This window comes from Poeciliopsis prolifica, unplaced genomic scaffold, assembly GCF_027474105.1.
Source record: "Poeciliopsis prolifica strain line A6 unplaced genomic scaffold, Auburn_PproV2 SCAFFOLD079, whole genome shotgun sequence".
NCBI lineage: Eukaryota > Metazoa > Chordata > Actinopteri > Cyprinodontiformes > Poeciliidae > Poeciliopsis > Poeciliopsis prolifica.
In genome coordinates, this window is record NW_026562454.1 from 1272047 (window position 1) to 1344135 (window position 72089).

At 40.9% G+C, this 72089-nt stretch overlaps 1 long non-coding RNA gene and 2 pseudogenes across 1 annotated transcript; all 3 read right to left on the reverse strand.

Moving 5' to 3' along the window:
- Window positions 1–27883: 27883 nt before the first annotated feature.
- Window positions 27884–44559, reverse strand: LOC129352673 (E3 ubiquitin-protein ligase TRIM21-like; annotated as a pseudogene).
- A 13972-nt stretch (window positions 44560–58531) lies between these two features.
- Window positions 58532–60590, reverse strand: LOC129352683 (uncharacterized). Its single transcript, XR_008604912.1, has 4 exons — window positions 60302–60590; window positions 60156–60198; window positions 59474–59882; window positions 58532–58978 (listed from the first exon to the last, which is right to left on the reverse strand). It is a non-coding gene; the product is annotated as an uncharacterized LOC129352683 (long non-coding RNA).
- A 9170-nt stretch (window positions 60591–69760) lies between these two features.
- Window positions 69761–71103, reverse strand: LOC129352674 (E3 ubiquitin-protein ligase TRIM21-like; annotated as a pseudogene).
- Between the last annotated feature and the right edge of the window lie 986 nt (window positions 71104–72089).

A 72089-nucleotide genomic window follows, 5' to 3' on the forward strand; every position in this document is an offset into this window, starting at 1 on the left:
TGTGAATACTGAGTAAAAACGATAACATGATGAACTCTATGAATGCTGGCTGCTGACCGAACCGCATTGGGGTGTAGAAATGACGAAATGCATTACTTCGCCACGTGCATATGATCGGCTCTAAATGACACGTGGATCATCGGACTGGCGCCAAATTGAAAACGTATGACCTTTGTTGACCTCTAAAGAGCAAACAGCATTGAAATGTATTTTGACTCCACTGCGCCCCTACATTGATCCGCCAGCTGTATTTTCCTCGCTAAACCAATGAATCTATACCACATTTTTTTGCATCTTGAAGGATAGCCGCCGAACGCATAGATGCGTACCGCCTGGAGGACGGGCGCGGAAACTGCGCAACAACTTCTGTCTTAGCACGTGCGCAGCGTTGATGGAAACTGAGCAACAGCTTCCGCGGTGCGGGCGGAGGCGCTGAAAACTGCGTGAGAGCTTCTGTGGTGGCTGGCGTGAGGTAGCGGTTGCTCGTACCCCGCGGTGGCAATAGGCCGGAGCGGCGCTTGGCTGCGAGGGCCGTTCGAGGCTGCTTGCAGCTTTAATTATTATTATGATTCTCCCTCCAAATGAATTGGCTTTTTGGGGGCTTTATCATATTCAAAAACTCACCAAACTTGGCGGAGGCCTTAAGCCTGTTTAAAATTTACGTATTTTAAAGTCATCGCAAAAATTCCACAAGAAATGGCTCAATAGCGCCACCTACAAATTTTCAAAGGACCCTTTGCTATTCACTTACTTTATCCTAGAGACATGAAATTTGGTACACTTGTAGAGCTCCCCAGGACGCTCAAAATTTACAATTAATGTCATAGTGCAAGTATCACAGGAAGTCAGCCATTTTGGATTGAAGGTCCAATTTGAGGCCATTTTTGCCGTTTACAGCCTCCGTATTTGATCGAACTCCTCCTAGGGATTTCGATTGATCGGCTTCAAACTCGGTCAGTCTGTTCATAAGGCATGTCCCATCTAAAGTTATCAAAACGGTGAGTTTTTGAGTATGCTGAAGGGGGGTTAGCAGGGGTCAAAGTTCACCTACTCGCCGTAAAAAAATAAACTGCTATATCTCCTACACAGAAACTCACAGAGGCACCAAAGTTTCTATGATTGATCATCATCGGGTGTCCTACAATACCCTATGGTCGAATGATGACATCACTTTGGCCACGCCCCCTGAGAACAGGAAGTGTAATGTTTTACTGTGAACTTTCACTATCTGACCCCTTTGACCTCATCAACATGAAACTGTGCCCAGACACAGAAGACATGTTGGTGTATTGAGGATTCCAACCCCGACCAGCTTCGATGGAGCAGGTGGGCGTGGCGGCGTGGCGAAGTGACCTGTAACGCCATCGCCATACGTTTGGCTCTCAATTCCACATTTTCGGCGCAGCTGCTCCAAACTCACAAGGATGGATCTTCATCTACTCCCCTACAGGAATCCATCACAATATTTGGTGGGCGTGGCCTAATTTCTCTATAGCGCCCCCTAGAAAACTTTAAATGATCAGCCCCAAGCCATGCTTTAACCTACAATTACAAAACGTTGTACACATGTGTACCTTGTCAGGACTTACAAAAAAGTCTCTTGGAGCCATGGTCTAAACCCCACAGGAAGTCTGCCATTTTAGATTGAAGTTCAGATTTTGACCCCATTTTTGCCATTTACAGCCTCCGCATTTGATCGAACTCCTCCTAGGGATTTCGTTTGATCGGCTTCAAACTCGGTCAGTCTGCTCATAAGACATGTCCCATCTAAAGTTATCAAAACGGTGAGTTTTTGAGTATGCTGAAGGGGGGTTAGCCGGGGTCAAAGTTCACCTACTCGCTGTAAAAAAAGAAACTGTTATATCTCCTACACAGAAACTCACAGAGGCACCAAAGTTTCTGGGATTGATCATCATCGGGTGTCCTACAATACCCTATGGTGGAATGATGACATCAGTTAGGCCACGCCCCCTGAGAAAAGGAAGTGTCATGTTTTACTCCGAACGGTCGCTATCTGACCCCTTTGACCTTATCAACATGAAACTGTGCCCAGACACAGAAGACATGTTGGTGTGTTGAGGATTCCAACCCCGACCAGCTTCGATGGAGCAGCTGCACGTGGCGGCGTGGCGAAGTGACCTGTAACGCCATCGCCATACGTTTGGCTCTCAATTCCACATTTTTGGGCACAGCTGCTCCAAACTCACAAGGATGGATCTTCATCCACTCCCCGACAGGAATCCATCACAATATTTGTAGGGTGTGGCCTAATTTATCTATAGCGCCCCCTAGAAAATTTTAAATGATAAGCCCGAAGCCATGCTTTAACCTACAATTACGAAACTTTGTACACGTGTGTACCATGTCAGGACTTACAAAAAAGTCTCTTGGAGCCATGGTCTAAACCCCAGAAGAAGTCGGCCATTTTAGATTGAAGTTCAGATTTTGATCCCATTTTTGGCGTTTATAAACCATTTCAGTAATTCGCCACTTGGGGTCAGTATTGCTCCACAAATGAAACAGCAGATAAACAAGATGAAGAACAATATCACTATTTCGCCAGTAGGTGTCAGTGTTCCTCCACCAATGACAAACAGATCCACGGGCGGATGGGCGTGAAAACTTTGTGAGAGCGTTGCCATGACATTTCTAAAAGGATAGAAATGTCTCAGATAATTTTTTGTTGAATTAAATCATGCAGTAAATGTAGCGTTTTCTTACTTCTTACAAACCATTTCAGTAATTCGCCACTCTGAGTAAGTTTTACTCCAACAATGAAATAGAGTGCTTTAGAAACACAGCTGAAAATGATGAAAAATGACGAACAGTAGTACTTCGCCATGTGCATATGATCGGCTGTAAATGACATGTGGATCATCCGACTGACGACAAATTGGATACGTATGACCTTTGTTGACCTCTAAAGAGAACAACAGCATTGAATATATTTTGACTCCACTGCGTGTCCTACATTAATCCGCCAGCTATATTTCCTCGCTAAACCAATGAATCTGCACCACATTTTTTGCATCGTCAAGGAGCGCCTCCGAACGCATCAGTGCGTACCGCCTGGTGGACGGGCGCGGAAACTGCGCAACAACTTCTGTGTTAGCAGGTGGCCAGCGTTGATGGAAACTGAGCAACAGCTTCCGCGATGCGGGCGGAAGAGCTGAAAACTGCGTGAGAGCTTCTGTGGTGGCTGGCGTGAGGCGCCGGTTGCTAGTACCCCGCGGTGGCAATAGGCCGGAGCGGCGCTTGGCTGCGAGGGCCGTTCGAGGCTGCTTGCAGCTTTAATTATTATTATTATTATTAGGCCCGAGCAGCTAAGCGCTGCGAAGGCCTATTGTTTCTGTACTGTTTCTTATTATTAGGCCCGAGCAGCTAAGCGCTGCGAAGGCCTATTGTTTTCCTATTGTTTATTATTAGGCCCGAGCAGCTAAGCGCTGCGAAGGCCTATTGTTTCTGTACTGTTTCTTATTATTAGGCCCGAGCAGCTAAGCGCTGCGAAGGCCTATTGTTTCTGTACTGTTTCTTATTAGGCCCGAGCAGCTAAGCGCTGCGAAGGCCTATTGTTTCTGTACTGTTTCTTATTAGGCCCGAGCAGCTAAGCGCTGCGAAGGCCTATTGTTTCTGTACTGTTTCTTATTATTATTAGGCCCGAGCAGCTAAGCGCTGCGAAGGCCTATTGTTTCTGTACTGTTTCTTATTATTAGGCCCGAGCAGCTAAGCGCTGCGAAGGCCTATTGTTTTCCTATTGTTTATTATTAGGCCCGAGCAGCTAAGCGCTGCGAAGGCCTATTGTTTTCCTACTGTTTCTTATTAGGCCCGAGCAGCTAAGCGCTGCGAAGGCCTATTGTTTTCCTACTGTTTCTTATTATTATTCTGCCCCCCTAAAGAGGGGCCTTTTTGGGGGCTTTATCATATTCAAAAACTCACCAAACTTGGCGGACGCGTAAAGGGAGTTTCAAAATTTTGTATTTTAAGGTCATCGCAAAAATCCCATAAGAAATGGCTCAATAGCGCCACCTAGAAATTTTCAAAGGACCCTTTGCTATTCACTTACTTTATCCTAGAGACATGAAATTTGGTACACTTGTAGAGCTCCCCAAGATGCTCAAAATTTACAATTAATGTCATAGTGCAAGTATCACAGGAAGTCAGCCATTTTGGATTGAAGGTCAAATTTTCACCCCATTTTTGCCGTTTACAGCCTTCGTATTTGATCGAACTCCTCCTAGGGATTTCGATTGATCAGCTTCAAACTCAGTCAGTCTGTTCAGAAGGCATGTCCCATCTAAAGTTATCAAAACTGTGAGTTTTTGAGTATGCTGAAGGGGGGTTAGCAGGGGTCAAAGTTCACCTACTCGCCATAAAAACATAAACTGCTATATCTCCTACACAGAAACTCACAGAGGAACCAGAGTTACTGTGATTAATCATCATTGCCTGCCCTACAATACCCTATGGTCGAATGATGACATCACTTAGACCACGCCCCCTGAGAACAGGAAGTGTCATGTTTTACTGAGAATGGTCGCTATCTGACCCCTTTGACCTCATCAACATGAAACTGTGCCCAGACACAGAGAACATGTTGGTGTGTTGAGGACTCCAACCCCGACCAGCTTTGATGGAGCAGGTGGGCGTGGCGGCGTGGCGAAGTGACCTGTAACGCCATCGCCATACGTTTGGCTCTCAATTCCACATTTTCAGGCCCAGCTGCTCCAAACTCACAAGGATGGTCCCTCATCTACTCCCCGACAGGAATCAGCCCCAAGCCATGCTTTAACCTACAATTACGAAACTTTGTACACGTGTGTACCATGTCAGGACTTACAAAAAAGTCTCTTGGAGCCATGGTCTAAACCCCACAGGAAGTCAGCCATTTTAGATTGAAGTTCAGATTTTGATCCCATTTTTGGCGTTTATAAACCATTTCAGTAATACGCCACTTGGGGTCAGTATTGCTCCACAAATGAAACAGCAGATAAACAGGATGAAGAACAATATCAGTATTTCGCCAGTAGGTGTCAGTGTTCCTCCACCAATGACAAACAGATCCACGGGCAGATGGGCATGAAAACTTTGTGAGAGCGTTGCCATGAAATTTCTAAAAGGATAGAAATGTCTCAGATAATTTTTGTGGAATTAAATCATGCAGTAAATGTAGCGTTTTCTTACTTCTTCCAAACCATTTCAGTAATTCGCCACTCTGAGTAAGTATTACTCCAACAATGAAATAGAGTGCTTTAGAAACACAGCTGAAAATGATGAAAAATGACGAACTGTAATACTTCGTCATGTGCATACGATCGGCTGTAAATGACACGTGGATCATTCGACTGGCGCCAAATTGGATACGTATGACCTTTGTTGACCTCTAAAGAGAACAATAGTATTGAAATATATTTTGACTCCACTGCGCGTCCTACATTAATCCGCCAGCTATATTTCCTCGCTAAACCAATGAATCTGCACCACATTTTTTGCATCGTCAAGGAGCGCCTCCGAACGCAACAGTGCGTACCGCCTGGTGGACGGGCGCGGAAACTGCGCAACAACTTCTGTGTTAGCACGTGGCCAGCGTTGATGGAAACTGAGCAACAGCTTCCGTGGTGCGGGCGGAGGAGCTGAAAACTGCGTGAGAGCTTCTGTGGTGGCTGGCGTGAGGCGGCGGTTGCTCGTACCCCGCGGTGGACAATAGGCCGGAGCGGCGCTTGGCTGCGAGGGCCGTTCGAGGCTGCTTGCAGCTTTAATTATACTTATTTTTCTATCTAATCATTAGAAATCATAGTCAGAGAGAGAGATGAGACAGGAAGAGCAGGTTTCCTGGAAATAGAGGAAGTAAGTTTCCAGCTTGCAGCTGTATAAAAATAGCTGAGACCAGTCCTTGTTTAAAAGCATAAAAGTTTTAAAGGATAAAATCTGAACATTTTGAGTAATTAGATAAAATTTAAAGTAAAGTACTGTTAGGGTTAACACCTGTTGAACATACTTAATAAAGACAGAAAAGACAACAGAGTTCGTATTCTTGCTACTCGCGAGGAGAATGGACAGAGATGTGCTTCAGTCAAAATCTCCTACCGCTTTGAAGCACATTTGTCTGCCCCTCACTTTTTATTGTTTTAGGATCCCTAATCACATGGATGCTGCAGCTCCAAAGGGAGGGGAAAACAATTCATCACACAGCTACAGCTCCAGTTGTCATTTACTAATACACAAATTATCCTGGACTAGATAATCTCGTTCTTGACACAAAGTCTAGTAGAATATACTGTGATTCTTCACAGTGACAGTTTTATAGCATTCCAGCAACTCAGCGAACCAAAGCTCTTCACCAAAAGATAACCTTTCAGGAAAACACTATCTCTGCTTTCCATCAGTAAGGCCTTCTGAGAAAGGGATCAGAGCAAATCAACAATACAAGAAACATTCTTAATTCTATAATGAGATTAACTTAAAGGAAAGCATAAAATAAAGATACATTATAAAGATCAATGAGAATAAAAAATATTTGATTAATTATGTCACAATTTCTTATATTAATATTGGGTTACTTATAACAATACTTAAATTTACACTCTCACTTGTGGGAACACTTACAAGTAACTGTAACTTTAGAGTAATAAGTTGTGGTTCTCATAAAATTATAAATTAATGCTAAAGTAAGAAACTAAAAGGTTTATGAATATGATTTTAACATTGAACTTGAAATGGCATAAAACATGTAACTGCTATTAAAGATCACTGATGATGTGTTGGAGGTGGATAGTAGGTGAAAGGTCAGGGGCCAAAGGGGACTAACGGGAAAGCAGAGATGACCAACACCTTATTAGGACATAAATTGTTGAACAACTTAAACGTGTCAGAGACATGGGAGGAACACTGAGCAACCCTGAGAGACAAAATGTCTCTAAGAAAGTGATGGATATGAGCTTATCTGTCCAAACAAGTTACCCAATAAAGCACAGCAACAGTGTTAGCCAATGAAAATGCACCAAAAGCGGGTATAAACCCTATATAAGGGGAGAGCAAAAGAGGAATCTTTGGTTGGATCCTCCAGGCAGCTTCGAGTCAAGACCGAGACGGACAAAGAACTCTGCAGCTGAAGAAGAGCCGGGGCCACAGAGCCGAAGACTGTCCTGCACATGGGGACCAATCCGTCAGACCCGCAACATGTGGCTTCAAATCGTACTTTTCTCATCGGCTGGGTTCAGACCCCAAAGACAAAGATGAAGATCAAGACAAAGACAAAGACCCAAGTCCTGTGTGACCTCACCATTGATGCAGAGATGACAGCTCATCAGACCAACAGAGATCCCTGCTTTCGTCAATCAACCTCCTGGTCCTCCTGCAACACCTTCTTCATCGATCCAGTTCTTGGGTTCGAAACACCAAACTTCGTCCATCTCTCTCAAAGGTTCCCTTTTTAGTTCTTAGTCTCAGCGTTGGGGACAGATAGGCTAGATGATTGATTTTACTTATTTGATTCTTTCTGCTACTGGATTAAACTGTACTGACCCTTGCAAAATTGCTTTACTAATGAAATATTTAGCATAAAAAAAATCTAAAAGATGTTGTGGACATTCAATTAATGAGTCACCTCAAAGTTCTTTGATGGTAGTAAAATAGCTGTGATGTTTGATTCTGGGGAAGAAAAGTAGGTAATGTTTTATAGGTTGCTTTACCCCAAATATAAAACAACATCCTTGGGACTCGCCCGAGTCACTAAAACCAACCTGATTCAGTAACAAGTGCAAGTTGTAATAAAGAGAACGAGCGACCGGTAACAGATGTGCTCTGTGAAACTAGTTGGCTGTAGGCTGTGCTCAGTCTGGCTAATTCACAGGGGGAAGAAAGGTGGGACATTAGTAGTCAGGCGAATTCTTTCTCGAAACCAGCTTAAACAGAGTATACTTCAGTTCTGGATAGGGTAAATCCCAGCAGATTTAGGAAACTCAATTTACCCATTAGATGGAGAGCTGGTAGCACATCTCCCCTCTCAGAAGAGGAAGTAGTGACTGAGAGTAGAGAATGAAGGAAGGGGTGGGGGGGGGAGGCGTAGCGGCAACGACAAGACCAATGGTAAAGTATTGTTCAACCATGGTTCAACTGACACTATTGTTTCACGTATTCGGACCATAGTAATTATGCAATCTTCTCTTAGAGCTATAGCCATGTGATTCTGTCCCTTACATAGGACATATTTATTCCATAGACAAGGATTCAATGGTCCAAACTTTCTCTGATAACAATCTCCTTGTCCTAACTCAAACATGAAACGTCCCACTCCGAACTTTTCGAAGAACATTGTGAAGTTCAGGGGAGCCGCTGTTGTCATTCTAGACCGGGGTCTTAGCGATGTAAGGTTTAGGAAAGCAGTGGTTGGTGTAGGTCGGGATTTCTCTCTCCTTGGTGGTCTAGTTGCCATCCAACCAGGTTGGTATTCACCAACATTCTCCTCACAATTCAGATGGTAATCGCTCCAAAATTCCCATAGTGGGAGCCAGGTCTGACAGCCTGTAGACCTGTGTGGCGTCGGGTAAATTATCTCATCGTCCCAGTATGCTTGATTTTTAAGCAGTTTTAGGGGTCGACAGCCTTTGTTACGATGCCATTCAGGCATCCCTCAGTCCGAATGAATCCAACAAATCACTCCCTCTTCTAGAAACTCGTGGTGGTAAACTTCCCATGTGGTATTCATGAGGCCGTCGATCGTGGAGTTATTAAGGCTGTAAGCTCGCTTTTCTACGTATTTCTTTCCATAGTCCTTGGCAAATTGTGCAGTTTGGTTTTGGACAGAAGAGCTGTTATCCCATGACAAAAAGATTGACATGGTACTGGAATTCCAACAGTTCAGGTTGGCATACTTCAATTGAGCATAGGTGACTCTTGAATGTGTATAGCTCCATGGTCCAATCCCGACATAGTAGAATATAGTGACAAGAATAGATGCAGCAAACAGCAGAGCAAAGAGCAATAGCAAAGTTTTTACACAAAAGGATTTATCCGTTATCTTGGTTGTTTTCCATTGCAGGGTTCGTTCAGAGATAGACAAGTCATCGTCCTCAGAGTCGGTGCTTTCTTCAGAATCCAGTGGGTTGTTCCATGGATCCAATCTTGTAGGCTGGCGAGTTATAGGGATCATTTTCATCTTGATCCCTTTGGATCGTGGATCAAGTTTTCCCTTGGGTCTGGTTCACTCGGTCTTTTACTAATCCGTTGCAGGGTGGAAGTGTGACGTTGAGCAGCTGGGTTCTTGGCCACTTGTCTGACTGCTCTCCCTTGTTGGAGTGTAGTATATACTGGAGAGGGGTAGGGCAAGTCAGGTTCCAACCCCCTCCACACCCACCTCCAAAAGAACACTCTCCAACAGTTAGGCACAGGAAATGGACCTTGTGCTGTGCCATTGGAAAGGACCAGGTCTATCCATGCTGCATGCGTATACCCTATTGGTATTGGTACAGTTATGTAGGTGCATAGTGACTGTCCGGAGTAAGCCTGATACGGTATCTTTGAGGTAGTGGAGTGAAGATCTTCTGGTGTAGGGGATTGGGGTAGACCCTGTCTATTTCCAGTCTCAGTGGAAGTCGTGTGTTATTGAAGACATAATGGTCCGAATCCACTTCCTTCTTTACTATGGCTTTGGCCATGCCTGGCGAGGATGTCCAGATGATCATGCCATTTCCTGAGAACTCGCAGTATAGTCCTTGCAGTGGCTCCATGTAATGGGGACCCCATCTGACACGCACTTCTACCCCAGCTGTCTGCAGGTAGACCGTATTAAATATCCAAGGGAGGTGTCTCCTGCACTCAGGAGAGATCGCTGCCTGTCTTATCACATCTGTTACTACTCGTCCCCGCCAAATAGGGGCTTCTAAGGCGTCATAGTGGCATGCACTATGCCAAGGTCTTGCCAGTGACTCTTCTCCCTCATCCACTTTCTTGGTTACTTGTAAGTCGGTGTATCGAAGATAAATCAAATGCTGGAGATAATAGGCTTCCGAAAGAGGGTATTCAACCGTAAAGTCTTCTCTTGGCTTATCTAACAATATGGAGCCATGTGGAAGTTTCAGAAAAGGGCCTCTTTTAGTAGTCCCTGACCAGACCCCTGTGCTTACTTTAAATAATTTACTCACAAAATACTTCTTTCCGTCTTGTATCTTGTCTTTATGCTGACTTTTGGGCTTGACGAATCGACTTGCTCTTGCCGGTATATCCGTTAGTTCTGGCTTTTCTTCCTCCATCCTAATGTTGACGTGAACGACTGCCAGGCGCTGGGCTTCAGCTTCTTCTTGGGGGGGTTCAGTAGCAGTTACTGTTGAGTAGACTTGATCATCCGGAACTGGGACAATTGTTGCTCCGATGGAGTAAACTCCCTTATAAGGGATGATGACCATCCGCACTGAAACTTGAACTTGATGGGTGGTGCTTGAGTCAGAGGGCATCATTACTCTGTGTGCCACTCCTCCCGGGACTTGCAGCACCACGTCACGAAAAGTAGACTCTGCCGTTACCCAGAACAGGGATGACTTTTCTTTAGGTCTTGCAGCATTACTACCCCATGCATCTATTTCAGTGGTGTAATAATATAGGTTAGACTCACGCACTCCACCTTCTCAAGGTACGTCCGGTAGATCCACTGTAGGGATGGTGGGATCGTTGATTATTTCCAGCACCAGATGTGCCCAGGTGGTTAACTCCCAGGGGGCTTTTCATCGCACGTGCTTTGGTGTCATCTGGGAGCATATCTAAGTCAGAAGTTGGTGGATTACGGTGTGGATGTCGAAACACCCTGAAAATCACTGGGGAATGCATGGTATTCACTGGGAGGAAGGCCGGCTTTTGTTTCTCTTTAGTCAGGAACTGGTTTGAGTTGCTCGACTCCTGGGATTTCCGTCTTCTCTTGTCTGTCGTTCAGGGCCTGCCCTATTTCCACCGCCATGGTGCTCCAGCTGTTTGTGTTAGCATTTTTAGCTATCCAATTTTTTACCAGTCCAATGGCGCGTTCCACTACTCCGTTGGCCTGTGGAGTGTATGGAGGGGAGAAAACTCGTATCACCCCAAACTTCTGACACCATTGGTCTACTTGTGAATTATGGAAATGGGTCCCATTATCCATCCGCAGCTCTATTGGGATCCCCAGGGCACTGCACACTTGCTCAAGCATGCTGACAACGCTATTGCTGTTTGCTTTCCTGGCTGCCTTCACGGTTACGAATCCCGACATGGAGTCCACCAGCACTCACCTCGTCTTCCTGTTATTCCCATGGGTCCCTCTACATCCATGCAGACCGAGCCCCAAGGGATCGTGCTTTTGATGGTTAACCCCTCCAAATGCTGCCCTCGGCGGCCTGCGTTGTATTGACCACACACTTCGCAGCCCTTCAGCATGCGCTGGACTTGTTTCACTGGAACCCAAAGTTCTTGCTCCTCCAGCTTCTTACGGGTAGGTCGTACGCCTGCATGTCCTAGGGCCTCATGCACGCTCCGTACAACCTCATCCACGTACTCGACTGGGACCTCCCTTCCTCTGGGAGTATTGTCCCACTTCTCGATCCCAACAAAGACGATTTTTCTCTGTTGGACATAACAGTCTCCTTCATTATTCCCACACCAATGAGCGCCCTCATGCATGTGTGACGTTTGGTCCTCAACCAACTGCATTTTTAACTTAGCAATCTTTTTCCACAAGTCTCAATGTGCTACTGGCTTGCCTTTGGCTGTTGCAAACCCATTTTCTGCCAGGATGGCCAAATCTTCTTTAGGGCTTCGGCACAATAGTAGCTGTCCGTGACTAACCTGGCGCTTTGGATCTTTCTTTTCGCCAGTTCCAGAAGTCCTTCCAGTATTGCAGTTACTTCTCTAGCTTTGGCACTGCCAGGGGCTTTTCCTTTCCGCCGACACCTCTCTTGGTTGTTTTGCTTCAGGATGAACCCCCAGTATGCAACAGGGTCGGACCCTTTTCTTGATCCATCAGTGTAAAGTGTCCACTCGGGATGTTTTTCTTTCTCAGGCTGCGCCTGTTGCCGCTTCTGGCTGGCGGGTTGTGCGGGTCCGATTTCGAGCTCCGGGTCTAGTAGGATGTCTTCCCACCTTCCCCATCTGGCATTTGTTGCTTTTGTGCTTTCAACAGTTCCTTTTCTCAGGTACTTGTGAACTTGGCTTTGCGTCATGATTTTTACTGGCTGTCTTTGTGCCAAATCTTTTAGCACACTCCAATATCACGCTAACACTGCTAGTTCTTTTTCCTCTTGTGGGTATTTCCTCTCAACTGATGTTAACGTGTAACTCCATAGAGTAACTAAACCTTCGTTTCATTACTCCCTTTGATCATGTCGTCGTCATCTTTGCAGCTAATCTCTGCAACCAGTCTTTCCGACAGGGTTCTAGGTTCTAGTCGCACTGCCGCTTGAATCGCGGTCCTCAGGTCCTCTAGGTCCTCTAGGTCTCGCTGATTCGTTGCTGTCCAAACCCAAGGCTTTTGAACTCCTTGTTCGTCTTCTTCAGTTTTCCTCAGGCAGGAGTACAGTGGTATAGCATACTTTTGATAGTTTGGAACATGGTCTCCGACATAGTTGCATAATCCTAGGATTTTCTGTAGGTCATTCATTGACTGTGGTGGTTGAATGTTCATGAGTTTCTCCTTGTATCCATCTTAGAGTCTCAGGTCTGACTTGACCTGAAACCCCAGATAATTCACTTTGAACTGTCCAAACTGACACTTGGTGAGATTAAGTTTCAGTCCTGCCTTTGTCAGACTTTCAACCACCTTTTGCAGTTTCTCTAAATGTTCTTCTTCTGTATCATCAGCAATAAAGACATTGTCAATGTATACGGTTGCTCCTACGTCCCCCAGTCCTTCCATCACAGCTGACTGAAAATATTTAGGGAGTTCTTGTACCCCTGGGGCAACCGTTGCCACACATAGCTCTTGCCTTTGTGGGTGAATGCTGTTTTACCTTGCGACTGTCTTGCGAGACGTAGAGAGAAGAATCCATTGGCGAGGTCAATACAGGACTTGAACTTCTTTACTCAGAGAGTTTTCAGCATACATTGTGGGTTGATTAAGCTGGCTCAGTTTGCAATTGTTCTTCGATTCAGGGCCTTGAAGTTGATAACCGGCCTCCAACCCCCTCCTGCCAATTCAGGTTTCTTTACCACCTGGATGGGGCTGTTGGTGATAGGATTGGCCTCTTCTCTGATGATCTCGAGGGCACTCAGCTCCTTCACAATTTTGTCCATCTCCTCGGCCGCTCCTGGGTTCAGTGGATACTGTCGGACTGGCGGGTGAACCCCACCTTCGATGTGATGAACAACTTTGGTCCTAAATCTCCACAATTGTTCTTGAACTGGGCCACATGCACTGTAGCGATGATTTCACGTAGCTTCTCTTTCCCATCCGGGGAGAAGTCACTCTCGACGAGCTTCTGTTCTGTCACTGCTGATATATTAACAGGTTTATACCATTCTTGTGGTTCTGATCCAGTTTGCGTTGGGCCTATTTTCACCAGTCTTGCTTTCAAGCTTGTCAGGCGTCGCTCCAGTGTGCGACAATTCCTCCTCTTTTTACTCAATTCTTCCAGGTCTTTTACTGTGAGTAGATTATAGAGACCTTTCACCCAGACTACTCCTTTCCAGGTCCCAAACGGAATTTCTTTGATTTTCCATTGGCAAAATGAACCTTTAGGTGCCCTGTTGTCTTTAGGTCTTTGCGGGTCATAGACACCTCTGCTCCTGTGTCCACCAGATACGGCACTCCATCCACTCGGGCGTAGATTTCATTCCCTTCCCAGTAGGCATTCTCCAAGATGACCCGCGACCTAGAGTCCATTACTTTGGTGGCCCCCCGGTCCCAGAACCCCAGGACTTGTAGAGGGCCTTCTTTTGTGCTGGACTTAATTTGTTGTATTCTTCTGGCGGCAGGTACGAACCCTTTCTTGGTTGAATCGTCGGTGCTGGGGGGTTGGAGACTCTCCCTTGTGGTTCTGGTGCTTTCTGTTGGGGTGGTCTGCTCTGAAAGTTAGTTGTTGGTCTTGCAACAACTTTGCTCAGGGCCTTGGCTGGCAGGCTGGTTTCTTTTTTCCTTCTCTCTTCATAATAGTGTTGCTCCAAATCATACTCCTCCACTGCCTGGTCAATTCTGGCAATTGTGGTACTTCTAATTGGCATTTTGGCAAATGTTATTTCTCCTCTTCTTCCCTTCGTCACCTCGCAGAGGACTTGAACGAACCTTGCTGGAGGGATGTTTTGCTTGAGTGCATGCCAGATTGGCATTAATCGATTCCCCTTATCCAGCCGCCCTTTGGCCCTTTTTACCTGGGAATCTTCATCGTTCATGTCTTCCAGCACCAATCTCTCATAATGGGTTTGTGTGGACTCAGGTCCACTCAGCGGGTCCACCGTCACATGCGTTAGCCAGAGCTTCTTGGCCCATCATGATCGGTTGATGATGCCACCAGTGGCCATACTTCTTTGAGGTAATCCTCATTGCTCTCATCTGTGCCTTTGTTTCCAACTAGCGACTTCAGCTTTTTAAATTCCAAAAACGCGTCAGGATTGGGGCTGGAACTGGGCTTGGGGGTCCAAGTGATCTTCCGAGCTGATGGTGGGACGCGCTGTGTTGGCTCCGCCGATGTCTTCTGCAGTTCATCTTCATCAGCCGACACCTCAAGCAGCTTCTGCTGAGTCTCCTTTGCATGTTTGTAGGCAGCTTTCTTCAGTCTCCGTAGCATCACATCATGCATAATCCCAATGTAGGCCGATCTAAAGTTGGCAGTCAGAGAATAGTACGCAGTCAGAGTGGAACAGGAGGGCATCATTAGTATGTTAGCCCATTCGCCGAGGGTCGCCTCCACTCCGAGGATGACTCGATCCTCCAGTCGGCTGGCCATTCTGTTGGAATCCGGTATTCCTTCTGGCCGACTTCTGGGATGTACGCTCGCCTTCCAATCTTGCCTTGGACTGGTCCCCAAGTCAGGTCTCTCGCCACCCTCTCAGAGGATCTCTCGATGTCGTAGACCTCCAAGTCTTTCTTCTTCCCTGATTCTGCACGGTCCGAAGTGGTTGATGCTCGGGTGGAGGTTGCCTCGGGCCTGAGAATGCACTCTCGCAGTCGCTGTCTCCCTCTTCTGCCGCAGACTGCTCACTCATGGCTGATGTTCTGCTTCAGAGCTGCTGATGTTCTCATATTGTGGCTGCCAGAGGGGCAACTTGGATGGGGAGTTCAGCGGCTGAATCTCAGCCGGCCTTATATCCTCTTCCTCGTCATCCCCAGGGACTTAAGTCTTGAGTTCTTTTTATATTTCTTTGGCTTGCAGTCATAAGATTCACACATGACTGTCTTGATGTACCTTGCCGTTCCAGATTCTGGCTCTGCCGTAGACACCCTCAGTTTTATCTTTAGCGGCGGCACGACCCTGGTCCCATCACCCTTGGAGTTGCCTGGTGTCTCGTTCTGTTGGGTCACTTGAGGGTATCTCTTGCTCTCAAGGGGCGAGTGACCGACGTGTCGCTGCTTCTATATCCTGGCTGCCAACCACAACCCTTGATCTCTCTGGAGCTGATGTTGCCGAGGGTCGACCACAACCACTAACTCCCTGAACCCAAAGAGGTGGCTGTTGTTCTTGGCTATAGTTGTTACCCCATTTTCTGCGACGGCTTGGGCGGTGTTTCCTGGTAAACCAGGTGACCTCAGTTCTTGCGCGCTTACCACCACCCTTCTCATCCCTTCGTTATTGGCGGCGATGAGTCCCCATTCAAGTCCCTGCCAGAGCTTCATACGGTAGGCTTTGATGTCGTCACCTTTCTTGTAGGCCTCCACTGGAACCAGAATCACTACGCCATATGGGAGATTATAGCCATTTATCATGACTATATCCCCTTTGGTATCTTGGCTGCTGGCAACCCTCAATGACCTTATGTCTTGTTGGTAACCTGGTCCGCCTCGCTCCTTCAGGTCGATTCGGAACTTACGATTATGAATCTTGTGCTTGTCTTGGTAAATGCCATCAGGCCATCACCCTCGATGTCCCTGGGCTCTCCAATCAGGCAGTAGACTTTAAGTCCATCTGCATCCCAACAGAGGGTGCCTGGTGGTAGTAGTGCCAACTCCTGGGACACCCTTCAGATTCCGGACTTCTGAGTCGCCTTCCTGGGTTTGGTGTTCTCCTGTAGTTCTTCGTCCATTGCGTTGCCTTCATCATTGGTGCTGCTGTCAGACAGGTCCCCAGCAACGTTGGCTGCTTCCTTTCCGTGCTGTGGGCCGGTGGGCTGGAACTTCCTTCTCGAAGCCTGAGGAGTAGACCACTCGTCCAATGCCTTTTGTAGCCGCTGCACGGTGAACTGATGATGGGAAGTTCCTCCTCCAGCCTCCTCTGGTGATCCTTTGTAGTGGCTGGATGGACCTGGTTGACGCAGGTCAGGCAATGGGCTGCGTTGATCCGGTCTTTCCCCGCTGAGGTCCCCTGTCAAGTCAATAGTCTCTGTTTCTTTATCCTGGGGTGTCGGGGCTCTGCTTGGGGCCTGGGTTGGCGGTTCACCCATGTCTAAGTCGTCCGGTTTGATGATCTGGGTTGGTCTTTGTTCTTTCTCCCTTCGCTTCCTGTAGGCTGCAAGTCACCCCAACACCTCTTCACACTCTTGATATTTGTAGGTTCCTTTGGCGTATGTGTCCACCAGGATCCCATCTATTCCAGCTACTCAGGATGCTGTCTTGTTGATGCCATCGCACTTCTCCGAGGACCTGTAGATGGTCATTATATCTCCCTCAGTCCAAGTCCAGCAGGTTAGCCATTCTAGCCAGGCTTTGATTTCACTTTTCTTGCCGACCTCCACTGGGCTGCGGATAACACCCAGCCGGGCGCCACCCATCATTCTGGAGCAGTAGTAGATGCTTCAATCTCTTATCATAGCAGTCATCGTGGCTTGAATGTGTTCCTTTTTCTCGGTGAAGTGGTGAGCGAAGAATGTCCGCCGATTTATCTCCACCCAAAGTTCTAGCCCTTCTCCGAAGAGCATCAGTTTTACTGGAAGCTTCTTTAACATGGATTGGGAGAGAACGGACTGTCCTCCCCCTCCGTCCCAGCCATGTCTTTCCCAGCTAGGGTTGTCACTTTCTTGTGAGAACGATAACATTTGGTGCCAATATCCTTGCGCTTCCTCACTGGCACTTATCTTCATCTTTGTCTTCGAGTTGCCTGTCCCCAAAGCCTCTCTTGACGTCATTGAGTAGGGATGGTTTCAGGCTGCAGTGGCTACTGGCTTCACTGTCATTTATCCTCAGCAAAAGCTTTCCCTCACCTGCACGCTGTACAGTTACTGCAAGGGTTGTGACTAAAGGCCTATCAGTCACCACTAACTCTATTTCCTTAGAGTTATTACACTAAGTGAACTATTCAGATTCACACATTTGTTTTTACTGACTTAAAATGAAAGGGCCTCCTACTATTATTTGGAAACGCCCCACGTTGGGCGCCATGTTTGTTATTGCGCAATAGCCAGCCCCGCCCTAATCCTCACAACTCTTCTGGGCTGACTACTGACCAGCTCTCCATCTAACGGGTCCGGAAAGTTCCTGAAACCTGGGTATTACCCTGCAGAAGGTCTGAGAGGAACGATCTGTCTAAGCTGGTGTCGAGAGAGACTCGTCTAGCTCTAACTACCTACTATCCAGAAGTTATGACCCTCTTCAGTTAAGGAGTAATCAGTTGAGTAGGCCTCGCAACTGCATAACCCCAATAACCACTGCTGTTAACGGTAGCCCTCTCTCTAAGAATAACCAGCACTTGTTACCGACTAGAATATTTTTAGTGACTTTGTAAGTCCCAGGGTCATTATTTAATATGTCAACTAAAGGAAAGTCCGAAGCCACCACTTTTCTAGAACCATGTGCATAGATTTTACATTAAGCAGAAGAACCAATATTAATAAGATGACTCAAATAATTTCAATGTCCACAAACCTCAATGGAATTTTGATAGTTATATATTTTTATTTAAGCAAGCTTTAAGCAAGGGTGAATGGCAAACAGATTAATGTTCAATAATTATAAGTATAAAAATTTAAATTTCGAAATGTGTATAAAATCAACATAAACCTCTCCTAACACCTTTCTCTAACAGTGCCATCAATTCACTAAAAAGGCTTTTTGGGTGCAGGCAACTCATACCCAGATGACAGGGGATCTCGGCAACAAAAGTGTTAATTTTTGGGCAGAATCTTGTCTTGGTGCGACGAATCCTTATCCAAACAGGAACAAAGCAGAGTTGGTAGTTGTCTCTCGAACGTCCCAAATCTTTATCACTTTTGTGACCTTTGTCCCGTCCCCAAGTCCATTGCAGCAATTCTTGAGATCTCTTTTGGGTTGAGTGTGGAGCTTCAGTCGAATCAGGAGCCAGAGGTGTTGGGCATCGGGTCTCGTCCTTTCATTCAGCAGAGTGCAGATTGTCTTCCCTCTGGTTCCGGGTGAAGCTCTTTCGGTGTCCTCTCGGCCTGCTGTTGTTCCTTCCACTTGCTGTAGACGAAAGACCCCAGCTCTCTGTGCCTTTGCTTATTTATATTCTGTTCTCCCGTTGTTGTGTGCGGGGTGCAAATTACATGGTTTCTCAAGTATGTGATTATTTCATACCAGACTCCCTGTCCTTCCATATTTGGTCATCAGTTGCTCCCTTCTGCTCTGGTGTGATTACATTATAGTTTCCAGGCGAATTTCCCAGAATACAGTCAGACCAGGCCTCTCTGTCCTTTACCAGAACATGTCCAGACTTGTTTCTTACACCCAAAGACTGTCCCTATTCTTTCTATTATTCTGATTTCAGTCTGTTATGTTATACAGAATCATAACTTCTCAACATATGCATGATTAATACATTCCTTCAATCACTACTTAATACTTTTTACTTTGATTCGGTATGATTACACATTCAATTATGATTTCTTGTTTAACTGATTTATGAACAATCAACTTCAGAATTTACTTACTTTATAATCATCAATACTTTTCCATAATATATAACATAATACATTTTCCCATAATCAACATTGAATCATAATACAAAATTACTTAAGTCTCTCAGGTCCATCATGATCTGTTTTCTGCATGAACCCTGAACAGATCTCACCTCCTCATACCAGTTTTCATGACAAACCCCGACCAGCTTCGATGGAGCAGGTGGGCGTGGCGAAGTGACCTGTAACGCCATGAAGCATGAACATTTAATAACTTGCAGATGCAAGATTACAGTTGCATAATACTTCCTATGTCTCTCTGCAGAACAGCCCAGAACACATTACATGGTCACTTGATGACATTACCTTCGCCCAGCTAACACCCCAGCAGCCCATGAAATATAGGTTATGTTATGCAGGTTAACATATTAATTATTTAAATATACATTTTTTTAAATAAGTTTTGTGGGTTAGAGTACAAACATTCATTTATTTTGGCTAGAAATAACAGAAAACGTCATTTAGAACTGTTTATAAACCATTTCAGTAATTTGCCACTTGGGGTCAGTATTACTCCACCAATGAAACAACGTGCTTTGAGAATTCCTCGTGCTGGTTCTGGGAACCTCCATGTTTGGACCTACTGTTCCGAGGACGATGCTGAGTAGGTTGCAGTCCCTCAGGCCTGCAACGTTTGTTAAGCAAATGGAGCGCTTTACTAATTCAATAGACTGAATAGTGTGTGTGATACATCCAGTTTCATACATTCAGACTTGTTTATTGTTATGTATAGAAGCTGTTTAAAGGCTTATTTCAAAGAGCTCTGAGAAAATGCTAAGTATCTTATTACCGATCCAATGGGGTTGTAATATTTAGTTGCAGCACTTCCTGTGATTAATACCTAATTATTGGGTGGGATTCAGCCTGTGCTATTGTTCTAATGTGCTGAAAGTTAACTCTGCTCTACTAATGTGCATTGCCCTTGGTTTATTACCAGTTTATTAAACTGGTACGTCTTCTACTTTATAATTTTCCTGACTCATTTTAGGATAAGGTTAAATTTGCACTGCATTTAGATCTCAGTTGTAGTTAACATCAAAACACGTGGGCGTGGCTTAGTGTCATTAGTGTCTTTCGGGCTGATCGCTAGTTTTAGTTGTAATAACTGAAGCTGTGCATTGACTCTAGATCGTTCCTCTTTAGGTCCAAAAATAATGACTTCAGTTTTGCTTATGTTCAGCTGGAGAAAGTTTTGGCACATCCACATATTTATCTGTTCTAAACATTTATTCAGTGATTGGATGGGGTCAAAGGTCACCTGGTGACATCGTAATATAGAGCTGTGTGTCATCCGCATAGTTATGGTTCTATGTGGTTGTAACAGGAAAAATATTTCCTGTTAGAACAGGAAATATTATTTCCTGTTATTTCCTGTATATCTATATATACAAGATATATATACAGTTCAGGCTGTGTGCGGTAAAACAACAGACGTCAGAAAATAATGTTTTAACACAGAACCCTGTGAAGAGAAACAGAGGTTGACTGTTTATGTGCCAGCCGACAGATTTTATAATAAGGCTGTACGTGTGAGCAGAATCGTGCTCTGAGCACAAAATATTATTTCCTGTTACAACCTGAGCTAGTGGGAGAATATAAATATTGAATAAGAGGGGTCCTAAGATTGAACCTTGGGGTACCCCACATGTGACCTTTGACCTCTTTGATGAGAAGTTTCCAACTGAAACAAAGAAATCCCTGTTCTTTAAGTAAGATTCAAACCAGTCGAGCACCGAACCGGAGAGTCCGACCCAACTCTCCAGTCAATTCAGTAATATGGTTGACAGTGTCAAAAGCTGCACTGAGGTCCAACAGAACCAGAACCAGCATTGTGGTTCTCCCACAGTCCGTATTTATATTGATATCATTAGGCCTGTCGCGATAAACGATAAGTCAATTAATCGCATGATAAGTTAAAACGATCGACCTCATTTTAATTATCAGCTATATCATGTCATCTCTTACTGTTGATGACACTGAAAAAGGCTCAACTCTACTGACCCTCCCTTCCTTACTTCCTTAGCGTAATGCCCAGCGCGCGCTGCACCATCTTATGTCGCAGATTGTCGGCCCATTATCAAAACCTGAGAGACACATTAGCCGACAGAAATCATCGCTATAACGGTTTGATCGAACCGTGTTGTGTCCAACAATGGACACAAAATAATAACTCCAGTTCACTAATTTTGAAACCAGGCATTAATCAATTCCTGACTACAATCTACCTGCAATGCATGTGGCTGGTGTCAGTCTGACTGAATGAAAATCATTATAAACTATTTATGTCACGTTAACGAAGAACAGCTGAAAAGTTTCCGGGTTTTCTGGTAGAAATTTCCCTCCAACTCCTCCCCAAGTTAGTTATATTTTCTTTGCATGAAATGTTGAATAAACATTCATGTTGTTTCCGATGTCTGCTGGACTTCGGGTTGCATCGTGTCAGCTGTTCGGGATTCCCTCCGTGTTTCCCCTCAGAAAGCAGGAGGAGAATCCGCGCTTTCTGATTGGCTACCGGTCACATTCAACAGGCTGCGTCACTCTCCCAGTCTGGATAAATCCTTGATTTAGATCGGAGCAACGATCTACCGTAACACACAATCTCAGAACGAAGAACGTTCTCAGATTGTCGTTCTGGGAAAAAAATCCTGTAGTTTGAACTATTGCATCATTCAGTCGGATTCTTCTCTATTTAAATCTAATTATTACTGAAGCCCAATATACTATACAGACTTCATAATCTGCACTCTTTTGGCTGAATGCAGTATTTATTTCCACTTTGGCTTCATGTTGTTTAGTTTTTATTTAAGTACATTTATTGTTAATGGAGACTAAGAATCTATTTTAGTTGTGGTTTTGGTTGTTTTATTTATTGTGTGTTTCAGTTCCAGTGTTAAGTGTCTTTTGAAAGTAAAGTGTATCTATCTATCTTTGGCAGGAAATCACATGTATTATTACATAATTCTATTAAATCAATGTAAAAAGGTTTTCAAACAATATTATCGTTAATCGCAATAATTTTTGAGACAATTTATCATCCAGCAAAATCTGTTATTGTGACAGGCCTAGATATCATTGAATACTTTGACTAGGCCGGTCTCTGTGCTGTGGTAACCATGGAAACCAGACTGGAAAGAGTGAAAGCAGTTGGTCATCATGAGGAAACTATTTCATTGTTTACACAGTTTTTTCAATAACTTTGCTGATGAATGGGAGGTCAGAGGTCGGCCTGTAATTCTGCAATAGTGATTTGTCCAGGTTGTTCTTTTTTAACAGTGGTTTAATAACTGCTGTTTCAAAGCCTGGGGGAAAACACCTGATGTAAGCGATGAGTTACTATTAGGATCAGATCAGTAGCAATAACAGGCAGGACTTTCTTAAAGAAATGTTCTAGAGTTATAGATCTAGAACATCCAGACAGCAGGAGCTTGAACTTAATTGACTTATAATTTCTTCTAGGGTTTTAGAATGAAGTAGTTGAAAATGGGTCATTTTTCCTGTATTTGTTCTGTTTGGGTACAGCAGTGGTTCTGGCTTTAGAGTTGATGTGCAGATTAATCCTCTGATTTGTTTTATTTTCTCTGAAAAGTAGCTGGAAAACTTGTTCCATCAGCATTAGATTGGATTCAGGTGGTAACGTCATAGGAGGGTTTGTGAGCCTGTCAACTGTTGCAAATAAAGCTCCAGCATTGTTCATGTTTTTGTTTATGACATCTGCAAAGAAAGCCTCCCTTGCATGTTTTAGTGTTGAGTGATAGTTACATAGTCTTTCTTTATAGATGTCATTATGAACGTGAAGTTGAGTTTTACACCATTTTGGTTTTGCTCTGCGACAAACAGTTATGTACTCACAACTGTTTGTGCTTTTCTCCATGGAGATTTCTTCCTACCAGACACAACCTTTACTTTAATTGGAGCAATGGAATCAATAATATATGAAACTTTAGATATAAACAACTTTTTATCTTGGTTATTGGTTTATAAACATAACTTTTCTCCTCATAAATGTTTTATTTTGAATAACCAAAATATTTGCTTCAAGCATAAATCTATATTTCTTAAGTTCAATCTGGAGAGACTCAGACACAGAAAGAAAGCCATTAGAAAAGTTTATTGACATGCATAAATTAAGTCTTTGGCGCTCGGGCCCTGGCTAAGGACATCGAGCTGTGATTGCGATAAGCTCAGATCAGCATAGGAATGTCATCCCCTGGGACCTGATCCTGGTGGTGGAGGTCAGTGAATGACTATGCCTGGGAGCCTGGACGGTGGAGGTGGGTTGAGAGCAGCAGAGAAACGGAAGACGCCTTGGATGGACGTCCTTATCAACTGGGGCATGGTCGGTGATTGGCTGCGACATGGCTTGGTCCAGCGATGATTGGTCATCGGTGATTAGAGGGATGCGCCGATTAGATGATGCAGGTGGGGCTAAAGAGTCTTCCAGTTTGGATTTACACCTAGGCTTCATAACTAATAATGATAATAAACAATTGTTATGAGAATGGTCAACTGTTAATTATGGTGAATTTCTTCATAAATATAACTTCCCTGCAACCCCTAAAGAATTTGCTATTGTTTTTGATGCTATTCCAGCAGGCTTGAATTCTCATATCAACCTCAGATAGAGCCCATATTCCATCCTAGATTTCCAAAGTTATTTATTTGTAATTAAGACCCGTTCCTTAGTATTAAAACCCAAAAAAACAATATTAGAGAAATAATCCAAAGGAATACTATCAGCAAACCTGCTTCAATCTTTTTTTTGGAATAATCTATTCAGATATTATTGGAGAATCGAAAGACGCAAAACTCTCAAATATATGAATAAACAAATAACCTCAGAGACGAGTTCTTACAGCCAGCCACGACGGGTTAACACATCTACCACGGATGCATCAATACAAAGAACATTGTTTCTCAAATCATAAGTCTTAAAGGTCTCAAACATCTCCCTGTTCTTTGTGAACAGGCTTTTTTTTAGCTTCCCGATGACTTTAAGGGGCGTGGGAGGAGTTTTGACCAGTCCAAATAACTATGTTGGTTTGCGTCAAGATTCCTGGCTGCCCATTGACTGAGTGTGTGTTGCAGTTTCTCTGGAACAATAATGACCTCTTGATCTGAACATCTGCTCCACATCAGAACTGCCAAATAAGCCAATTAATCACAATTGTTGTTCTTATCTAGCTAAACAGCTTACTTTCCAACCCGTGTTTTGGTCCAACTTTGTGCTTTGCAAGCAACAAAGTCAGGTCAGATCGACCCTTGTGGCGCCAACAGTCTTTCTGCAAAAACAACTCCATAAAAAGTATTTCCGCGCTAACATAATCCCCCCTATTCCGCTTTCAAGTGGAATCCTAATTAACCTTAGCTGTTGTTTTTTGTTTATTGCTATATCAAGTTCCATGACTATGTGTATATATGAATCTCAAATATAAACTCCTTAAAATTGTATAAAGTTACTTAAAAGTGGATAAGAATTATTTATAATAGTTTCAATATATTGATTAAATACAAATGTCCATTGCTTCCATAATCGTTCTTCCATTTGTATAAGGTCGAAAAACCTTGTAGGCCCTCCTGCCGGCTTGGCTGGCTAAAGATCTTCCAGGGAAAAAATCTACCTTATGGTCCCCGCCCGCCTCGGGCGACGCCAATAACTGTTAGAATCGTTGGCACAAATGTAACACAATCATGGATCCACAGTGGATCAATTACAGATATTCATGATGTTTAATACATCAGCATTGATACATAATCTTATCTTATACGTTCACATTCTCATGTTGTCATTCATCCTCAGACATTTTCACTCATACTGTCCTACATATTCATGCTCACTCACATTCACACGTGTTCCTAGTGTGTTAACTATGTGTAGGCCACCCGTGTTGTATTGTATATAAGTTGTATATAGTTGTGTAACAAATGTGTGTAGTGTATTTCCCATGAGTCCATTTTATTCTACTCCAGGTTCTGTTTCCGTTCCTTAAACCTTTAGTCCATCAACCAAACCATAAGTGCTTTTATTTCTAGCATCGAAGTGTCCTTGAGCTTAGCAGTCCTTTGCATCGGTCATGGGTTCATCGGTCCAGGCAGTCTTATGTGTTACTCCGTGTGTTGTTCTCCGTCCTTGGTCATCCATCTGTATACAGTCTTCAAGATCCATTTTCTCATGATAGGGATCACACAACACACTAGCACAGTGCTTCTCAAATAGTGGGGCGGGCCCCCTTTGGGGGGCGCGGTGCGATACCTGGGGGGGCGTGTGATCCTGGGGAACAGGCTTTTTTTCTTTTTTTTTTTGGCCGAACTAGTATAAAGTGTAATTGCGCACAGTAGGCGGCAGTGGCGCTCTCATTGTTACTTCTGTCACGTTTGCGACAGTGCAACATTTTACGACTTACAAGACAACAGGTTTGCCTTGGTTAGCAGTGTTAAGTCAACAAAAAGCTCCGACTGCGTTCTGTCTCTGGCCTCCGTTATTCAACAACCCCCAACATGAAAAAGTTTTTCACAGGGATGAAAAGAAAAGCGGAGAGAGACAAAGATAATGAGACAACAGAAAGTCAACCGAAAGCTAAGAAGAGGAAATACGACGAAGCGTATTTAGCGCTTGGCTTCACTGTGACTACAGTTGGAGAAGAGGAAAGACCGCTGTGTTTGCTGTGTCTAAAAATGCTCGCAGCGGACAGCATGAAGCCAAATAAATTAGCGCGTCACTTAAATACGTTACATCCCAATCACGCCGATAAGCCGCTAGAGTTTTTTCAGCGAAAACGTGCTGAATATTGCCAACAGTCATCCGCTTTGTGAAGGCTACTTCAGTAAACCATCGAGCGCTGCTAGCATCATATAAGGTGGCGTACCAAATTACGCAGTGCAAAAAGCCCCACACCATAGCAGAGGAGCTGATACTGCCTGCAGCAGTAGACATGGATTTATTTATTTTAATTTCAGGCATTGATGCACTTAAAATCTTTTCTGTTGCAGACTTAAAACACGATTTAATAAAGTTATTCTTTGTAAGTTTGACCATATGTCTTTCTTTTTTTCTTTAATGTTAATAAGGAAAAAATGTTATGCAGAGATGGATAGTCACGGTGGGGAATGGGGGGCGCGAATAGTTTTCTTCTTGCTAGGGGGGGCGTAACGGAAAATAATTGAGAAGCACTGCACTAGCAGAAAAATAACAATTAGTACTATTACCAGAGTTATTCCAATTTTGGCTGCAAAAGCTCCCCATTTTCCTAAAATTTCCTCCAGACTTTGCAATGGCCAGTTGTTCTTTCCTGCGTTTTCTTGAATTTCCACTCTTAGTTTGTTTAGCTTTGTCATTGCTGCTCTAAATGTACCTTTTGGTGCGGTGTTCATAGGAATATACGTACAGCATTCATTAGCAAACATATGACAGACTCCTCCCATTTTGGCCAAGATCCAATCTAATGCTTGTCTGTTTTGTTTCGCCATCCTACTTGTTTTATGAAGTTGTTCTCCTAGGGTCATAAATCCTTCAACTGTAAAGTTGATAATTCTCTGTTAGTTGTAATAAACATAGTTGATCCATTCAACATTTTTGTTAATTGTGATCTAAGGAATAATAGATTCAAATCCTGCAAGAACTTCATGTCGTGTTTGAATTCATGTGGAATTCCTCTTGGTTGACCTATAAGGTCCAAATATACTCCTTCATTTAATCCATAATCCCCCAGGCTTCTACGAAGCCTAGTTTTATTGTTGTGCGTTCCTACGATGTCTGTTACTCCTTCATACACTAGAGTTACTGGTACTTTCATTCGAACAAGGGCACAAAGACCTACCCATTTTAGGGGCAAAGTGTTGATTAAAATGTCATCACCACACATCCAGTAACTGTCTGCCACTGGATATGTCTGATCACCCAGAAAAAATAGTGGGGGAATAGTTCTCGTCAGATTTACACAGTCTTCTTCTGTAAATTTTGGGTTTTGATACCATATAGGTTTTGTAACAAATATTGGAGTTACTTTAGAATGTTTAAACCAAGATAGGACCCAAATAACGTTACAATTCACTGTTGTGTTCCCTACATGTACTCCTCCATTATTTTCAAATCCTCCACTTACAAAACATTCATATTCTGCTTCATAATTTACCTCATAATTTACTGGAGGATCAGATTGTGTAGTGGTAATATTAAATTCTGCACTAACAGATTCGAACTTGTAACCTGTCCATTTATCTAAATAACGATGTGAATTATGTGAACCGTATAATAATCTGCAATTCAATCCGCACATTGGTTTCTTAAAGAAAGAAACTACATTAACTTCTGGAACAAATTTACCTTCCTTGCATTTTTGTTGTTGTTTAATTGCACATTCCTTAGATGTGTATTTTCTGGAATAACAATTGGTGCTGCTCCAGGAGCAACAGTACAAATTTATGCAGTCATTTTGTGTTAATTCTTTTGCTGTATACCACGACCATAAAACTTCAAAACGTCTGCATGGTAGCAGTTCCAAGAACTTTGGCGAAAATGGCTTTAATATCTCTGAGTGCCATGATTCTACCAACTGTCTCTTCTTCAAATGTTCTTATCCATTTTCCTGCACCGTTGTGAATGTCTGGCAGCCGCGAGACTAAGCCAACCAGATCCGTCGAGGCAAATGGCAAGTATTGGGCTACATCACCTTTCAAAATGATTGGTAATTGTTTAGAAGGGTCATAACGATCAGGTTTGCGTATGTCAAGTCTGGATCTCAAATTGTATTTATTTTGTTTTAGGGCCTCATGTTGTTTTTTTACTGGAGTGCTTGTGCATGGAGCAGCTGCACAAGCTCCGTCGTCATCATTTTCATATCCTAACTTCTGCTCAGCGAATCGTGAGAGACTTTCATCAATTTCCATCTCCATTTCCTCCATCTGAGTCTGATTTGTTTCACGTAGCAAATCAAGGCCTTTATGAGCTCTTGATCTCTTGATCTGGCAGTTCTGATCAGAACTGCCAAATAAGCCAATTAATCACAATTGTTGTTCTTATCTATCTAAATAGCTTACTTTCCAACCCGTGTTTTGGTCCAACTTTTGTGCTTTGCAAGCAACAAAGTCAGAAATGTAATGTATGTATTCCCTTGAATGTTACATATGTTTTCTTTGTTTTTTGCAATAATAGTTTGTCTGAAAAAAGAGTATATTATAAACTTTCTTATTCTGCTGGCTAAATTTCACATACATGCTTGCAAATTTACTAAAAACAAACCCAACCTCACTGTTTTTAGAGCTTATTTAAGATGATTTTTGGACTCTGTGAAAATGTGCACCAATGCTAAAGCTATAAAACTTATAACTTCTAACCCTAATCTGTAAACTGTTAACCTAGTACCTCGAGCATTGTGTATCTATATATTCATTATTCTGTATGTTTCTTTGCTAAAAAAAAATTAGTTAAAAAAAAAAAAAAGCTCGGGAGCGGAGATACCAACCACCTGTCATTTTAGGCTAGTTTAAGCTAACCAGAATATTTACAACTCTCTTGTGGATATGCAGACATTTCTAACCTTCTGTCTCTTTTAAAAGCTTTTCTTCGTCGATACAACATCTTTCTCTGTCCCCCTCTTCGGTTTCTGTTTTGTGCCTTGGAGTTTTTTTCTGCCACCCATTTTTAGCTCCCTGTGGTCCAGTGCACTAATACAATTCAAATTTAAAAGAAAAAAAAGAAAACGCACCTCGGTTCTTCAGAAACCGGGAAGGGAGAGCTACTGGCAGGAGGGGAGGATCGGCTAATCTGTGCTGTTCCTCTACTATTGATAATTTTCATACAAACAGCGGGTAAGTACATAAAATGCTGACTAGAAAAAAAATGATCAGCATTGTTTTTGCGCTCCCTCTAGTGCAGCAAAATACATCAAATTTATTTATGTTTCCAAATGTGAGTAGGGCCAGGGGAGTGGTTGACCTCTGATGACCCCTGGAGAACATTTTCTTAATATCTTCAGAATGATACCAGCACAAACAAAAAATTTTGTTGCAAAAACCAGCACAAACGCAGCCGAGTTGTCTGATTTGAAGAAGGTGGGGGGGGCTGGTTGACCTTTGATGACCTCTAAAAACATTTTGTTATATCTTTCCAATGATAGCAGCACAAATGAAAATTTTTGCTGCACAAACCAGCATAAACGCAGCACAAACGTTTGACACCATTTTTGTTTTGATTTGAAGAAAGTGGGGGTGGGGGCAACTTCACTCAAAAACCTCCCTCTTTAGGGTGGAATAATAATAATAATAATAATAATAATAATAATAATAATAATAATAAGAAGAAGAAGAAGAAGAAGAAGAAGAAACAGTATGAAAACAATAGGCTTCACAGCGATTAGCTGCTTGGGCCTAATAATAAAATAAATTTCATAATGTGGAGAAATATTGTGTATAAACAGACAATCAGAAGAAGCTGCAGCAAATAATCCATCTATAAACTGAACTGTTGACTTCCTGCTGATTACAATTTAAAACTCCTTTCACTTTTCCACCAGCAGGACTTTACCTGAGGAGTAACTTTGATTTATTCTTCATGGTGATTCAGCAACAACCACCTTGATGAACAGGACAGATGATCAGAGGAGCAGAGTTTGAACCTCCATTATTAAGAAAAGGACTGAAGAACGGGTAGAGTTTCTCAGTGAAGCAGCAGCCAGTAAAGGAGTAAATCAGAGCTGCAGCATCTACATCATAGAAGGAGACCAGACCCTCCTCATAATCCACAAACACCCCCACCTTCTCTGGACCAGGATGGAGATGCAGACGGACTGAATCGTCATGACCTGGAAAGTACTGATCTCCATTTCTCATTATAACAGTCCAGAAACCGTTCTCGGTACTCAGATCAGTGTCTCCTTTCCTCTCAACAGATTCTCTGGCCACTCCTAAATCCCAGTCAGTCTTTCCTTTAACCTGAACCTCAAAGTAAAATCTGCCTGAAGAGAAACTCTGTTCTGCTAAAACATTAGTAAACTCAGTAAATCTCTCTGGATTTTCTGGAAGATTCTTCCAAACATTTCCATGTGTAACTTGCTTTTTATCATCAGACAGGATGAGTTTAGGATGAGCCGTATTTGGATCCAGAGTCACATCCGCTGCAAACTGCTGGAGCCTCTTCAGCTTCAACCTCTTCTCCATCTCTTCCCAGAGTTCCTTCATCAGGCTCACAGCTCTCTTCACAGTCTCCTCATATGATGGTGGATGAACTCTGACCTCTACACAGTGCTTGACAGGTGGAGGATCTGTCAGATAGGAGAAGCTCTGCAGGAGGTGGAGGTGATCTTCATCCTGTGAGAGCTGCTTCAGCTCAGAGCTCCTCTTCTCCAGCTCAGAGATCCTGTTCCAGGTCTGTGATGAAGCCTTCAGCCTCTTTCTCTGTAGTTTCCTGTTTGTCTTGGATCTCCTTGAGGAGCTCCTTCAGGCGTCTCTCAGCAGACTCCATCAGAGCCGTGAAGACCTGAACAGCTTCTGCTTTCTCTCTGTCTGCAGCATCTCTACTGATCTCAACTCTCTGATCTCCTGGATCTTCAGTCGTCTCTCCTGGATCGTCTCCTGAACTTCAGCCTCCGTCTTCCTCAGCTTTGCCTTCTTTCCTTCAGATTCTTCTCCCAGAGGAACCAGCTGGTGGTTCTGGTGGTCTAAAACACAGAGTGCACAGACACGGGTCTGGTCGGTCCTGCAGAACAGCTCCAGAAGTTTATTGTGCTTCAGACACATCCTGTCCTCAACTGGCTGTTGTCTCTTCAGACGTGGAGATCCCACAGACCGATTCATCCTGCTTTCTGTGTTCTCATAGCGACATAATCTCTGCCGCAGGTCATTCCTTGGCAGTTTCTCTAAAATTCTGCTGGTCACCTCCAGGCATCGTTGAAGTGTGAAGTGCTTCACCATAATGTTCACAATGTCGATGCTTTTTGATTTTTCAAGTAATGCTTCCTTGATCCCTGTGAGTCCAGGAAGAGTCTCAGGCTGCTGCAGGTACCATTTGAATTTCTCAAGCTCTTTCTGATTTAATTCCTCCAAAGCGTTCAAGACGTCCTCTGCCTTCATCTTTAGTCCTGATAAAGACATAAAACAGTGAAATGAAATGTGATTATGATACAAGGAAATAATACTAGCTTAATGGATATCAGTTTATTAGAGAGGAAAACATTTCAGTATTGAATGTTTATCTTTATCTCTACATGTTTAGTCCTCTACCTGCAGTCAAATATATTTAAAATATTTGATGGTGAGGAAGGTTTGAGGAGTTGATATCCATCCCATAATTTATATACTGAAGTAATTAGAATGAGACAGGAAATTGAGTTTGGTTTCTGTCTCTGGTGTATCGTAGATCTGGAGTGTCTAGATGTGGCCTCTAATTTTAATCTAGATATAACTGTCAAGCTATGAGTAAATGGACAAGTTCTTAACATTTTTAGGCCAAGAATTTAACTTATAATCTTTGTTTTTAAATGTACTTTTCCAGGTTTTGTGTCACAGTATTTTATTACATAGGTAACATTATTTGTATGGAGAAAATGCTGCCAACATGTTTCAGGCTAAGCCTGGTGGTCTGGGTGCTGAAGTGGCTCACTGATGGTCCATGGAGGTTTTGTATTAAAAGATCTTAAACAGACAGAAAAAGTAAAAATATTACTGGGCAATTATATGTTACAGAAATCATCGCCAGTGAAATGCTATTTAAATCCACAGCTAGTCTTAAAAACAACAAATGAAAAAATACAATTAACATGAATATCAATTATTTGCACTTCTGTTTAATCCAAATTAAGTCACACGCTCCATCGGGCCCCCAGGGCTTCAGAGGCCATAAATGCTTATATTTTAACACAGATATATAAATGCAACATTTATTATTGAGATAATCAATGCTGCTGAATTTGATTGAATGGTTTTACCATTCATAAATTAAAAGGTTTTGAATTGTTGGCAAGTTTACTTTGTAAAAGTTCAAAGAACAAGCTTCATAGTTTGTTTGTATTACCATAGCAACAATCTGCTGCTGTGAGTTTAATCTTTGAGATGAGCTGTTGGTTCATAAATACAAATTAATAAACTGTAATTATAACTGATTGTTTTCAGGTTGGCCACTTAATCTACTTTAATCTCCCAGATTAAATCCAACAGAAGCTGCTAGAGGTTCTGATGTTCTAGCAGCAAGAGGGGCCCCACAGTCAGGTTCTGCCCCGGGCCTCATGCAGCCTTGGACCGGCCCTGCAGGATGAGTTCAACCTGCTGCACTGCAGAGAGGAGCAACAAACAGATTTAATTCAGTGCTGCTAATGTCAAATGAAAAATGAAAAAATTTAAATAGACTGATTTCTTTTGTTTTTCATTAATTAAACCAAAATTGGAAATTGGATAATGACTTGTTATTCGATTTCCCATTTAGTGCACAAAACGGAGATGGGAACAATGAATAATGAGCGCTCAATTTTGATCTCCATGATTTGATTTTTGACAAGCGGTTTGACCCCAAGTCCTCTGTCCGGGTCACAGAGGAGCCGCATCTCACTCAGACATTATACAGGCTGCAGACAAACGCTGCAGCTGCAAGTCAGTTTAAGTAATGCTGCTGTCAGAAACAGTCCTGGATATCTGGTCACTGAGAAAAATGATTAGCCTGAGTTTTTAGTTTAGTTTTTTATTTTGAAAGGCCAGAGCATGGGGGCGTGGCTTTCCACACCATCCTGCAGCCATACCTGTCCCATCTCCAGACCAGCAAGATGGCCTCCATTGCTCTGCACCACCAGCAGTGGTAAATAGAGGTAAGTACACTATTCATTTGTCACAAAATGTTGTTTTAAGATGTTTTAGGGTAGAAAATATCCCTCATAGCTTCATCTACCCACTTAGTTAAATTTGGCTTCTTTGAAATATTCTCTGGAGTTTTTGGCGCAGCGAAGCTCCTCTATCGGGGTCAGGGTTAGGGGTCATTGGGTGGTCGAGTGTGTTTTCCCCAGAAACCGCGGCCTGATTTTGATAAATTACTGCTGTTTTCCACTGCTTGTTGTAGGTTCAAAATGTGATATAAAGAGTTTAAAAAGAGCTGAATCACTGACTTCCTTTAAATCCAGACTAAAAACCTGTAGAGTTTTATTTTTATTTAATCAACTACTAAATTAACTTGGAACTTGACTTAATGTCGTGTTTTGATTGTTGATTCTGTTGCATGACTTTGTGTTTTTGTATTAGTTATGATGCAAAACATTTTTGAAATGCCTTGCTGCTGGAATCAAATAAAATTGGATTGATTTGTATATTGACCGTTTGATAAGTTTATCAAAATATAATATCCCTCTCTGGAGATTTTGATACTTGTCAAGATATTAATATCTTTAAAACCTTGATAATGTTTTCTTCCAATACCTGTTACCAATATTCGTTCCCTCTGATTTTATTTTTTTGTTTGTAAATTCATATTATTTTTCTGTATGTGAAATTTGTCTTCCCTTCGATTGGCTGAACTTTTTTTGAATTATTCTTATCTTGTATTGTTTCATACAAGCTCTCCAGGACCAGAGGCCTCAACTCCAAGTTTGGATGCAGCTTCCCAGAATCCCCCAGTGATCCTCTTCCTCCTCCGGACATCGTCTTCCTCACTGTCTCTTTATCTTTATAAAAGTCTTTCTTTGTGTTTAGTCAGTTGAGTCCAATAAGTTATAGTAAAAATCTCATGAAGGGAACAAAGGTTTTCATTTCTAATTGGACAGTCATACTTCACTTATGGAAGTGTGAAACATTATAAGGTGGTAAACCATGAAAGACGATTATAGATGAGGGATTATTTATTTAGATTAAAGTCCAAATTCTGAGATTAAAGTCAGAATGATGACCTTTTCTTTCCCAAATCCTAAACAAATGTAGGCAAACATTTATTCAGGGAAGCTTTTAATAATCTAATTGGAACATTATTTCAAACATTTCCTATCTGGTAGAAATAGATACATTTTTATTATATATTTGGGATAATTAACTTTTTCTGTATAATTGTTCATGACGTACCCAGTGGCACTAAAAGTGGGTATGCAGAGTGCAATGGGGTGCTGCACTCAAGGAGGCGCCAAAATGATTTTTTCCTAGTCTGCATTTTCTGTATTTAACAGCTGTTTGCAAGATTAAACTCGCAGCTGTCTATAGCTTTCCTATAGACAGCTATACTTGTCTATAGCTGTCAGACAAGTATGCACTGTCATCACTTAATGTCATTATTTAACCATAAACATAACATCATGACGTGGAAGTTGGATCATCAGACACTTTGTTATTAACAGCTTTATGACATCTTGATTTAATGTCAGAGCATCATCAAGCAGCAGCTAGTTTTACATGGACAGTGTTGTGGTTGACTGGAGCTGCTTTAAATACACGTTGAAACCACAACAATGCATTTATATCTATCTAGTTATCATTGAAAAATATTTACACACACACTGAGAAGCTTGAGCACGCGCCCCTTCAAGAACGTGATGAAGCAGTTTTTATCTTTTGGTAGTAGTCGGGGTCTGCCCAAGGAAAAAGCAAACTAAGCAGCTGCTTTGGGCCCCACGGCCTCTGAGGGCTCCTCAGTGGAGCTTTTTTTTGTAATAACTTCTATGTCATTATATCAAAAACACACAGTTTTACTATGAACGGCTTGTATTTACAATAAGATATGTTTGATAATGTATGTATATGGGCGACTGTGGCTGTGTGGCAGAGTTGTCGTCTTGCAATCGGAAGGTTGTAGGTTTGATTCCAGCTTCCTCCTGCCATATGTCGATGTGCCTCTGGGCAAGGCACTTAACCCCAAATTGCCTACCGGTCTGCGTATCGGTGTATGAATGTGTGTGTGAATGGGTGAATGTGACTCTAGGGTAAGCGCTTTGAGTGGTTGAAATGACTGGAAAAGCTCCATATAAGTTCAGTCCATTTACCATTTCCATTTTATAAATCATTATTTATGGGAAACGAGCTGCTGTGAAGAGCATCCGAAGCTTCGGTCAGAAGTTAAGTCAGCAAAACAAAGGACTGATCCTTCAGGGAGGAGAGGAGGAACAGAAAGAGCCAAGATAAGGTTGGTTTTAATGAGTCTTTATAATATAATGTAAAGATAATAAAGCTGCTAACAGAAATGACCTTATGACCGGACCAGACCGGTCCAGTTCTACAACATTGAAGCTGCGTCTTTGTGTGAAACTGAGTTTAAATGAGTTGATTCTCCTGGTGGATATTTCTGAGGTATTTTGGTTCAAACTGTTTGATCAGGTTTGATATGAATAATTAAAACTCATCAGATTCTGATATTGTTCAACTAAATGTTGAGACGTCAGGCTGCAGCTGCAGCAGGATGAGCTGCTCTCTGCTGCAGCTGATTTGCTGTTTGCTGCTGAGGAACAAACATTGTGATGCCACAAGGTTTCTTTGCTGTATCCACTCGCGTGTTTGTAGAGGAAAATAAAAACTTCCACAGCGCTCCGAAATAAGGATGCAAAACAAAAATTTATTCCACAGTTTTGTGAGATATCCTTACAAGAGCAGTTGTATCTTATCTAACCTTCACAAACAACTACGGTTGAAAAACTGTGTGGCTCTGTAGATAAACTAGCAGCGCCTTTCCTTTCTTTCTTGTTAACGCTACAGCGTCCACACCTCATTTGCATAAATTGCGAAATGGACACTTAAACTATAAACATACAACTTAAAATAAAACACTCATTGACAACAAAACATTACAAAATTAGCTACATGCAGTACTAATAATTCTTCCTAAACTTAAATAAATTCACTTATTAAATTACATATTAAACAAAAATGTTTTAACAATAACTGAATATTACTTCACATTAACTTGGCCTCCACATTCCGGCCCCTAATTGTGACCCTTATTACACAATTACCAACTTAAAACTTGTGGAGCCAAAGTACTCAAATGCCATTCAACAAAAACAAATTAAAACAAACTTCTCAGTCTCTATATGAATGACTGCTTCAGTCCGCTTCCTGTAAAAGACAAATCTTTGTTATGGGTCTGTCCAACATGCTTGTCTTGGTTTTGATTTTCACTTGACGCACCATTCCTGTCTTGTCAGAGATGGTTTGGATTATCTTCCCTGTAACCCAAGAATTGCGTGGAGCTGTGTCATCAACAATAAGCACAATGTCTCCAACTGCAAAGTTGCGAGACGGACGGTTCCATTTTTGCCTTTCCTGAAGTAGTGGCAAATATTCTCGTGTCCAACGTTTCCAGAATATTTCTGACATATGTTGTACTTGCTTCCATCTCCTTCTTGCGTAGATATCTTGTTTATCGAACAGTCCAGGAGGAAGAGATGGTTTAGTTTCAGAAGCAAGAGGTGATTAGGAGTGAGTACCTCCAAATCGTTTGGATCACTGGACAACTTAGTTATTGGCCGACTATTAATAATAGCTTCCGCCTCACACAGAAGTGTGTGTAGGCCCTCCTCATCCAGTGTCTGCAGTTGTAGCGTGACATTTAAGATTTTCTTCACCGACTTTATTAATCTCTCCCAGACGCCGCCATGGTGGGATCCTGTGGGAGGATTGAACATCCATTGAATGCCTTGTTGTTGAAGGTGGTCTTCAATCTTGGACACATTCCATTCATTAATGGCTCTTTTAAGTTCACGCTCTGCACCGATGAAATTCGTTCCATTATCAGAACGAAGGATCTTTACTTGGCCTCGTCTAGCAATAAAGCGACGAAGGGCGTGAATAAAGGAATCCGTATCCAGTGAGGCTGCCCATTTCCAAGTGTATCGCACGAGTGGTTAAGCAGGTGAAAATGACACCATACTTCTTCACCACACTTCGTCCACGTTTAATCTCAAACGGACCAAAGTAGTCCACGCCACAGTTAGAAAATGGTGGGTCATCTGGCAGAACTCTGTCTTGAGGAAGGTCTGCCATTTGTTGCTTTCCTACAACTCCATGCGCACGTCGGCAGACAATACACTTGGGAGAGTATCTGTCTTACTGCAGTGTTGGCACCAGGAACCCAATATTTTGTTCTCAGCTTTGAGATTACATGATTACGACCACAATGTGCCAAGTTCTCATGAATTTCTTTGAGGATAAGCTTTGTGACGTGTAGATCCTTACTTAAGATTGCTGGGCGCCTTGACTCTTCCGGTAGTGCAGCTTTCCTAAGTCGTCCTCCAACTCTGAGAATGCCTTGTTCAAGTACTGGATTCAGTTTGAAAAGAGAACTAGTCCTTTTCACTCCCTGACCTTTAGAAAGTGCAGTGATCTCTTCGGAAAATGCCCTTGCTTGACAAAAGCGAACAATTGCTTCTTCAGCCTTTGCAAGGTTCTCTATAGTATGTTTCTTGTGGTTTGCTTGAAACAGGCTTTCCTTGAAACTTCTCATTTCCTTTTCAACTTCAGATTGAGATTTCACAGCAATTAACTCTTTTCTTTTGCGACACAGTTGCAGTAGAATACTCTTAACTTTAAGCATCCACGCAACTGCCTTTTTTAGTCGAAACCAGGATGAGAAGTACTGCAGGAATTCTTGCAATACATCTTTACGTTCCTTAACAGTGTGAGCACAAATCAGTGTACTCTTCACCTCTGGGTCTTCTGTAGTCAGATCTCCAATAGTATGCACACACTCTGGCCATTCGTCCATGTGTTTAACAAGAAAGCCCGGCCCCTGTAACCATACATGGTGGTGAATGAAGCTTTCTGCCTTGAGTCCTCTGGATGCGCAGTCAGCGGGATTCAATGAGGTGTTGATATACCTCCATTGCTGAGGATTGGAGCACTTCAGGATGACATCCACACGATTAGCAACAAATGTGCGGAACCTACTAGTTTGGTTGTTGATGTATTTCAGTACCGTGGTACTATCTGACCAAAACACAGATGGTTGGAGTGGAAGTTGCAGCTCTGATGTTAGAACATTGTCCATGCGTGCTGCCATGGCTGCTGCAATAAGTTCCATACGTGGAACCGTTACCGACTTAAGTGGGGCCACTCTTGCTTTCCCTAACATGAATGCACAATGAACTTCGTTACTGCTATTCTTCTGTAGCAAGTAGCTAACTGTGCAATAGCCTTCTTCACTGGCATCAGCAAAATGTTGCAGCTGGTTGTATACTGACTGTCCAAATCCTACAGGTTCACAACATCTTGGAACACTTATGTTCTCCAGCTGGTGGAGCTGGGTCTTCCACTCGAGCCACTTATGAGCCAAGTCTTCAGGTATGATGACATCCCATCCAACCTTCCGCCTGCAAAGCTCTTGCAGAATCTTCTTAACTTGACGCATAACTGGTGACAAGATACCCAATGGGTCGTAGACGGAGCTCACAATAGAAAGGATGTTCCTCCGAGTAGGAGCCTTGTCTGGCATTATGATCTTGAATCTGAAGCTGTCACTGAATACACCATTGGACTCCCAACGCCCTCTCTATGGGAAGCATATCCTGCTCCAAGTCCAGATTTTTAACTTCCGTTGCCCTCTCTTCTTCTGGAATAGCTGCTAGTACTGCTCTGCTATTGCTAATCCATTTGGTGAGTCTGAATCCACCTCTATAACATACCGCTCTCAGGGTGTGGTACAACTGGATGGCTTCCTCTTCTGAGCTCACAGACTTTAAACAATCATCTACATAGAAGTTGTGTAGTATTGTGTCAACTGCTTGATTGTTGGCCTGGTCTCGGTTGTCTTCGGCACATTTGCGGAGAGCGAAACTAGCACAGCTTGGCGACGAAGTTGCGCCAAAAATGTGGGCCACCATCTTGTACTCCACCATTTTCTGAGTAGTGTCGCCAGATTCCCACCACAGAAACCGTAGAAGGTCTGAATCTTCATTAGGTACCTTTACTTGGTGAAACATTGCTTCCACATCTGCCATAACTGCCACCTCTTCTTGCCTGAATCTGATAATTACTCCAAGCAGAGTACTCGTAAGATTTGGTCCTTGTAATAACTGGTTGTTTAGAGCGGTGCCTTTGTACGACGCTCCACAGTCAAAAACCACTCTAAGTTTGTGTTTATTAGGATGGTAGACTCCGTGATGTGGCAGATACCAAACCTTCCCATCGTCACGATCAAGGTCTTCTTCTGGAACTTTCACCGAACCTTTTTCTAATGTTACTCATGAAACTTGAGTATTCAATGTGAAATGAAGAGTTCTTCTCCAATTTCCGCCTTAGGTTTAAGGCACGTTGCTCTGCCACTTTACGGTTGTTAGGCATCCGAATATGCTTGTTATGGCAAAGCAATACTGTAATGTCCATCCACAATGGTAACTGACTGTGTTGCAATATCCAAAACTGCAAATCTTCCCTTGACATTTCCTGTTTCTCATTTCTTTCACACTCAGGAAAGTCACTTTTAAACTGCTGACTCCACAGTTCATCCAATCTGCTTACTGATATGCGATTTGCTGAAACTTGAATCAACCCTTGCGTTGCACTTTGTAAAATGTGTCCTTGGAGGGGTTCGCTGATGGTCCAACCAAGCCTGGTTCTCACAGCGTATGGACCTCCCCTTTCACTTGCAATAACCTGCCAAGGTTCCATGGCTTTAGGAGCATTAGTCCCAATCAGAAGTCCAACCTTTGCTTCAATCTTAGGTATTGACACCTGCTGAAGATAGGGCCATTTGTTCACGTAATCTTGTGAAGGAATGTTACAGATAGAAGCAGGGATGTTGCTGTGACTGAACATTTCTGGCAGCTCGAAAAAATCATTATTGTCTAAGCTGCTTATTTCCAACCCAGAAACCACGTGGCTACTGACGACATTTTCTTCTCCCATTGTTTTCAGCAAAATGTTCATTTTTTGCCTGAAAGATTGAGTTGCATCAGCTCTTCAGTACAAAAACAAGCTGTACTGCCTGGGTCTAGAAATGCATAGGTGTATGTCACCTTTTGACTCTTTTTAGTTTTACTTTGACTGGAACTATCGCCAATATGTGTCTGGTTTCTCTGCACCATAAGTGGGTGCATCCATTTCCACAAATCCATTCACAAACTGACTCTGTCGGTTGTTCCTCTCCCTCTCTTGTTGCCACTTCAGGCCCTGCCTCGTTATAACACAACTGGGCCTTTTCTTTATGTGTAATACTGTGGGATGGTATTGCGCACAAACCTGACAGCTGGCCTTTTCTTTGCATAAATTACTCATGTGTCCCTTTTAAGACAGCTAAAACACAATCCTTTAGTTTTCAAGAAATCAATCTTTTCCTTGAAGTGACTTCCTCATCTTCTTACATTGTTCCATAGTGCTCCTCACCATGACAGAAGAGACAAGGTTTGGAAAATGCACACGTCTGGTTTCTGCTGACCTTTTTCTCTGCCTTGGTTTGTGTGTCCTGTGTAGTGGTAATAGTTGCAGCTGTGGTGAATCCCTTTTTGTAGCCACTTTTTCTTTGCAACCTTTCATCCACCTGTCCTTTAACTTGAAGCTTTAAGGTGCTGTCCTTTATGTCACCGAACAGGGGATGTAAAACTTCTTTGGCCTGTTTATTGACAAAATCCACCAGATCGGCAAACTTGACTCTGCGCTTTCTTTGTCCAAGATTCCACAAGCATGCGATCTCCACCTTTCTCTCAATTTATATGGGAGCTTGGCAATGATGGCACGCATGTTGGCTGTGTTGTCCAACTCCTCCATATACTACATCTGCCATTGCATTACGACATCCAGTGAGATAGTCCGAATGCATGAAGAGCCTCTCCATCGTCAGCCTTGATGGTTGGCCAACCAAGAGCTTTGTTAACGTATGCCACCGATATCTTGTAGGTGTTGCCAAAGTGCTCTTCCAAAAGTCTCTTAGCTTCCTTATACCCACGCGTTGGTTCCATATGAAGACAACTTCTTACCAATTCTCGTGGCTGTCCACTTGTATACTGTTCCATGTAGTACAGCCGGTCTTTGTCGCTTTCGGTTTTATCCTCCACCCCATGTTCAAATGCCCGAATGAACAGCGATACTCTAATGGGTCCCCTTTAAAAACGGAAATGTTCTGAGGGGGCAATGCTGCCAACTTCTGCTGCTTTGTTAGCACTTCGACTACATCCTGCAGGGCACTTGTCTGTGCTGAATGAGAGGTAACACGCGTGTTTGCTGCACGTTTTGGACAACGTTATTGTTCTGATTTTGACCCTCTTGTGTTGGGAAAGGATTATTTGACTGCTGCTGAGCAAACAAATCTTCAGCTCTGTGCGAAGTCACGTAGGAGTTCATTCCCTCCCCTTTGAATGCACGACTGGATGCCTTAGATGAACACACTTCATATTCTGATAGGATCTTCATCTTTGCCTCATTTGCTGCTAGAGCTGTTTGTATTTCTAGCTCCTCCCTTTCAGCTTTGAGTTTAGCCTCTCTTTCCTCCAGTAAGTGTCTTTGTTTCAAAGATGATGCCTGGACCAACAACTTAGCTCGTTCCAACTCTGCTTTCATTCGTGTGGAAGAGGCAGTCGATGATGCACAAGAACACGTTCAGAAGAGCTCTTATGACTTCTTTTTGACAAAGATGCATCAGATACGCTGTCGAATGGATTAATCTCCTCGTCACATTTTTCAGCCTCTGCTGTGTTCTTAGCCTTTCCATCAATCCAAGCCAAAGCTGTCTCTGCAAAAGCCTTGAAAGAATCAGCCTTAGGTTCAAACCAGTTTTCTTGATCCAATTTTAAATCCCTCTGACATTTGTTGGAGCAGCTCCTTCACGTTTGTGTTCAAACCACAAAACTCTCCAAACAGTCTATTAGCAATGCCTTTTTCCTCCATAGCTTTAGGTGTGAGTTTTACTGCTAGCTTCCATATTGTAGCCACGATATCTTCATTTTCAACGTCCATGACATTAAATATCCAAACAGCAACAGCAGAAAACTTCCTTTCTGATCCGAAAAGCTTGCAGATTGTGTCGAAGAGCACTTAGCATCCACAATGACTCGGCAGTTTTTTTTTTGCTGAAATGTTTCCGAAATGTTTCCACTACTCACTTTTCTTCCAGCTTGATTTTGCTGCTTTAATCCGTCCACAGATGATAATTAATCCACAAAGCAGGTTTTTCAACGAAATGTGTTGCCACAAGGTTTCTTTGCTGTATCCACTCGTGTGTTTGTAGAGGAAAAGAAAAACTTCCACAGCTCTCCGAAATAAGGATGCAAAACAAAAATTTATTCCACAGTTTTTGTGAGATATCCTTTACAAGAGTAGTTGTATTTTATCTAACCTTCACAAACAACTACGGTTGAAAACCGTGTGGCTCTGTAGATAAACTAGCAGCGCCTTTCCTTTCTTTCTTGTTAACGCTACAGCGTCCACACCTCATTTGCATAAATTGCGAAATGGACACTTAAACTATAAACATACAACTTAAAATAAAACACTCATTGACAACAAAACATTACAAAATTAGCTACATGCAGTACTAATAATTCTTCCTAAACTTAAATAAATTCACTTATTAAATTACATATTAAACAAAATGTTTTAACAATAACTGAATATTACTTCACATTAACTTGGCCTCCACAAACATTATTTTACATCAACTTAAAAGTTTATGAGAAACTTCAGTCAAAATCACCACCAGAAACTTGCCCAGCTCACCGATAGCCACCTACCGCTAACAGTGGATCTCCAGCTTCCTGGCTGAGCAGCTTCATTTACCACACGAGGTTCTTCATCCTTGGCAGCCCACAGGGCGTGTTCTCATCCTCCTCCTCCTTTTCTCCGTTATCAAATGACTGAACTTTAGTAATCATTATGGCAGAATTGTGAAAGCTGTGAAAGTTCAGAAGTGTGTGGACAATGCTACTGCTGTGATGATGACTGATAACTCTTCTCAAGGCAGTGGAGCAGAAAGTGGGCTTCTGGGAAACCAGCTCCTCAGTCCCACACTCATCATCAACAACACTTTCTAATGTGGATCACTTTCTGTTTCTGGTCCTCACACATAGAATACGGTCCAGCAGAGTCTGGACTTCCTGCTGTAACTTGAACAGCCTCCCTAAGCAGAAGTTGAGCAATTTCTAATCTGTCTTTCACTCTGTCCATGTTGGTCCATCAGCCACAGACCAGAACCAGTCCAGACTGCAGGGAACCATCAGGTCTCCAGAGAGGATCTTCCCTCCTTCTTGGACTTGGCCAGTTCTGCACAAAATTAGGAAAACGTGATAATATTGGTGAATGTTGCAATAACAATATGACTTCTATAAATAGACAAAGTTAACAGGTTCTGCTCTCCTGCCATAGGAGACAGACATTAACCTCAGATTATCACTAGTCTCAGTGTTTCTAACTCACCATGCAGAGGATCGCTATTTAACGAAAGTCTGTTGATGAGTTGAAATCAGATGTGTTGAATGCATTTCCTTCACTAATGAATTATATTCATGGGAAAATCTTTTTCTTTCATCTTTCATTTTTTTATTACTAACATTAAATTATGAGTCTGGATTTGGTCATGTTAAGAATTTCCTCATCAGCTTCTTCTAAATCTGATGTTTTTAATTCTTATTTAAATTTCATAATGAATATAATTTTTACTCAGCAGGTTTAAGGACATTGTGACGAAATTAACTAAAATATATCCAACATTTTTCCAAAAAGAGACATATATACATTTCTTGTTGCTGAGAAAACTTTGTCTTTATGTCTTTCAAATAATCAAGAGCCTTGTTTATTTCAAATCTACACGCGTTGAAAAGAAATGTTAGAAAATTCTACTTTTGTTTTCTTTTAAATATAGCAATGTTTTTTGTTTAAGGTAGAAAAATAAAAAGTAACGACACATTTATTCATGCATTTCTAAGACGTGGAAAATAAACTTTGTGGCCTTTAGGAACTTTAAACTTGATCGTTTTGACACCAAATTATAAATAAATATTTAAAATGTAATGTGATTTTGGTTCCTTGAATCATTTGAAGTGAAATTATGTTAAAACATATTCAAAATAAAAACTATCTTGGTGTTAAACTTCCCGGTGTAATGTGCTTGATTTGACCTTTTCCGGGTCATTTTGATGAAACCTCAGTCTGATCTGTGTTGCTCTGTTTGTTCAAAGTGTTGCTGTAGTTTCTCACCTCGATCTTTGCTTTCTGCCTCCTGTATGTTGGTGAAATTGGGCCAAAAACGTTTGGATCTATTAAGATGAGCAGAAATCAAAAATCAAAACTCTGAAACAATGTCTGCAAGCAGCTGAAGTTCACCTTGTTTACTGAACAGGCAACATTTGACGCTGCTTTAAATAACTTGAATAAAATATTTGATATATGTTGGTTGAAACTGTCACTTTTCTCCAGCAGTTACTGCTGGAAAAAACCAAACGCTGCTCTGTAAAGAGGATGGATGATTTAATGTCCACATTCATAGAAAACATAGACAGTTAAATATTCAATTCTTATCATGAATTTTAGACACTATTTTAATAAAAGCATTGAGTTTCCTCCAAGATAATCTAAATTTCCTGAAAGTGTTGTCCTAGTGCAGCTTGCAGAAACTCAGTAAATATCCGGTTTGGTACTCACCACTGCTTGTTTCTGAGTTGTTTGGTCTGGACTGCAGCTCTGCTGATGATCTGCAGGTTTTCTGTTCAGTCAGTATTTAAACCTGCTCTTGTTGCTCCACCTCTGACCTCAGGAATGTTCCAGGTCGGTTTCCTCCTCCATTTATAACTACAGTCTGACTAAAATGAGTCGTGTTATGTGATTACATTTTGACCGCGTCCTGAGAATGTTAGAGATTTAAAACTAAATGTTTTTATGTTTTAGTCTATGCTGCTGTGATGGTTTAATTCCAGTTCGTGGTTCATTAACGACTCCATGACAAACCAAGGTTTAAGGCTTGGGTTTATTCAACGCCTGGCTGGAAAATGGAACAGAAGCTGAAAAACTTTTAAAACATATATTTCTAACTAGATAAGCCGGAGAAAGGCTCAGGGTTGTTTCCATACTTCCCAGTCATTCCTGTTATGAAATGGTGAGTAGTGGAGGTGGTGAGGCAGACGCTGGAGACCCAGGTAGGTGAATGGTGAGTAATTTAATGAAAATAGTCCACAAGAACACAGTCAACAGAGTCCGCGGCCAGGCAGCACGGCTGAGCGGAAGCCAGGGCTCAACGCCGGTAGCAACTGGTCATACAGGGGCTAACGAAAACAAAGGCAGACAACGACGTACAAAGACAAGGACCCAACGAGGGACAAAGGACACAGGAGGGACTAAATACACTGAGGTAATCAAGGGAACGAGACACACCTGGGAGTAATCAAGGGGAAGACAGGACAACGAGGAGAACTCAGGACACAGAAAAACTCAAATAAACACAACAGAAAAACACGGAACATGACACCTGTTCCCAGTTAATGTGATGTAAATATTGTTCACACTCCAGGAAACGCAGCAGGAAGAGACGATTATTCTGAATCTTTGAGGCTCACTTATCCAGGCTGCAGTGAGCCAACATTCATATTTATTTAGATATTTTTGGTTTCATGTGTTTCACATCATTATAAAATTCTGAATTTGCATTTTAAAGTTGCTGCAGATGGAGAATTATTATAAAGTTATAAACTGGATCCACCTGGTTGGTTACGTACCACTAAGATATATTATAAATAAACTGAATTTCATCCCAATTTCTCCTCCATCATTGGCACAACAAGCAGCAGCGTGAAGAGCATCAGCAGCAGGAGGTCAGGGAAAGGTCAGGGAGAGGTCAGGGTTCATTGTGACCTGCTGCAGCAAAACATCTGGAGGATTCAGAGGAAGAGTTGAGCTCAGAGCAGAACCAGGACAGGTTCTGGTTCTGCTATCTGTCCTTCTGCCTATAAATACATGACCTTTGTGACCTTTGATGGATTCAGTGAAATTCTGGCTTTGACTTTTAATTATTGTTCATTTTAGCAACAAAACTGAACAAATAATCATATCACTTTTAAACATCAACATCTGGTTGAACTGGATCTACAGATTTTATAATCAGCTTCCCTGTAGTCTGAAGCAGATTATTAACCAGATGTATTAGTGACTTGTATTGTTGATGAAGTTATATATTATTTGTGACAACCACAGATGAGTTAAATTAGAGATGCCTGGTGTGTTTATGTGTATTAATTAATAAGGAGTTTCAGCACGACGGGCAGCAGCTTCATGATGGACCTGAGGTCTGCAGCAGGAGGTCAAAGGTCATCTGCTTGGATCAGAACCAGTCATTTCAACCCTTCGCCACTTCCACATGTTATATTTTCAGTAATTACAGAAATAAAAACGCAGATCTCATGATTGGTTTGATTTAAATGTTTATTTTTATTTAATTGAGATTCTGGTTTTATTAATCTTTGGTTTTGATCAGAAAACATTTATGAAATATCAGCTGAAGCTTCATGATCATTATTGGAGTCATATAACCTTCACATTATTCTATGAAACTATAAAATGATCAACATCTGGTTTTATTTGAGCCTCTAGGTCCAAACGATCAGAACCAAACTGAATGGAAACAGTTTGATTACAGATCATTTTAAAGAAACGAATGTGTGAAAAATAATTCATTCCAGATAAACATTTTTTGTGAAGTGGTGATAGAGACAAAACTGACAGTAGGACACGACCGTCCACCTCAGTTCAGTTCGGCCCACAGAACAGAAACTGGTCCAAAACTGCAGACAGAGAGAAACTGGATGTTAGAAACCCAGACAGTGTCTCCCAGTTCTCCCAGTATCCACTCCACCAGTTCCCTCTGGGACCTGCAGGTTCCTCCTGTTTCCTGGGTTCAGTCTGTCTGATAAACACAGTTACTGCGCAGACTCAGACATCAGGTGAGGTCCAATAGAACCGTCAAACAGCTGAGGACAGACCGGAACCAAGGAGTCTTTTGGCTCCTCGTCTCATTACTGCCATCTGGTGGCTGTGTTGAGTCTCTGCGCGTCTGCTTTTTTTTTTTTACATTATTTTGTAGATTTTAATTTAATCCTTCAGATGTGTTTAATCAATAGATCTGATCAAAGCTTCCTGAAGCATTTTGACACTCAGTTTAGTGTCTAATGAAGTAACTTCCACCACCTGAAAAATATCTCCTGGTATCAATTATTTTTCTCAGGACACTGAATATAAATATGAATTTATTCATATTTACTGACCTACTTCAGGTTTATGTATTTGAACTTTTGTTCATTAATTTAATCATGTCCCCTTTGTACTGTACAACAAAATAATTTGAATAATTTATGTAGGAACAAAAACTTTTACCAACAATTATTATTATTAACAAATATTATCCAATTGATATATAACTCATACCAGAAGCTCAGAGAACAGGTGTGAATATGTAGAAAAGCTTACATCTTTCTTATCTCTCTATTTGGCTGACTTAGCAGGTGAGTCATATTTTGGCACAGCAAATTATTAGCCTGTCGATATTTGCATGTCTTTTTTCAGCTCAAAATGTGTCATACAGATATGAAAGTCGCACCAGTAGCTCAAAGGATATGTGTCATTAAGTAGAAAAATGTATGTAACACATGATCATCCTGTAATATTTTCACATTACAGGTCATGTAGTTTCACATTTGGAGGCCCGATGATCTTCCTCATTTGATCTCAGTGGATTATTTGATCTTATGCATTCATTATGCTACAGCAAAGGGTAAAACAGCAACAATTATCAAAAAACCCCCTTTACTCAAATCGAACTCTAAAGTGATACACATTCATCAGCCAGTGCCAGCTGGGAGGTTCTTGGCTGGAGGTACCACTGTTGCAGTCCAGCGAACCAAGACATTCTGGAGACATTCAGGTTGAATCCGTCTGCGCTGGAGGATGGCAGCCATGATGGGCAGGAGCTGGACAGTGCTGCTGCTGCCGCTGCTGCTGCTGCAGCTGCAGCAACAGGCCGTCTGCTGCTGCCGTCTGCTGCTGCAGCAACAGGCCATCTGCTGCTGCCGTCTGCTGCTGCAGCAACAGGCCGTCTGCTGCTGCCGTCTGCTGCTGCAGCAACAAGCCGTTCTGCTGCTGCTGCAGATAACATACTGACATATCTTAACCCTCTCCAGGCAGGGGTTGCAGATTTGCAACAACTTAAACAGTCTTTTCAAGTAATTTGAGCCTGAGAGGGTTAAAATAATTCTCCAATTGTGATGTAGTTTTACTTTGTGACCACAAGAGGGGGCTGTAGCCCTGGGATTATCTTTAGCCTTTAATATTTTTAAATTATATTTCCACAAAGAAAGACTTGAAACTACAAACACAGACAGACCATTGATACCAAATATGTTATAAACATGTCTTTAAAAAGTAAAAACTTGATTTCAAAAATGGAAACAAACAGTTGGATTTATTGGGATTGTAATTATTCTTCAAGGCATGTTTTAGTTTTTGTCTTTTTAGCTGATTCTGTCTGGGTTATGAATTGGGCTTCGTTAATAAATAGCATTTATGAAACTCAAAATTTGTTTACATTTGATATTATAAAAACATAAAATGTTAAAGTAAACCTAATGTGGCCAAATTGTTGAGATTTAGAGGAATATCTTCACTTTGCTCGTTAATTTCCTCTGTCTCCCAGGTCCATTAGTCTCCGCATGTGCAGTGGGAAATACTAAAGAAGCAACCATACATCAGACTTCAGATATATCTAGAGCTTTATCCAGAGAATTCAATGCATACAGAATGTTACATCAGCATCATACCCAGATCATCAAGAAGTCCAACACATGACAAACAGAATTACCTGCAACGAGTTGAAAAGAAAAGACAAAAATGCATTTCTGGAAATTGCTGACTCGGGCACAAAGCAATTCGATCTTCTGCTGTAAAACAAAGCTTTTTATAAGACTGAGTATTTCCTTCATTTGGATATATGCATAGAAGGTGTGTTCTTCTCTCCTGCGGGGCTGTCTGAATGTTAATCCTGCTTGAAACCTTCTAGAGCACCCCAAAGCAAACATATGGAGACTCCACCGGAGTCGTCTTGCACCAGCCTCCTCCTCACATTCCAGACGAAAATTTATGACCTGCAGCTAGACGCAATGGCTCTCTTTCTCAAAGTAATTCAACAAGAAACTGATTTCTTATTTTAAACAAACTGTAACAAAAATCTAATGCTAAATAATAACTATAAGTTTGGATCTAAAACTGCAGAGTTGTTTCTATTTTAAGAAAAGCTCTTTTAAAATACCTGAAATTTTTAGGAGTAAAAATAGTTTCCTAATTTTATTGTATTTCAGTAATATAAAATGCATGCAAATAGTGTGGATAAAAACTAACTAATTCAAAACATGTTCAATGCTTAAGGAAATATCTTAATACATTTGATTATACTTTGGAGAAGAATTTATTGCTCTAATAGCAGGCAGACTCCCTGCGCCTGCAGACCACCTAAGGGAGTGCAACACTGTTTATCTAAAAACCCTCCTTACAGATTTATGTAAGTTCACCTTATCATAAAGCCTACACAAAATGTTCATGCTAGATACAATATTTCATATGTCTAAAGGTTAATGTGTCTATAATTATGTTAACTAGACTTATATTTTCAACAGTTGAAATGAACTTAAGCTTTTCAGCAAACTGAATTATCTGGAATTATTTCCCTAAAGCTATAATGTAAAAATAAGTAACAATGTCATGTTATCTCTCAGATCACATGCATAAGCTAGAGCAGGACCAACATCCTTACAATTTGCTTGATGGTATAATGTCTATGTCATTCTATGACATTATACCATCAAATATAAGTTATATTCAGAAGTGCTTCTGGGAACAATCGTCCAGCAAGTGAACTTACAATGACTAACTAAACCTGAAGTAATTAAAATTATGAGAAAACAGCATTGTGTCATGCTCTGGGTGGATCTACATAAAGCATTTCAATTCCCTCCAGACAAAGAAACAATAAAACCATAAAAAGGTCAAAGTCTAAAATGTTCATTCAATCTTAAATGTCAACAACTTTCCAACTTTGGTTGAGTTTTCTCAGAGCAGTTTGTGGTTCAACCACTACAAGAAACTGTTTTTATCTCTATTAACAGTTTGCGGCTTCAGCCGACGTGGTAGTTTAGCTGAACTCACTGTGGTGCACTGAGGGCACTAAGGGGACTGAGGGCACTAAGGGGACTATGGGGACTGAGGGCACTAAGGGGACTGAGGGCACTGAGGGGACTCAGGACACTAAGGGGACTGAGGACACTAAGAGGACTGAGGGCACTAAGGGGAGTAAGGGGACTGAGGACACTAAGGGCACTGAGGACACTAAAGGCACTAAGGGGACAGAGGGCACTAAGGGGACAGAGGGCACTGAGGGGACTCAGGACACTAAGGGGACTGAGGACACAAAGAGGACTGAGGGCACTAAGGGGACTGAGGCACTAAGGGGAGTAAGGGGACTGAGGGCACTGAGGGGACTCAGGACACTAAGGGGACTGGGGACACTAAGAGGACTGAGGGCACTAAGGGGAGTAAGGGGACTGAGGACACTAAGGGCACTGAGGACACTTAAGGCACTAAGGGGACAGAGGGCACTAAGGGGACTGAGGACACTAAGGGCACTGGGACACTAAGGGGACAGAGGGCACTAAGGGGACTGAGGACACTAAGGGGATTGAGGACACTAAGGGGACTGAGGACACTAAGGGGACTGAGGACACTAAGAGGACTGAGGGCACTAAGGGGAGTAAGGGGACTGAGGGCACAGACTCCCAAAACTAAACTTGTTTAATATGCCGTTTGTTTTTATTGTTTTTCTAGTCTCAGGGCTTCTGCAGCCTAACAAGTTTTCTTCCTGGTGTGTGGATCTGATCCACATCGGATCAGAACCACAGTAAAGCTCTACGTTCGCATGTCAATGAGCCAAACCTTTACTGATACATAGAGAACATAGAAATCTCTCAGAGAACCTGGCAGGATCCAGATCTCAGGATGTTTCTACTATTTGCTCATTTCTGACAGAACAGAAATAAGAGACATAACTGAAGGAAACAGAAGGTTCTGTCTCATCTCAACATCCTTCCTCATCAGAGCTAAAACCTGTACAGAAAATCCATTGAGTTCAGCACATCTCAATGTCAGCTTCTCAGCAGGACAGTCATTTTTAATCAGTCATCAAACACAAACTAAACTCTACTGAAGAAAACCCGGCAGTAACTGCAGCAGCTCCTCCCAGCTTCTGCTATGGGTGAAGGAAGAAGCCATAAGAAGGTGGAGTTAACGCCTGTTATTGTGAGGAACTACAGTTACTACAGTACGATTATTCAGAAGGCACTAAGTCTTTAAATCATGGAATATTTTTATACATCTTGTCCAAGATATGATGCTGAGTTCTCTGAACTGCTGTCTGATTTTATCATTGTTTATTAATACATCCATATATCACTGTTTATCAGCAAAGTAGAGGATAGATTTCCAAGAGAATTGCTGATTATTCTGGATGACTGGATCTTCACCACAGGAACACAACCAGCCACTGGTTCTGCTTATTCCTGGGATACAAACATTTCTGAATCTGATGTTGTTGAAACTGACAATGCTCTTTTTGATCATTTCTGGTTTAGGATCCTGCAGTAATGATCACATCTCTGCAGGTTTAATCCAGGTCTGTTCAACAATAAATACCAGAAATCTCTGCAGGATTAGAGTGAAGCAGTTATACAATGATACTATCAATCATATCAATACTATCAATACTAATACTGATAATATGCAAATTTTATGAAATGTTGACAGACTGACAAACTCCTCACCACAATGATTTTTTTCAAAGACAAAATTCAAAGTATATTAAACTTAGAATTTTATTTTGTAGATACATTTTTCAGGGGGATACATTTTGCAATAAAGGATATTAATTTGAGAAAGGCTCGTGATTGAATTTCTGCTACTTGCTTAGTTTCTCTGAGATACAGGAAAAAAGATAATTTGCTAAATTTCTCCTGAAATAAAATATTATTTCTGGAGTATTTGATGAGATTAAACCCAAAGGTTATTAAACAATGATCAGATAGAGTAAAGTTAGGAAAAATGTTTTATTTGTTTACACTCTGTGTCATATTGTCATGAAATGTGTTTTAAAGGAAACACCAAACTGCAGGCTGAAATCTGAGACAAATGTAATAAAACTGAAGCTATTAAAGAGCAGCAGAGCTAATCACAATCAATAATGTTGATAACATCAAGAGTTAAGAGAAAGAGCCAGTGAAGAGTGGAATAAACCACAGAGCTTAAAAACCGAGACAGGAGGAAGAGCCTGGCAGAGCAGAGGGACGCAGGAAACAAACTGACATGTGAAAGATTAACACATTATGGAAGGAGACCAGAGCTTAACGGAAAAACCTGAAATTAACATCAAAATGGAAATGAACACTAATCTAGGAACAGGTTCAAATGCACAGATAACATTAAACTATTAACTAATATGACAAGAGGTAGAAATAAAACGACCAAGATCTGAACCCAAATATTTTCAAGGGAGCAAAAAGCCACAAATCACAACAACAAATGGTTCAGAGAATGAAGACAGGAATGTGTAAGTTTTTAAATAACTTAGTCTAAGAATGCATTAAAAGTTACTTTTATCACCTAGAGAGTCCACTGTAAATTATAATGACTTTCACAGTGTTTGACATTAATCAGAATTTAAGGAATGAGCTTACGTTTCAGAGTAAAGGCCAGAACAGAAGAATTTGGTTTTAAATCATTTTCAAGAGAAAACTAAGTGCAATAGAACATAAATAGTTTTTGACTTGAGATTAGTCAGTAAATCTGATTACAATGGCTGCTACTCATTACCCAGTTATTAAGGAAAAGGAAAACTGAAAGTAATTTATGCTAACATATTTAGACACACAAAACAGGTGTTCTGAATAAGATGTTTTAAAAATATACTATACTGGGCTTCAGTTGCCAAAAATGACATCTTGTATTAACTGGCACCATGTGCTTCTCAGTGGTTTTGCATTTGTTCATTTTACATGTATGTTGTCACCGTGGTGCCACTCAGCCGGCTGAATTCAAATAAAATAAATACGTTATAAAACATGAGGTGCGTCTATCTGCCTGAATAAAGCCGTCATGCAGCTGCAGAGTGGAGGAGAAAACCTTGTGATGGACAAACCAGAACCAAGACTTTTAACTTCTGATATGTGAGATTGACTGAAGCTGAAGGGATGATTTTATCTTTGACTTTAACTTATTATCTGACCATAAAACAGAGAAAGAACTGAAAGTCCATTAAAAGTGACAACTTTGCATTATTTTATAAATATAGATACTTTAATGCAAAGTTGGCATTTTTAATGGACTTTTAGAGCAACTTTGTATTAAAAGTGTCATTATTTATGACATCAGTTATAGACATTCATAAACTCCATGTTTTGTCAGTCTAATGCACAGCCTGTCAAATAATGTCTCACCAAACAACGACTTACACAGTCTCTGTTGCATTTTGGTTAAATATATGGATTCTTTATTTAGTGAAGTTTAGAAATTTTACCTAAGAGTTATGATCATAGTTAGGTCAAATTAAAAGTACAGTCTATTAAAACTATTTATCAAAAAAATAATGCATAGATTGGAAATTTTAACACGATATGCCACAATGATGCACTACACACAGTAAAGTACACTGGATTTGGAGTTTGGTCCTCAAAAAAGAAAAAAAAGAGATAGATAAGAAACACAAAACGAACACCGATACTTCACTAAAAGGAGAACAGGAAATGATATGTTGGAGGGCAAACGATGGATCGATGTTGAGGTTATGCAACAGCATTCTGATATGGTATGTTTTTCTTCAAAAATGTTCAAATTATTGCAATGATCTGTTACCCACCAATGTTAATAAACTACAGTGGAAACAGTCCTGCCACTCAGTGACCTTAACACAGCTGGGAAACCTCAGATCGTCCACCTCTGCAGTAAACACCCAGTTCTGTTCTGGGCGGGTCTAGAAGTTCTGTTCTGGGCAGGTCTAGAAGTTCTGTTCTAGGCAGGTCCAGACTAATCTTTTCAATTCTCCCACAGAAAGTAAAACCATAAAACCACGAGAGATGTTTGCAGTTGAACTAGTATTACAGGAAACAGCTTTTGTTTTCACTAACGGTTTATGCCTGAAGCGTAACTTCTTAACAGTTTAAGACCAAAGATCTACAAAATGATCTGATTATGTAGATCAGGTCATTTCAGGTCACTTAGTTTATTTAGGAACAAGTTTTCTTAAGGATTGTGCTTCCTCAAGGCCTTGGGGAAGGAAGCCATGATGTAATCTTGCCAGGTTGAGATTTGGAAGTTCTTAAACAAGAACGTTTTTTTTTATAAATGTTTTTTCTCCTTCTACTATAAAACCTGAACAGGTCAACATAGAGTTGGTTTCAAATTCACTCTACCTACATGATGACTCCTTCAGCTTCAGATATTAGTATTTTTATATTCGTCCTACCAGCTAACTCAGGTTGCTGATGTAAGCAGATTTCTTAAACTGAACTGTGTTTTACTTTGCTTGTTCAGATCATTGTGTTCTCAGTTAAAGCCACAAGAACCCAACTAAACGAACTAACTGGAATCAAACAGACATATTTAATATATTGTCTAATTGTTGGAGAACATCAGCGGTCATTTTCTACATTTTTCAGTAGCTCCTCAATTGTATTTAGGTCTGGACTTTGACTAGTCCAGAGCTAAATTCCAAGCTGCTTTAGTCCCAACCATCCAATAATATATCTATCTGTACATTCAGTGTGGTTCTCAAGCTGGCATCCCAACTTTGTAGATAAAAATCGTACATTTGGTGGACAGACAATCACTTATTTGCTTCTATCACAGCGACATCCTGTTTGGAATGAACCAGCTGCCTCAGCAACCCTCAGCGATCCTCAGCGACCCTCAGCGATCCTCAGGAATCCTCAGCGACCCTCAGCGATCCTCAGCGACCCTCAGCGATCCTCAGGAATCCTCAGCGACCCTTAGGAATCCACAGCAACCCTCAGCGATCCTCAGCGACCCTCAGCGATCCTCAGGAATCCACAGCGACCCTCAGCGATCCTCAGCGACCCTCAGCGACCCTCAGCGATCCTCAGCGACCCTCCGCGATCCTCAGCGACCCTCAGCGATTCTCAGGAATCCTCAGCGACCCTCAGCGATCCTCAGCAACCCTCAGCGACCCTCAGCGATTCTCAGTGACCCTCAGCGATCCTCAGGTATCCTCAGCGACCCTCAGTCATTCTCAGCAATCCTCAGCGACCCTCAGCGATTCTCAGCGACCCTCAGTGATCCTCAGTGATCCTCAGCCATCCTCAGCGATCTCTAATTATTTAATCATCTCCATCAACGCCATTCTTTGCTGATTTCTCTGAGAGTATCTGTTTTCCTTCCCATTAAACTGTCTCTGATCATGTTCCTCGACCTGTTCACCTGTCAGAGACTTTATTATTTCTAAACCTCATCAAACTAATTCCAAGTGTCTGTCTTCATGTTGACCCAACCCAAGTCAAATATAACATACACAAAATAAAAATAATGACACTTCAAGGTGAGATCAGATTAACACATCAGTGTGCCGCTGTGCTTCGTTACACGATGATTCCTGCAAGTGAATATTTCGACTCCCATCAGCATCAATCAAGACTTTGTTCTTATTTTTTGCTTCATTTTCAAAACCTACCAACAATAAAACAATGTTGCATTATCTGATCAGAAATTATTCTTCTATTTTAAATGTTTACGCCACGCCAGCCTCCATCCATCCATCTTTCATTCCTCAGCTGCTGCCTCTCCAGAGGTCAAAGGTGAGAGGTGGAGTGTAATGAAGAGGCCTTCATTACTGAGTCATTTATTCAATGTATTGTATAGCACTGTAAAAAACATTTGCACTTTGTCACTATGGACTTTATTTAGCACTGCACTTTAAAAGTAGATCTGTAAATGAATAACATTTTGCACACAGAAAGTTTTAATTGTATTTATTGAGTATTTTAGGGATTAGTGTGTAGCCTTTGTTCTTTGACTGTGAAGAGAGGATAATTGTTACTCAGAGCAATGAGCTATTGGTGGATAAATTTACTTAGGGTCACTAAGTAAATGATGTGCATAATTTATTAGGTGTGGAGTGTTAATATAGAGTGACTCTTTTCTGTGTCCTCAGGATATTTGGACAAATATTGTCCTAAGGGGCTGGACAATGTTATAGGCCTGGGAGAGACCATTGAGAAGAATGGGAGAGGGTGTACTGTTTTATGGTGTTTTGGTAAGGATCAAACATAAAAAATATTTATAAAAAGGAAGTTGATGTGTTTGTAGTAAAATGTATTTTATTTAATTAAGTGGAACAGGGTAAAATGGGATTCCCTTATGAATTTACCGACTGTTTGATCTGTCACAGCTGGGATTATTTAAGATTGTAATTTTCACATGTGATACTTATTGAGATACAGACACTGAGATTGTGTGATACTGAGATTGTGACTTGTGTTTCTGATGGTGGGAGGAGTAAACCTGCTGTTCCACCTAACGCTGCCTCATCTCGTCCATCTGCACTGAAAAATCCAGCCGAAAAAGGCCAACCTGTTACACGGGGTCACCTGGGCAGGTCGCCAGTCCATCGCAGGGTAACACATGCCAGCCGTTCGTTCTGTTGCCAAGTCAAGTCTGTGATTCAACCAGTGCAACAGATAAAATGTCTTTAGGAACATTTCATGCCTGTTCTGCAGTTTGGGTGAATTCAGCTCGATCTGTTGAAGCATCTGCTGGACTCAAGACTCACAAGACACTTTCTCTTAGTTTTCATTTGTAAGTTTTAATGTATTGTTAAGCAGTTTTCAGTTGAACTTTAACATTGTGCTTTAATTGAACCATTGTTCTGTCTGCCATGTTCCTCAGCATGATGCTGCATGTTGTTCACCACTGTCTCGTTTTCTGCAGTGTAATTTGACTCTTGATCTGCTAATACAGATGAATCAGGCTGAGTCTGACTGTAGAAGAACCGGTTAAAGACACGTCCATCCAGAAGCAGCTTTCCTGACAGAACTGTCACTTTCATCCTCTAACAGACATTTACTCTGACTTTGAGTATTCTTCTGTCTTTATACTGTAATGGCATCCAGTTCTGCTGATTAACCAGTGAATGCACCTTTCAGACAGATGGTTTCATACAACAATTACTTGAGACGCACTCACTGATGTGAAGGTGTTTTATGTTCGATTCATGTTTTATTTGATCATTTCTTTGTTCATTTTCTTATATCTTTATTGAGCTCATTTGTTATTGTTGTGATTTTGGACTTTGGTTATTTTTAAATGTTTTTGTTCAGGTTAATTTCAGGCTGTTTCCTTTATTTACTAGTTTCTCCTCTTTCCCTCAACCTTCTTCTCAACGCAGCTGTTTTCCATCTCCTCTCTGATTTGCTGTTCAGGTTCCTTTGCCACTTCTCCCCCAGTGCTTCATCTCTTTCTGCACTGAGTTCTTTGTTTGCATTTAGAGATGGGAAGTATGAATATTTTCCTGTGGTTTGACTCCCAAAGAAGGTTCTGTTATCTCCCAAGCTGCTCTTAACCTATTATTATCTGTAGCCTCATTTCTTAGTTAACTTGGTAAATATGAATGTTGTACATTTAATAAATCTTTTTTCATTTAGTATTTTTATTAGAAGCCTTATAAATGTCTGATTTTATGTATGTGTTCTGTTATGAACAAAGGCATTCTTAATTTTGTGCAATATTTTAATCAAATATTACATTTTTATTTAGCACTAAATCAAATTAAAAACCACTGCAAAGAATCAACCCAACAGAACCACAATAAAAATCATGGATTATAGTAACTTTACTACAGCCAGTCATATTTCTGGGTTTTTGCAGTGAACTCTCCTGCTCACCTGAATCTACGAACAGATTCTGCACCTGACCGTCGCGTCTCTGTCTTGCAGTGCAGATGATCGAATCCTCAGGGGATTGGCCACATCCAGTGGACATGACGGTCACTGCATTGAGGTCAGCTCCTAAAGAGGGTGAATATGTATTAAATCACTTATAAATCTTAAGTTTTTTATATTATATGTTAAGCATTTCCATTTGATTTTATAGAAATTTCTTTTCAGCGTGACCTGAAAGGTTTTTTGTTACTTGTTACACAGGTTGAACCACCAGACTGTGAGCATAAAGTTATAAGGATGTAACAAAGATTCATGGTAGATTAAAAAATCAGTTTTTCATCAGAATTTAAAAATAATTTCCTTTTTGTTGTTTGTCTCAGCTATTTGAAACTATTCTGGTTCTTATGAGGTTCTATATTTCACACCATATGAAATATTCCTCTACAAATGCTTTGCCCTTGATTTTTTGATAATTTATTGTAGCTTAGTATAACTATGCTAGTAGTAATACGCTGTCTGATTAATTCACACAATCATTTTCCAAATATTCAAGATTTTGACAAATAAAAATGTGTAAACAAAAGATTAAAGTCTGTTTGTTAAAAAAAGACCCAAAGACATAAAGTAATTTTTTATTTTATTTATAACTTTATTTATTTCAAACAAGCATTGATCAAGTGCAAGGGGACAAAAACTAAAATGAAGCAATGCAAATTAAAAACAAAAAAAGAAATTAAACTAAGGTGTATTGAACAACTGGCTTTAAAAACATCCACAAATTTCCCTCACTTACTTTTTTATTTTCCAATATATTTATGTTCTGTAAAATTCATGATGAAAATTAAGACAACTACAGACTTATGTGAAAATCTTTTAAAGACTCAATACATTACATAATTCTCAGATTAAGCATAAAAACATGGTTCAGAAAGGAAATATACATCTATTTAGAAAATATAAGATTTCAATAGTTCACAGACATCAACAATTAACAATTAGTAAAAACTAATCGGAGGATCTATTATTGCAGATCACAACATTTTTATATATTTTTATTTTTTGAGAAAGGCATCACCAAAGTTTTCTTAAGCCCAGTGAGTCAGAATGATAATTTCCTTGTTGTGGTTCTTCTTTGTCTGAAAGATGAAAACAGACGATCAGAGAGTAAATCATGAGGATATTTCCAGTTTATTTCAGCATAAACTTTCTGACTGACAGGCTCTTACCCTCTCAGGACTTTCTCTATCTCACTGCTTGTTCCACCAGCATAAAGATTAAAACATATTTAATGGTCCTTTACTTAAATATATATTTAAAATTGCTGCTGTCTATTCAAGGTGAAATTCCTTCTTGATCAATGACATTTATGAATCTCCAACCAACACAATGATTTCTATGAAAGAAATGTAATCCATTCAGTCTGTACCAACCTTTTTTCTCATCAAGTTGATTTTCTGATTTAATTTTTTCTAGTATCATCTCCCTAAGGGTTTATTTTGTGGATCTTTTGCATTTCTGTTCTCACAAGTTAACATTTAGATTTTTTTTTCTTTACCTTTATTCTACTGTTATTTTAAACACTTTATGTATTTCAGTTACTGGCTGTGTTAGGGTTAGGATTATTCACTCACCTGTCATTTCAGACCTAACAGGTCTAATATGGGAGGTGGATCTATCCCACTTTCTGGGTGAGTTCGGGATATACATCTATTCCACCTAGAGCACTGTGCTCAGTGTCCAAATATTGGATATGATCGACTCCACCCAGTGCAGGGTTGTTAGTATTTGGAGGTGAGTCGACTCCACCCAGTGCAGGGTTGTTAGTATTTGGAGGTGAGTCGACTCCACCCAGCGCAGGGTTGTTAGTATTTGGAGGTGAGTCGACTCCACCCAGCGCAGGGTTGTTAGTATTTGGAGGTGAGTCGACTCCACCCAGCGCAGGGTTGTTAATATTTGGAGGCGAGTCGACTCCACCCACAGCAGCACACTCAGGATCTGAAGACAGGTCGACTCCACCCACAGCAGGGTTGTTAGTTTCCTCTGGAGCAGAAAAAATTTCTTAAATTAATATGAAGTCAATCAAATTTTAAACACAAATATTTTTCTTTTGTTGCTCACAAGACGTCAGAAATGATCAGATATGGGTTTCATATTTCAATCAGCCTTATGAGATCTAATTTTAATGTTATTTAATGACGATAATGAGATAGGGTTAGCTGCTCATAAATGACTCAAATAAATACAATTCTGAAAACAAATGGTTTCGACATTCAGAGAATTAGAGAAGAACTGGACAATTTGAAAAATACTCACGTCGATACATATTCTGATCACTTCCTCTTCCTTTACAAAAAAACTGTTAATTTGAAAACAAAAGTTACATATTAAGAAGAAACTAAGACAATATATTTATTATTGTTCTTCTGGTAGAATGTCTGTGAATAAATAGCTGAACTTACTAATCCCATGTTGCTTACAGATCCATATGTTGCTGCTTCGTTGCAGAGAGAACTGGAAGCATCTGAGTCCCACCTTAAATACAATCCTCCTCCTTTCATTGACCACGTCACGTACAACAATCCTCATGACGTTTCCACAACTGTTATCTCACTTCCAGGCTCAATAACTTAGTCATTGAATAGACTTCCAATATTTAACTTGAATCATTTAAAATAAAAACGTGTACTTTTCTAAATCCTCATCTTCACCTTCGAAGGTGAGCTACGTTCCAACAGTTCTGATAGTTAAAAATAACTACATGCAACTACCCCCAACTGTACTTCCTTGCACACACCCTCCCAGATAAAACAGATTCCCGCCCACGATACAAGATCAGTATAGCAAAACTTCCGCATACGTGTTTTTTTCTTCTCATGTTAGCAGACAAATGGTTCAAAGTTCTGGAGGAGTGAATCCTGAAAGCTGCAAATTGCTGTGTTTCTAGCCTCTGGCTGCCTATGTTGTTGTTGTTTTTATTATTAATATTTATTGGATGAGTTGTACTGCAATGCCATAAAGTACATGCATTCATACATTTATTCATTGGATAATCAGTTGTCCTATAACAGTAAGTTGTTTCTCTGTGTACATGAAGCAGATTGGCAGCGCTAAGACCTTTCTCCTGGCTCTGACTTGTTGTTGACAGGGAACAGTGCAATTCTGTACCTGTCATTAGTTGGGAGGAAGAGGAGGAGCTTGATGTTTTCACAGATTATCTGTCTCAAAATAAATTGTGGAAATATTGTGGTAATTTTAACAAATATGTAAAAAAAAAAAGCATTTTTTATAAAAGTTGCTTACTGCAGCTTTAACAGAAAAACATTAGAATTAACGTCATCAGTACAGCTTGACTCAAATATACAGGGTTGTTAGGCAATTGACCCCAAACTACTCACAAAGATCAATTGTCTGAAATGCAACAAAATTGTGTGTTGTGTAGGTAGAAGATTGCAAGCCAATAAACTAAACTCCTGGCTGGCTCGCCAATAAGTGGAACCCTTTGTGAACTGAGTAGTCCAGGATACCAACTGAATGCATAAGAATCAGCCTGATTTGTCAGGAAATTACCACACTATTATGGTAATTTCTCTTTTAGATTTTCCTTTATGCTAAAAATTTATTAGGTAAGGCAATGTTTTTGCAAGGGTCAGTACAGCTTAATTCAGTACCAGAAATAATCAAGTAAGAAAAATACATCCTCTCAATCTAACATATCTTTCCCTAACCTTGACACAGAACTAAAAAGGGAAACTTTGAGAGAAGGAATATAGAATATCGAAACCCAGAACTGGCTTGATGATGAAGAATTTGACCCTGCAGGAAGAGCCTCACAGTGCTGATCGATGAAGGCAAACACCCCTGCAGGTCTGAGGAGCTTTCACCTTTGCATGGATGCTGAGTTTCCTTAGGCCTTGGGTGTTGGCAGTTAGAGTCCTGATTTAGAACAACAGGTTCCTCTTCTTTGCCTTTGTCCTTTGTCTTGGCCTTTGGCTTTGGAATCTAAACTCAGATGATGAGAGAAGTCCAATTTGGAGCCACATGTTGCAGGACTGATGGGTTGGTCCCCATACACAGGACAGTCTTTGTGGCCCAGGCTCTTCTTCAGCTGCAGAGTTCTTTGTCTATCCCAGGGGTGGCCAACCAGACAACGACCAAGAGCCACATTTTTTACCAAGTTACCGCAAAGAGCCACATCATATGCATGGGCACACATCAACCCATCATTTCCTCATACTCACATACTTTTGCTCAGCCAGATTTATTGTAAATTTCACTCACTATTTTAACACTACAAGGACCACAGGCCAGACATTTTCAACAATGAACACTGTGCACTTCCTCATCCAAACAAACTCTGTTTATGAACAAACAAAAATGAACAAACAATAATAGAACAATTTACAAGACATTTTCCTTTTAATATTACGGAGCCCCCTAGGGGACATGGGAATTTTTTTTCTTTTGCATGCCGTCGCAAAACTGTGAGGGGACGCAATACATTTCCGTCTTGCGAGGGGATGCAAAAGTAAAAAATTCTCCATGTCCCCTATGGGGCTCCGTATATTATGTGCATTACATGTGTTATTTAATGGAATGAGCTGAAGTGGCGCTGAAGGTTTGAAGCCTTAAAATGCAACAAGGACACTTGACATATAAGGCAGAATGGCTTTCCACTACGTTCAACAAAAAAAAAAGAATTCTCCCACTGTCAAAAACGTCCTATGTTCATCTTCATATTTTTGTTTTCCTGCCATTTTGAGCGCGAAAGGTTTACTCAAATGATTTCACTTTTACTGAAAAACTGCGCACATTTGACGAAAATACCGTGTAGAACTCAAGCGAAGCGAAACGTGGATATTATAGCGACCCCACAGTATGTGCGAAATGTTACTGGATGTCACGCTGTTTAGAAATTTAAATTAGAGTGTGTGATTTCCCATTGTCCACGAATGCATCAGGATGGATGAGAGAGCAAGGGGAGTGAGGGGTGAGCGGAGGTTTGTGTGAGAGCTGCAAGAGAAACAAAGACTTTTGTTTGTGTTGTTTTGGCGTGGTTACGGCCAACAGTGATGGCGTGCTGCTGTTGTCAATAAATGACAGTTTATTTGACTACTTCTGGTCATCCACTATAAGCCACTATATGAACGTAGGAGCAGCATGCGGCTCGCGAGGCGCGGGTTGGCCATCCCTGGTCTATCCTGATCTTGGCTAGAATCTGTCTGGGGAATTCAACCAAATGTTCCTCTTTTGAATTAGCCTTTTATAGAGTTTTTCCTATAAAGAAGCATCCTTTCATAGGGAAAACACTGCCAGCCAATGCAACAGTTTGCTTTGGCTGGCACTGTTGCCATGCTTGTTTTACTGGCTGTCTGCTTGCATAAATGATCTCAGATCCACCTTTTCCTCAAAGATATTGTTCTGTGTTCTTGTTCCAGGGACTACTCAAAGGTCACCCTCCAGATTAGGCAGCATTCTGACTATCAGAGCTACCTTGTCAGATTTTTCTACCGTAGCACGGATAGATAGGTAAGTCTATCTGTCGGCGCTATGCGTTCCAAAATTGTTACCGTCATGTTTACAAAACAACTGCAGCGGCTTGTTAATGTTAAATAATTGGATTATTTAGTGACTGAAGTGGAAGCTTAGCAGTTCTGGTTAGCTTAGCATTGAACAATTTATATGATGATGAAACCAGAAGAAGATTACTTCCTTCATCTGAATATCCTACCAAAGTTTGTAATGAAAAGCTGCAGATGTAGCTGATCCTTTCCTACAATATCTACTGTTAGAATATTTTAACAGGTCTGTTTTAAATACAGAGGCTTAGAGTAAAACAGTATCAGGGAATTAAAGACAAATCCAGATCACCGCAGATCTTTTTTTACGCGTTAATCAGTTGTTTGAGCAACTTTATTATGCAACCACGTGTCACCGAAATGATGGGATATGATTCATATGCACTAATATTACAGGTTATTACAGCTTCAGTCCCACATCGTATCACTAACATCTATTCAGCAAAGTTTAGTAATAAAGAGTGGAATTAAACTAAAATATTTTAAAATATAGTTACAAAATAGCTAAAAAAAACATATTTTGACCTGATTAACCGCCAAACAATGACTTGTTTACAGTAATGATGACAATGCAGACGGTCAACTAAAGCCATTTATAAGCTGCCTGTCATGTAAAGTGAAAATATGAAGTAATCCAGCTGTCATGATCTGTGTTTTTCTGTTTATTTTTAAGTTTCTGTGTCTCTGTGTTGTCGTGTCTCCCCTTGATTATTCCCACGTGTTTCTCATTCCCTGATTATTCTCCGTATATTTAATCCCACTTGTGTTCTATGTTCCTCGTCAGGTCTTAGTCGTTTGTGTGTCTCATGTTCTTCCAGTCCTTCGTCAGCAGTCCATTCGTGAACCAGTTTGCTATCAGCGTTGAACCTTTTGTTTTTCTTCTCAGCTGTGCTGCCAGGGTTTTGGACGTTTGATGTTTTGTGCCTTATTTCATCATTAAACTATCATCATTTCATCTGATCCTGGTTCACTGCATCCTGCCTCACCACCTCTACACCTACACTTCACTACACCAGCAGCTTAATGAAAGCTGGTATAAAATAAATTAAATAAAGTTTACCGTGATCTTTGATTAAATAAAACACATGAAACACCTTCCATTAGTACAGGCAGGCTGACATAAACATTGGCTAGGCTACCATTAGCCTTGGCTAGGCTACCATTAGCCTTGGCTAGGCTACCATTAGCCTTGGCTAGGCTACCATTAGCCTTGGCTAGGCTAACAACCAGCCTGCCTTGGATGTCAATTGTAAATTGTTCTCTTTTCTTTGAATGAATTTTTCCAGGAAAGATGGGTGACATACTATTGGGCAAATTTCCAAAAGGCAATTCCAGTTAATTTTGCATTAACACATTATTTTGTGTTAATAAAACTTTCACCATGTGTATTTTATGTATCAACAATAACAATTCAGTTTTAGCTTGAAAGCTGTATCCAACAGAAATATAATTTGAGGCTGTGAATGTTGTAGCCTCTGACAATGGCCCTCAGCATTCTTAAAGGATACTCATCTGTGCTTGTAGCAGCAAGGAGATCCCTAAAACATACAAGATGGCGGTGTGGGGTTGAGCACCAGGGTGGGCTGCCACTGATATTAGTGACGCTCTGCAGGATGAGATTCAGGATTGTTTTCTGCACCTCGAGTTCTTTTTAAGTTAAAAACAAACTGGACTACAGAGAAGAACATCTTAAAGATGGTAAATACAAAAAATCAGTATGTGTATATGTGTCCACATTCTCACAGAGGAATATGTACATATGTTAAAGGTTGATTGTTTTTTTGCAGGTCTCAACTACATTGATGATCACTTATTATGATCCATCTTATGCATCATTCGGTCGACTTGGTCCAGAAAATCCCAAACAGGAGAAAGAGAGAGACACAGTTCTGCTGCACTGTGTGGAGTTTTTGTTTCTCTTTTCCTCTCGTTTTGCTGTTCGGCTTCGTTGTGCTAATTATTCACCTTCCCTCAGAAAGTCAGTTTGTTCCCTTCCACATCTGATTGCAATCATGTGACTTTTCTCACATTTTTTTATAAAGTCCATGGTGACAAATGGACTGATTTTTTAAAAATATTGTTTATTAGGTATTTTGAAAAGTTTATACAGAAATAAAGAAAGAAAAGAACAATAACAGGACAAAACTTATACAGCACTGATACAAAGAACAAATTAAAAAAACAGACATGTTCCCCGTAATTTAGCTAAATCGTCAATGGCCCAAGCATTCTCTGATTTCACAAGGCAGAGTGGTCTTATTGACCCATGGAGATATCGAAACCCCACCAGGAAAAAATTCTCTTTCTTTTCTAAGGTTCACCACTCTTATTCTAGAATTGATTATTTTTTTATTGACCAGGCACTCAATTCATGTGTAGTTCTCTCAGATTATTTGAGTATAATGATATCTGACCATGCTCCACTACTATTAGATATCCAGTTGACATCTTATAAACGTAGCCCACCGCTGTGGCGGCTTAATCCTCTTTTATTGGCAGATGCAGAATTCTGTAACTATATTTCTAATGCAATTGACGAGTTCCTGGAGTTTAACAAGAATGATTCCACGTCATATTCACTGTTATGGGAAACACTGAAGGCTTATCTCAGAGGACAGATAATTTCATACACGTCCTTGTCTAACAAAAGACATAACTCAAGGCTTACTGAATTGGCTACGACTATCGCTCAATTAGATCAAAGATATGCCGTGGATCCTTCACCAGAATTATTTAAAGAGCGTATGGGTGTTCAAACAGAAATCGATCTAATTTCCACCAAGGAAGCTGAACGTCTACTGTTACGCAGTAAAGGTTCATATTATGAACATGGCGACAAGGCTGGCCGTTTATTGGCACACCAGTTACAGCGTCAGGTCAACTCCCGTATGATACAGAGTATTCAGAATAACCAACGGGTAACTACTAACGACCCTATCGAAATCAATGACACTTTCAAATCATTTTATTCTTCCTTATATTCATCAGAATTTCCCACTGATATTAATATAATGGGAGAGTTTCTTCAAGGTCTTTCCATTCCCACTATCGACGCGAGCACTGCCAAGACCATGGATTCACCACTCGGCCTGGGGGAAGTAATAAACTCCATAAAAGCGCTGCAGTCACATAAAGCCCCTGGCCCCGATGGGTTTCCCGTCGAATTCTATAAAAAGTTCATCGGAAAATTAGCACCGTTATTATTGGCTATGTTCAATGAATCCTTGGAATGTAAGACTTTACCTCCAACACTAACACAGGCAACTATTGTTTTACTTCACAAAAAGACAAGGACCCAACCCTGTGTGGGTCTTATAGACCATTGTCCCTGTTGAACGTAGATGTGAAGGTATTAGCCAAGTTGATAGCTTCTCGACTGGAGAAGTTCTTCCTTTTGTTATATCTGAGGAGCAAAATGGCTTTGTCAAGGGACGTCAATTATTTTTTAACACGCGCACTCTTCTGAATGTTATCTACTCGAAGCATTCTCCGGATGAACCCGAAATAGTTATCTCCCTTGATGCTGAAAAAGCCTTTGATAGGGTCGAGTGGGAATACTTGTTTGAGGTTTTGAAGAAATTCGGACTCGGTGATACTTTTGTTTCTTGGATTCGACTTCTTTATTCATCTCCCAAGGCGAGTGTCAACACTAATGATGTATATTCAGATTATTTTTCTCTTGGGCGTGGAACGCGCCAAGGCTGCCCGTTATCACCACTGCTCTTCATTATGGCGATTGAGCCATTGTCCATTGCATTGCGTGCTTCCTCCTCTTTTAGAGGAATTTTTCGAAATGGGACAGAACATAAACTGTCTTTATACGCTGATGATCTGTTGCTCTACGTTTCTAATCCCACTACCTCTGTCCCTGCAATCTTGCGTATATTAAATAATTTTAGCTCCTTTTCAGGCTATAAATTGAATTTGGAAAAGAGTGAATGCTTCCCCATCAACACTACTCTGGGTGGTCTTCAACTTTCTGACTTCCCCTTTAAACTCAGTCCCAATGGAATTAAATATCTTGGTATAAATGTGACTCGTTCTATATCTGGCCTCGCTTCAGCTAACTTTTCACCCTTATTGCCAAAAGAGCGTTAGATTTTCAGTGTTGGCGCAATCTTCCTCTCTCCCTTCTGGGTAGGATTAATGTTGTCAAGATGAATGTCCTACCCAAATTTCTGTTTTTATTTCAATCTATTCCTCTTTTTATGCCAAAAACCTTCTTTGATTCCTTGGATAGATTAATTAATGGCTTTATTTGGATAGGGAAATCTCCTCGTGTACGAAAAGCATTACTGCAAAGCTGTAAACTCAGTGGTGGACTTGCATTGCCCGATTTTCAATTATATTACTGGGCTGCTCACATACACAAAATTAACTATTGGCTGAATTCATCCAGCTCTCCTTGGTGTAAATTGGAGCTATCTTCGTGTATTGGGTCTTCACTATCTGGCCTTATTTTTTCTTCACTACCTGTAAAACCTTCTCTATATACTAATAATCAAGTTGTACTTAACACGCTGAAAGTGTGGTTTCAATTTAGAAGGCGCTTTAAGTTCACTGCTGCCTCATCCTTATGCCCTTTGACCAGCAACCATTTGTTTCCTCCATCTCTGTCTGACCCAACTTTTTCAGTTTGGTGGGACAGGGGTTTAAAGCAAATCAAAAATCTGTATGCATCGGGTGTATTTGATAGCTTTGAAGATTTATCTTCCAAATACAGTCTACCTGGTACGCATCTGTTTCGATACTTACAAATTCGGAATTTTGCCTCTAAATGTTTCCCTAATTTTCCTTCTTTACCCCCTGAACTGCCTTGGGAAAGGATTAGTACATTCAATCCACTCCAGAAAGGCACCATCTCTAAGATTTATAGTTTTATTTTAAAGCTGAGGGTGGATTCTAGTGTCAAAATTAGAAATGCATGGGAAAAAGTTGGGAATTCAGCTGACTCAAGATAGTTGGGATGTTGCCATTGGTAGAATCAGATCTTCCTCCTCCTGTGCTCGTCTTAGTTTGATTCAGTTTAAAGTTGTACATAGGATTCATTTTTCAAAATCGAGGCTCTCTCAGATTTATCCAGATATGGTGGATGTATGTGATAAATGCAAAGGCTCCCCGTGCAATCTTGGCCACATGTTCTATCTCTGTCCCAGCTTATATGGGTTCTGGTCTAATTACTTCTCAATTATGTCCTCTGTCCTGAACGTAAATTTGGAACCTTGTCCATTGGTGGCTGTATTTGGCATCCTCAGCCCTACTTCGAGGCTAAGTTCTACTCACATGGAAATGGTTGCTTTTACATCATTATTGGCTCGACGCATTTTACTGCAACACTGGAAGTCAGTAGAGTGTCCTTCGATATCCCTTTGGGTCAAGGACGTGTTGTTTTTTTTGAAGCTTGAGAAAATCAAATACACTCTTAGAGGAACCACACAGAAGTTCTATCAAAAATGGCAATGTTTCTCTCCTATTTTTCCAACTTGAAGGTCTTACCCGACTGAAGGTGCCGGGTGCTGAATTTTGTTTTGGTTACTAATATGGGTGGTCTTATCTGATCAATGTTACATATGTTTGTTTATCTCCTCTTCTATCAGGTTGACTTAGAGCTGAGATGGGGGTGGGAGGTTAGGGGGTTTCTTTTTCCTTTTTGTTTCTTTTTACTATTTTTATGTTTGTTTGTTTTGTTGTTTTTTTCTTATTTCCCAATATATAAACAATGACTGTAATTATATACCCACTGTAAATATTGGTTTGAGAATAAAAAATAAAAATAAAAATAAAAAAAAAAAAAAAACAGACATGTATATAAATTACAACAATTATTTGAGAAAAGGAACCAATTTATACATGAACTTAAACATATACATCCTTCTGATTCACATTACTGGTCTTTTAATATTGAAATTTTGAAGTATTCAAGATTGAAAGCATAGAATTTCCCATTCAAATGGTCTGATTTTAATTAGAAATACCTGTGTTCTCATAGTAAATCATTTGTCTTTTTGCAGGGTTGCACAGATCCAGTAATGAGGCCATAAAAAGCCTCTGAGATGCATAAGGCAATAATCTCTCTTTAGACCTTTAATTATCCACAGATTTCACACCTTGAAAAAAATCTGACAAGCCTGCTCTTGTCCAGGATGTTTGGGAGAAATTGGTGAAACTTCTTCCAGTGATCTGCCTAACATAACCAAGAGATACAAAACAAATTATGCAATAAGAAAAATATTGGTTTATTTTTTGTTGTGTATATATCATTTTAATATAGCACAGACTATAAAAAAACATAATTGTTTCAAAATGCACTCAATAAAAAAGGTTTATACACAGTAAAACGTTTTTAAACAAAACTCATCCAGAGTGCAGAGAAGTACATTTTTGTAGAAATATTAATTCTTGTTGGAGCTTCATCAGATCAGCGACCAGCCTGACTAACAGGGCAGATGATCAGAGGAGCAGAGTTTTGACCTCCATTATTAAGATAAGGACTGAAGAACGGGTAGAGTTTCTCCTTGAAGCAGCAGCCAGTAAAGGAGTAAATCACATCTACAGCATCTACATCATAGAAGGAGACCAGACCCTCCTCATAATCCACAAACACCCCCACCTTCTCTGGACCAGGATGGAGATCGAAATGGGTCGAAGTATTTTCCCCTGTTGAGTACTGATCATTATTTCTTAACACTAAGGTCCAGAAACCATTCTTAGTACTCATAGCAAGTATTCCTTTCCTCTCAACAGATTCTCTAACCACTCCTAAAGCCCAGTTAGTCTTTCCTTTAACCTGAACCTCAAAGTAAAATCTGCCTGAAGAGAAACTCTGCTCTGCTAAAACAAAAACACAGTGAGAAAATCTCTCTGGATTGTTTGGAAGTTTATTCCAGATATCTCCATGTTTCACCTGTTTTCCATCATCAGACAGGATGAGCTTAGGATGAGCCGAATCAGGATCCAGAGTCACATCCACTGCAAACTGCTGGACCCTTCTCATGTCCAGCATCTTCTCCATCTTCTCTGCCAGCTGAGCCACAGCTCTCTCCACAGTCCCTCATACGATGGTGGATGAACTCTGACCTCTACCCAGTTCTTGTTTGGTGGATCATTTGTCAGAGAGAGGGAGGAAAAACTTTGGTGGAAATTTACCTCAGAGCTCCTCTTCTCCAGCTCAGAGATCTCCTGTTCCAGGTCTGTGATGAAGCCTTCAGCTCTTTCTCTGTAGTTTCCTGTTTGTCTTGGATCTCCTTGAGGAGCTCCTTCAGGCGTCTCTCAGCAGACTCCATCAGAGCCGTGAAGACCTGAACAGCTTCTGCTTTCTCTCTGTCTGCAGCATCTCTACTGATCTTCAGCAACTCTCTGATCTCCTGGATCTTCAGTCGTCTCTCCTGGATCGTCTCCTGAACTTCAGCCTCCGTCTTCCTCATCCAATCTTTTATCAACGTCTGCAGCAAGTCATTCCTTTGAATTTTCTCTAAAATCTTGCTGGTCACTTCCATGCATCGTTCAAGTGTATAAGTATGCATCATCACATCCATAATATTGAGACTTTTTGTCTTTTTAAGGGATCCCCTCTTGATTGGTGGGAGCCCAGGAATGGTGTCAGGCTGCAACAGGAACCATTCAAATCTTTGTAACTCCTCCTCAGTTAATGCATCCAAAGCTTTCAAGACATCCTCTGCCGTCATTTAGCCTAATAAAGACAGAAAACACAGTGAAACATAAATGAATTATGACAAACAAATTAATGCTGGCCAAGTATTTGTTGATGCTACAATTTAATGTATTAGCTCTCTGTTTTTATTTCATTTTGAGATTTTCAGTGTTTTTGTTCACTATTAGAGCATTTCCCCATAATTTAAAAAAAACAACTAAATTATTATGTCCAAAACAAAGAATCAAATCTCCTATTTTTCACATTTTGAAAAGGAGAATATTCCTTCTAAAATGGCTTAGACTTCAGCTCATCACCAAAATTATGTCCTATAAAAAACTGCAAACAATAAATGCTTGAGGACTCTTCAACACAAATACTTTTAATTTTGTCTATCACAAACTGTTAAAATATACAATTATCAGAGGTTTTGTTTTTAGCTCTCATGTTTCTGTAGTCTCTTGCTTGTATTGCGTCACCAAAGGTGTGTAAAGTTTGTCTTCATTGTCAACAGAACAACACAACCTTCAACAAATTCTCACTTCTCTCTCTTGAGTTATTAAAATGTCTCAGAACTAGCGGTGTGACTGTGACTCGCTTGCTTCCTGTTTTTGATGGAAATCCTTTAATCGTCATGTGTCCTTGCACCTCCAGTCAGCCTTGTGCTCACAACATACAGAATGGATTTCTTCAGATCCATAAAACTCACTGGCACTGAGGATTGCACTAAGCTAAGAGCTTTGTGCTTTTTAGAAGATGTCTGTGTTTCAGTGAGACTTTTTTTTCTTTAATGTTTCCTGTCCACTGCTGCTGTAGACAGATTAAGAAATTAATCTAAATTTGGTCCCTTTTGAAGTAAGATGCTGTTAAAACATGTCATCTGTCTTCAGAAGTAAAACTTGGTTTGATCCTAAACTTGTTCGGCTCCCTAGATCCATGCTTTTAATTGTGAGGAAGAATGAAAATGTTTTTCATTACCTGTCTGTTTCTTAGGTGTTGCTGAAGTCTCTTTATCCATGT